Source organism: Curcuma longa, chromosome 14 (assembly GCF_044706935.1).
Source record: "Curcuma longa cultivar G26 ecotype Majalengka, Jawa Barat chromosome 14, ITB_CL_G26_1.1, whole genome shotgun sequence".
Taxonomy (NCBI): Eukaryota; Viridiplantae; Streptophyta; class Magnoliopsida; order Zingiberales; family Zingiberaceae; genus Curcuma; species Curcuma longa.
Genome location: NC_133874.1, coordinates 2,960,214 through 3,032,302, shown reverse-complemented (window position 1 = coordinate 3,032,302; position 72,089 = coordinate 2,960,214). Strand labels below are relative to the sequence as shown.

The following is a 72,089-nucleotide window of genomic DNA, read 5'->3' as shown; positions in this document are numbered from 1 at the left end:
GGCGAGCTGCTCATTCTCCGAGAAGAAGTTGTCGATGTTCCGGTTGAGCACCAGCCTGCCCACCGGCTGCAGCGGCAGCAGGTCCTCCGGCCACGTCTTCGTGTCGTCCAGCGGATCGAAGTCGTACTTCTCCTCCGTGTCCGGATCCATCACCTGCACGAACAGCTTCCACTCCGGGTAGTTTCCGGCGGCGATGGAGTCGTAGAGGTCCTGCGTCGCATGGCTGTGGTTCTTCCCGCCGACGGTGATGGCCTCGTCCTCGAGCAGGCACTTGACGCCGCAGGTGGGCTTCCAGTGGAACTTGACGTAGTTCACCTTGCCTTCGCGGTTGATGAAGGTGATTAATTATTCCTTATGAAGAGGCCGAGCTAGTACAGAGGAATTCAAGTGCTAGTGATGGATCTGAGCCCTCCGTAGGAAATGACCTAAATATCTGGTTAGAGGTGACTGGAGGATCGAAGGGGGGGAGGATATTGGGATTGGGTTCTCTGGAGCAGAACTCATTGAGTTCCTGCCACCTCTTCTTCTTCTTCCACCCAACCGACAATGAGGGCACAAATAGACAACCTAACTGAAGAAGTCTCTCATTTAAAAGGAATAATTAATCAAAAGGATGAAGAAATGAGAGAAATGCGCAGACAACAAACTGAAGAAATGAGAGAAATGCACAGACAGTAGGAATTGATTATGAAGCATTTTCAGTTAGGTTCCGCTCCGAGTCAGCTTGCAGATGTTCTCGATGACCGGTGAAGACGAAGACGATGATTCTTGATAGCCTAGTTGTGTATCATTTTAATTTTTCACACATTTAATATTGCTTTTACTTATTCCTATTTGTAACTCTTTTTTAGTTACTAATTAATATTATTATTTTATTTTTAACAGGGTTGATGAAACCAAGGATGGCGAAGAGGTAAATTTTTACATATTTTACTTTATTTGTAAAATTAATATTTTAATATTTCTATTTTTTTATGTAGGAACAAAAAAAGAAATTATGATGAAGAACAAATCAGTGATGCAGAAAGTATTACCCGAGGTTGATTCCGTGGACGGTGATACTTTTCTTTCTGGTCGTCATTCAGCTGATACTTTCTTATGTATGTATTTTATTATGGATTTGGATGTTATGTTAGTTTGATACATTTGGAGTTTATGTTTCATATTTAGTTATGTTTGATACATGTGGACTTGTTTATTATGTATGTTACTATTGGATGTTATGTTTGATACATCATAACTTAATTTGAGTTGTTGTTTATATGGATGTGTAAGTAAGTAATATGTATTTATGTTTGTGGATGTGTTTGGATATTATGTGGATGTTTTTATATGTTTATGGATATGTTTGGATGTTATGTGGATGTTTTTATATGTTTGTGGATGTGTTGTATGTTTGTATTGTATTTGTAGATGTGGTTGTGGATATTGTATTGTAAACAGGTTTCATATTTTGAAGAAACAGAATGAATCTGTGAATTTTTTTTTTAATTTGCGATGATTTTTGCGACGAATCCACTTTTCGTCGCAAACTTATCGTAATTACACTGTATATCGTATTTGACGACGAATTTCTAATTTCGTCGCCAATTTGGCGACGAAATTATGTTTTCGTCGCCAAATTGGCGACGAAATTATGTTTTCGTCGCCAATTTGGCGCAATTCGCATACGAGATTTTTTGTCACTGAAACTTGCGACGAAAATTGTTTTCGTCCCAAACTTTGCGACGAAATCATTTTTCGTCCCTAAATTTAGCGACGAATATTTTTTTTTGTCGCTAAAACTTACGATGAATTTTGCGACGAATTTATTTATCGTCACTAAATTTCCAACGAATTTCAAATTTTTCGTCGCCATAGGTTGCGGCGAGCTATTACCAACGAAAAATTTTTTGTCGCCAAATTCGTCGCAAGTCCTATTTGCGACGAAAATTCTAGGTTTTTTCGTCGTAAAATTCATCACAAATTGCCTTTATTTTTGTAGTGCACGGAAATTTTCCACCGACCACTAGGATAAATCGGGAAGCACATACGGCGGCCAATCCAGATGTCCAGCCTGTGATTGCGTTCCCCATTTGGATCGGTTTCTAATAGTAGAATACTATTATACGTACATTTGGCATGCATTTCACTCATTAATCCCTAAAATTCTCGTACCACTCGGGGTATTGGAATAAAAACATACGTTCAAAAGATTCATTATAGACAGATCCAAAAGTGGTTGCACCATTTATGATTGGCCCCACATATAAAAAAAATAATCACATAACAAGACAAATCAATTTATGTGGTTTAAAAACTTTTGATTTTTTACTTTATGACCCATGATCCGTATGGATTAATTCTAGAATTTCACAATGTTTCTTCTTCTATGATATTCTCTACAGACGAAGAAACCTATTATAATCACTTGTTGATGATAGCAAATACATTTAGAAGCAAAAAATAAATACAATATAAGAAAATAATTACTAATGATATTTTCTCTTTTAATTGTTTTATCTTGTTTTCAATTACTCAAAGACGACTCAAGAATGCAACAACACTCTTACAAGAACATGAAATTGAAGCCTCCAAGCCTTCTTCCTTTTATAACTAGTTGTTTTAGAAATTTGCTTGATCAATCGACTGGTTTATCGTCATCTGTTAACTAATCCTCTATTCTCCAATGACCATTTCTTCTGAGTTACTTCATCCAATCGACTCAATCTTTGCTCTCAATTGATTATTTTTCTCCATTAGTCAACTCATTGATATTTTTCTTAATTGATTATTTTTCACCTATATCCTAATCAACTAACCTAGACACAATTTCCTGTTTCATCTAAATCACGACTAATTCTTCTAGATTGGAACCATTTCTTGAATTCCTAGATTAGCATTGGTCATTATTTTAAGTCATCAGTCAATTGATAATATCTTAATTGACTACAATCAATTGACTCCCAAATATAAATATTTTATTGATAATGTCTTTGACTACAATCAATTGACTCCCAAATATAAATATTTTATTTACCATCATTTTAATTTGAGTCAACTGTTTAATCAACTCAATCATTAGTTGATTAAATCAGTCGTCAATTGAATATTTTAACTCAATCACTCTAAAGTTGAATCTCATTATTCCAAGAGACTCCATATCTCCAGAACTTCCTCGTTTGCCTAGTACAATTCAACCTCGTCATACGAGAACTTCTACCTAGAGATTTTTTCTTTGGAACTTCATCCATTGTCCAACCTCAAGTCAACCTTAACTCACTAATACTTCTTTTTGCTCAACCTCAGGTCAAACTTAACTTGCTAAGAATTCCACACTGCTAAATATCTAGTCCTCCTTGATCTACTTGGGCTCCTATCATTTATCAAACATCTAATCCTTAAATTATTTGAACTTTCATTATTTATCAATTGTATTCAATCCTCCTTGATCTTCCTCATGCTTCTACTACCAACTTTTTGTTGGTCTCTCTACTTGCAACTATATTTTTCACTTACTAACACATATTAAATTTCTTTATTATCAAATCTTTATTAGACTTTCCACTTGTTAATACCTATGAAACTATTTTTATCCTTACTAAATATTTGATCACTCATTTGAATTCTATTTAATATATCGTTTCTAATATATCAAAACATTGCAAACATCCAATTGCACTAGCAAGCACAGTCACAAAATGATCCAAGTTGGACTAGTCAGGCATACCTCCTGGTGAGCCACCTTGACCATGCTAAGCCTGACTCATTCATAGTGATCTGGTATCGATATTTAGAGATGACGTGGAGGTCGGATACAATGGGAGAAGCTGAAAAAGGTGTAAGGGTATAATTTAGGACATCCCGACCTCTTTCTCTGACCTTGGTGCGCTTCTGTAAAAATCTACCGAGCTCTCTCCGGTCTCGTTCCGTCTCTTCAAACATGTACCGAGTTCCTGCCCTAACCCTTACACACCCCCTATATCACATATCGACCTCATGATTTGGTCTCAGCATCACTTGTCGACGTCATGACTAGGTCCCTGTATCACATACTGACTTCATGATTTGGTCCCGACATCACCTGTTGACCTTATGACTTATTCCCTGCATCACGCACCGACCTCATCCCTGCAGTTGAGACTCACCGCCGGCACGCGACATTTATTGAAGACTTGGCTGTTCCGCCTAATCCGGAGAAAATAGAACCAATTTATTCGCAAAAACAAGAACGATACAGATAAACAGATAAAGTTCCTCCAAAAAGCGGAATAGGTATGAAAGAATATTTCTCAAGCGATTACGAATATCTCGGAGATCAACTGCTATAAACAGGTATGCACACACATAAACCCTACTTTCTTCAAGCCTTTCGTTGCTTTCTCTCTTGCGCCGAACTCTAACTTGAGCGTCAAAGTGGTTTGCTGGGATCCAATCTCGGTGTCATTCTAACCCTCTTTGTTGAGTGTTTTTCAAGAAATCTCATTCTCACGATCGATTCTCTTCAAGGAGCATGCACATCGGCAAAGCCTTGAATCGGTATTTGTATCATCTACGATGTATTAATCGAAACATATAGAATCAACTTAGGCTTGAGCTTGAGCTAGATCTAAACTGAAATCCTTCTAGATCAACTAGAGCATGGTCTACAGTGGCCTCAGCCGCTACTCGAGATTGAGAATTGTGACAAGTAGATACTTGATCCAATCACTTCTAGAGTACATAAAAAATAATTCTAATTTGAAAAATTAAATATCTGAATTATAAAAAAATTTTAAAAAAACGACGACCATTAGAAAAGTAACGCAGCATCTATTTATCAAAATTGAATCTGAATCGAATCGCATCAAAGCTCTGCTCTGTTATCCTGAGGCAGCGCGCGGAAATCCCAGCTGGCCAATCAGAAGCCGCGCCGAAGGGATCGCAATCCACGCCGCCCCACTCCACGCCTGTCCTCAGTCTCTTCTCGCAACTAAACCCACCCCGACGGCTTCGTGTTCTTGTCGCCGCCACGTGTCTCTGGTTCGATCACCAGCGCCACCTTCGCCGTCCCCATCCCTCCTCTCACTGATCACCACTACCATTATTATAATTGATCTTCCTCCTCCTTTCGCAGACTCTCACTTGGGGACGAAGCCACCAGCAAAGAGCAGAAACGCCAAATTAAGAGTTGAAGAGCAGCAGGAATCGCGGCGAGATTAATCGTACCTTGATGTCGTCGCTGGTCACGACTTCCTTCGCCGCCCAGCTGCCCAACCCCATCGCCAAATCCGATGTGCTCGCTCGCAAGAGCTTCTTCCTCCACTCCGTGGTCCCCCGGAGGACGCTCCTCCGCAGCGTGCGCCGCGGCGGCGTGACCTGCGCCGCCGTCGGCAACGGTCTCTTCACGCAGACGAAGCCAGAGGTGCGGCGCATCGTCCCTGACGCCTCCGGCGGCCTCCCCCGCGTCAAGGTAGTTTACGTCGTCCTCGAGGCGCAGTACCAGTCGGCGCTGTCTGCCGCCGTGCTAGCCCTCAACGCCGCTCGTCGGCACGCGGCCTTCGAGGTCGTGGGCTACTTGGTCGAGGAGCTGCGTGACGAGGAGACGTACCGCGCCTTCTGCGACGACCTGGCCGACGCCAACGTCTTCATCGGCTCGCTCATCTTCGTGGAGGAGCTGGCGCTGAAGGTGAAGACGGCAGTGGAGCAGCAAAGAGATCGTATGGACGCCGTGCTGGTCTTCCCCTCGATGCCGGAGGTGATGCGACTCAACAAGCTCGGCACTTTCAGCATGTCCCAACTGGGCCAGTCGAAGAGCCCCTTCTTTCAGCTCTTCAAGCGCAACAAGAAGCAGTCCGCCGGCTTCGCCGACAGTATGCTGAAGCTGGTGCGCACCCTCCCCAAGGTGCTCAAGTATCTGCCGAGCGACAAGGCCCAGGACGCCCGCCTCTACATCCTCTCCCTCCAGTTCTGGCTCGGCGGCTCGCCGGACAACCTCCAGAACTTCCTCAAGATGATCGCCGGCTCCTACGTGCCCGCCCTCAAGGCCGCCAAAATCGAGTACGACGAACCCGTCCTCTTCCTCGACAGTGGCATCTGGCATCCGCTCGCCTCCCGCATGTTCGACGACGTGAAGGAGTACCTCAACTGGTACGGCACCCGGCGAGACGCCACCGAGAGGCTCAAGGAACCCAACGCCCCCGTCGTCGGGCTGGTCCTGCAGAGGAGCCACATTGTCACCGGCGACGACGGGCACTACGTCGCGGTGATCATGGAGCTCGAGGCTCGCGGCGCCAAGGTAATCCCCATCTTCGCGGGCGGGCTTGACTTCTCGGGACCAGTCGAGCGGTACTTGATCGACCCGATCACGGGCAGGCCATTCGTCCATGCCGTGGTGTCGCTCACCGGGTTTGCGCTCGTGGGCGGCCCGGCGAGGCAAGACCATCCGAGGGCGATCGAGGCGTTGAGGAAGCTCGACGTGCCTTACATTGTGGCGCTGCCGCTGGTGTTTCAGACCACCGAGGAGTGGCTCAACAGCACCTTGGGTTTGCATCCGATCCAAGTGGCTCTGCAGGTGGCCCTTCCGGAGCTTGACGGTGGGATGGAACCGATTGTCTTTTCCGGTCGTGATGCAAGAACAGGTCAGACAGGCCCTGTTCCTTCCTTCCTTCCTTTCCTCCATTAATTGCTTACTCGCTGTTTCTCCGCTGGCCTCAGGCAAATCGCATGCACTGCATAAGAGAGTGGAGCAGCTATGCACGAGGGCCATTCGATGGGCAGAGTTAAAGAGGAAATCCAAGGCATGTTTCTTCCAATTTCTCTTTGTCGTTCTTCTCCAATGGCTTAGCTCATAGATGAATTGCATTTGTGTGAAACAGGAGGAGAAGAGAGTGGCAATCACAGTGTTCAGCTTCCCACCGGACAAGGGGAATGTAGGAACAGCAGCTTATCTCAATGTCTTCTCCTCCATCTACTCTGTCCTCAAAGATCTCAAGAGAGATGGGTACAATGTCGATGGCCTTCCCGACACCCCGGAAGCCCTCATCGAGGACGTCATCCACGACAAGGAGGCCAAGTTCAGCAGCCCCAACCTGAACGTCGCCCACAAGATGACCACCCGCGAGTACCTGGCTCTCACTCCCTACGCCTCTCTGCTGGAGGAGAGCTGGGGCAAGCCCCCCGGCAACCTCAACTCCGACGGCGAGCACCTTCTGGTCTACGGCAAGCAGTATGGCAACGTCTTCATCGGCGTTCAGCCCACGTTTGGCTACGAGGGCGACCCCATGCGACTGCTCTTCTCCAAGTCGGCGAGCCCCCACCACGGCTTCGCCGCTTACTACTCCTTCGTGGAGAAGATATTCAAGGCGGACGCCGTGCTCCACTTCGGCACGCACGGCTCGCTCGAGTTCATGCCCGGGAAGCAGGTCGGCATGAGCGACGTCTGCTACCCCGACAGTCTCATCGGAAACATCCCCAACATCTACTACTACGCCGCCAACAACCCTTCCGAGGCCACCATCGCCAAGCGCCGGAGCTACGCCAACACCATCAGCTACCTGACGCCGCCTGCGGAGAACGCCGGGCTCTACAAGGGGCTCAAGCAACTCGCTGAACTCATCGCCTCCTACCAGTCGCTGAAGGACACCGGACGCGGCCCGCAGATTGTGAGCTCCATCGTCAGCACCGCCAGGCAATGCAACCTCGACAAGGACGTGCTTCTGCCGGAGGAAGGCGAGGAGCTCTCGCCCAAAGAGAGAGACCTCGTGGTCGGTAAGGTCTACTCCAAGATCATGGAGATCGAGTCTCGGCTTTTGCCGTGCGGGCTCCATGTGATCGGAGAGCCTCCCTCGGCGATGGAGGCAGTGGCTACGCTGGTGAACATTGCGGCGCTCGATCGCCCTGAGGACGGCATTTACTCACTTCCCGGCATCCTGGCCGAGTGCGTGGGGAGGAACATCGAAGACCTGTACAGGGGTAACGACAAGGGGATACTGGCGGACGTGCAGCTCCTCCAGCAGATAACAGAGGCGTCGCGCGGTGCCATCTCGGCCTTCGTGGACCGCACGACGAACAAGAAAGGGCAGGTGGTGGACGTGGCGGAGAAGCTGACCTCGATGCTCGGGTTTGCGTTGGTGGAACCCTGGGTGCAGTACCTGTCCAAGACGAAGTTCATCAGGGCGGACAGGGAGAAGCTGAGGACCCTGTTCGAGTACCTGGGAGTCTGTTTGAAGCTGGTGGTGGCGGACAACGAGCTCGCGAGTCTGAAGCAGGCGCTGAAAGGCAGCTACGTGGAACCCGGCCCCGGCGGCGACCCTATCAGGAACCCCAAAGTGCTGCCCACCGGGAAGAACATCCACGCGCTGGACCCGCAGGCGATTCCGACGGCCGCAGCGATGCAGAGCGCCAAGGTAGTGGTCGATCGGCTGCTGGAGCGGCAGAAGGCGGACAACGGAGGGAAGTATCCCGAGACTGTCGCGCTCGTGCTGTGGGGCACCGACAACATCAAGACGTACGGTGAGTCACTGGCTCAGGTGCTCTGGATGATCGGAGTGCGCCCGGTGGCCGACACCTTCGGCCGCGTGAACCGAGTGGAGCCCGTCAGCTTGGAGGAGCTTGGGCGGCCCAGGGTCGACGTCGTCGTCAATTGCTCCGGTGTCTTCCGCGATCTGTTCATCAACCAGGTAAATAACAGGATTGAAAGGATGAACTGTGCTCGATTAGATTGGATTGTAGCTTATACAACTATACCTTGATGTGCAGATGAATCTGCTAGATCGAGCGGTGAAGATGGTGGCGGAGTTGGAGGAGCCGGAGGAGCAGAACTACGTGAGGAAGCACGCGCTGAAGCAGGCGGCGGAGCTAGGCGTGGCGGTGCGCGAGGCGGCGACGAGGGTGTTCTCTAACGCCTCCGGGTCGTACTCCTCCAACGTTAACCTGGCGGTGGAGAACTCGTCGTGGAACGACGAGAAGCAGCTGCAGGACATGTACCTGAGCCGCAAGTCCTTCGCTTTCGACTGCGACGCGCCGGGGGCGGGGATGACGGAGAAGCGGAAGGCGTTCGAGATGGCGCTGAGCACGGCGGACGCGACGTTCCAGAACCTGGACTCCTCGGAGATCTCGCTGACGGACGTGAGCCACTACTTCGACTCCGACCCGACGAACCTGGTGCAGTCGCTGCGGCGGGACGGGAAGAAGCCGAGCGCGTACATCGCGGACACGACGACGGCGAACGCGCAGGTGCGGACGCTGTCGGAGACGGTGCGGCTGGACGCGCGGACGAAGCTGCTGAACCCCAAATGGTACGAGGGGATGATGTCCAGCGGCTACGAGGGGGTGCGGGAGATCGAGAAGCGGCTGACCAACACCGTGGGGTGGAGCGCGACGTCGGGGCAGGTGGACAACTGGGTGTACGAGGAGGCCAACTCCACCTTCATCGACGACGAGGCGATGCGGCGGCGGCTGATTGAGACGAACCCCAACTCCTTCCGGAAGCTGGTGCAGACCTTCCTTGAGGCCAACGGCCGCGGTTACTGGGAGACGTCGGAGGAGAACTTGGAGCGCCTGCGCCAGCTCTACGCCGAGGTGGAGGACAAGATTGAGGGCGTCGATCGGTGAGGATCACTGCAAGAAAAGAAAACAGACAGGATTTTTCCATTAAGACATCATCCATTTGTGAAAACAGGGCTAATTACTAAAATGCTACTTTTCCGTTGAGACATCCATTTGTGAAAGTTTAGTGTCGCTAATTACTAAAATGTTTCATCTCTAATTTTAAAAATAAATTAAAAAACTATTTAAATCTATTTTTAATTTCATCAAATAAAATTAATTTTTAATATAAATTCCATTCTTAATTTTATGTTAAATATATTATTAATTTATTTATAAATTTAATTACAATTATATTTATAAATTTATTACTAAATTCATATTTAGTTATTTTTGTCGAATTACTGATGAACTACCTTCTTTATATCACATAATGATCTAGTCAATTTGATGAGTAATCTACAACGGTGCTAGATGTAGCTTTTGCCAAGGTGCGACTTCTGGTAAGCTTCTAGACATAGGGGCTTGAACAAGGCATAGCACCGGAAGGAATTGGATAATGATTAAGTTTATATATTGCAAATAGAAATTGATCAAATGCAAACAACCACAAAGATGCATGATAAGACCGTATTATCATGATACGATTACAATTCAAATTAATGTCAGATCTCCTAACTAATGTAAGTAAGGGTAACTCGAATCATCTTTCATAAAAAATACAACCGACAAATAATAAATCTTAGGATTAAATTTATTTATAAATAATTTTAGGGTTGGATTTTAAGATGCTAAATATAATGATAGTAGAGAAACAAATACAATTGACAAAAATGAAAATTTGCTAAACTACAACATGGTGAATTAATGGAGGCACAATCGAACTAACTATGATTGTAAAAGAATTCATGGAAATGCAAGCATAGTAATCAAATCAAATCTAACCTACTACATACTACTATCTAACTAATACTGAAACATCCAAAACAATCCCAAAGCAAAATTAACTAACTCATGGAAGGACTTGAACAACTTTAGTTCAAAAGGATGAGGGAATGAAACCTAGCATACTTCCAAAAATTAATCAAATAGAAATGAAACTACATATCTACAATGAAGTATTCTCTAGATCAGAATTGTGCTTACAAACTAAGCTAGGACATCTCCAAGCTTGTTATCAGATTGGAATTGGTTGTGAGAAGGAAGAAGCTTGGATGTTGGCTAATTCTGTTGGAGCTTTAAGAATTGCAATGATAGTTGATTGGATCTTGGATGAAAGGGTTGTTATCGGATCCGACTTCTTTTCGGCGATAGGAAACCCCAATGTTTTAGAAGAAGAATCCCTGATGGATGGAAGAATTGTGGTGTCAACTGATGTTGAAGAAGAGATCCTGATCTGATGGAGAAGAGGTGGCTGGATGATGGTTGGAGGAAGGGAATCCCCTTTCCTCTTTTGGTGATGGCTTGCGATGACAGGCTGAGAAAGATGGTTTAGGATATGTGGAGATTGATAGAAGGGGTGAATATCAATTGCATCTCTTCGTTAATTTCATCGTGTTCATTCTATCAGAGTAGTACTTACGGCAGAATAATAAATAAAGCAACAATAATAAAAGGACACATATGCATTTACTTGGTTTCCAACCTTTAGGGTTGGTATTCCAAGTCCTATAAACGAGAGGCGTCCGTCCACTAACATATCTCCTTTTCGAAACTTTTTCAAAGGTGGAGAAACCCTTTACAGATTTTACACAAACACAAATAAGAATGAAGTACAAGCATATAATGTAAAATACAAATGAAGAGTCATTGATTGGTCTGAAAGTCCTGAGTGTTTCGCACTCCTTCTAGTGCTTCCCTAGTCGTACGAGCATAATCTTATTTTTTTAGCACAAAGTTGAAGAGTAGAGAGTTGATGTTCGTGTTTGGTCTATCGTTAAACCTTATCGATCTACCAAATCTGGTCAAATCTGATCTAAAAGATCGAATTCTTCACGATCTGAACCAAGCCTCATGACCTTGTCAAGATTTATCGGTCTATCGATTTAGTTTTTTGGTTTATCAAACCAAGCCACATCACCAATCCAAGTCAGGACCCTAACCCGATTAATTGAACCCAATCGGTCTACTGAACTGGTGGATTGGTCTACCGAATTGGTGGATAAATCTACCACTAGCTTGAATTTAATTTGATCCGAGTCAAGTTTGGTTCACTGCAGACTTGATCTGGTTGCACCTGATTTGTGTCTATCTACTTCCTAGTCTTGTTTCTAGCTCTAGGTTCCTACAAAACAAACATACAAGTACAAATAAGCAATATAGCATAATCCTATAAGTCTACTTGACCTACTAGGCTTACCTTTTACTTGGAGTTACTCCTTCAAAACTTCCACCACCTAAGATTCACTCCCTTAGGATCAAGCTAATCCGATAAGTCTACATGACCTATTAAGCTTACCTCTTATTTGGAGTTTAATCTTCCAAGACTTTCACCACCTAAAATTCACTCCCTTAGAATCAAGCCCATCCTATAAGTCTATCTAACCTACGAGGCTTCTTGCTTGGAGTTCCTCCAAGACTTCTCACCACTTAAGGTTCACTCGGGATTTTTTCATTGCCAAGCATCCGATCATCTCGACCTGCTTGGACTTGCCACTTGCTAGATATTTGATTATCATTGACCTATCTGTACTTTCCCCTTGCCAAACATTTCTACTTGGATTTATACTAGTCATTCGGTCAACCTTGACCTGACTAGATTTTACCTTTGCTAATTATCTAGTCAACCTTGACTTGTCTACACTTCATTCACATCCAAGCATTAAGTCCTGATGAAGGTATATTGTCACATCCAATTAAACTTATCATATATACCTACATAGGTATATTGTCAAATATTGAAATCTTGAAGGCTGATTGCACCAATAGGACATCGAGATGTAGATGAAGGAGATCATCGGAGCTTCGATGGTGACATGCAAATGAAGTAGGAAATTCCCTTGGCTTCTCCGGTAGTGGATGGTGATAGATGGATGAGTAAGGAAAATCCCCTTTACCTCGATGGATGAAGGAGGATGGAACTCCAATAGCCAACGGTGGAAGATGAAGTCGTCGCTCTCTCCTCTGTTCTGCGTGCCTTTTCTTTATTCTTGTCGATCCCTCTCCCATTACTATAGCTTCCTATTTGAATCAGATAAGATCTCAATCTACAATCTAGGATGCCTCAGATCTAGATGAAGGGCAGGGATCAATCCAAATCTAGATTGATGGCTCATATCTTGATATTAATCCTAGCCTTAAGCTCAAATTGGATCGGCCCGACTCGAGTCCATGATCCCCTTGATCTTCTATAAAATCATGTTCAAATATTTATATATAATTCCATAAATATAAGATAAATCACATCAAAATTTAAAATGAATCCAAAGTCATAAAATATGATATAAATGTGAATTTAAACATACGAGCCTATCAAAACACAAGTATAAGAGTCAAAATCTCATATCAAAATGTCAATTATTAAATCCCCACACTTATTCTTGCATGTCTTAGGCAAGAAAACAAAACTATTAAATGAACTAAAATTCACCTCCTAAATAATTCTCTAGCAATACTTTGAAGATAGTAAAAAGTAATTACTTATGAAGATTAAAACATTCATGAATCCAATTCCTATATTAATCAATAAGTATGTTGATTCCAATCCATTTGAATAACTAAGAAAGATGCAACCTCACAAGGTAATGTTTCCACTCTAACTCTCACAATCATATATGAAAATGGGGGTTCTCTCAATGGAACTTGTCCCACTACACTACCATATTCTTGTTTATTTTCTATTTTCTACCACATCAATACATAGCATACATGAATCAAAAAGATTTATTAGGAATTGAAACAGAGCCAAAGAGAACTAAGTGAAACAAACAAAATGGGTAAGAGAGAAGGAATTAATGAGAAAGTAAGAGAGTATTGAAAAGAATAAACCTGATGAGTTGATCTATATAGATGAGCATCTTCAAATATACTTCACCATGACTAGGGGTTTCAACATTGTACACTCTTTGCATTTGATTCAGTATAGACAACTTCATTGAGTGAGAGATGATGTTCTTCAATAACCTCTAATGTGTGCATTTTGATATCCAAGTACATGCTACTTCTGAAAATTCTCTTCCTTATTGTCTTTCTATCCCTTTGAAGATTTTTTTCCCAACATTTCTCATTTCAAAATCTCAGAAATACTCATTCATGACCCTTGCCCTCCAACAGCTTGCATCATATTACATGAGGATAATCTTGTTGAATCCAATTTGTTTCACACTTCTATTGATGACTGATCCTTAGGCAATGCAGTCTCGACTTCAGAAATTCCAATTCAGTTCTTGGCAAGCAACTTTATGAATTTTAGAATTCAGAAAAACAAGTTCAACAAAAACTCAATGAATTAAGCTACCATAAATTTCAATATTTCAGAATTCAGATTCAAATTTAAGGAACTCCTGCAAGCAACTGAAATGACTGAGAATTGCTTCTACTCAACTCAAATAACATAGAAGATGACAATTTCTACACTACACTTCAGATGTACAGCTTTATAACTGAGTTTCAAGTTGGTATAAACTCCATTTGGTATGGTACTGAACAATCACAGGGGAATTCACAGCAATTTCAGATCTCAGAATCTCAAGACCCATTATTACAACAATGGGAGTAGGGATTAAAGTGCTATCTGCAGTTGATGTTTGTGAAAATAGATTGAACTCCGGATCAATTTTTTACAACATAGTGGAAGATTACAGAAATGGTTCTCCCTTCCTTCCTGAATGGCTAGTTAAACTCTTGCATTTTTTTCAGACTTATCAATCAGCTTCATACTCAGATAAGCCCTCCACTAGCTTGTAAACATTCTCCAAATTGGCACACATGAATCAAGAGCATTTGTATCACAGAGGTTTCAGAAATTCAGATTCAAACAAAGCAATCAGATTCAAAGAAATCAGGAAGTTGGTTTCAGAAATTTAGATTCAAAGAAGTTCAGGTTTTAAATCATGTAAGGCTTGGAAGAGAAGGAAACACCAAATGACACTGAGAGAACAAGTGCTCCATTTAGTTTTTTTACTGATTGGAAACTTGCAACAAGAGCTTGGCACGCCCATGTTGAAGCTGATACATCAATTTTAGTTTTATTAGCTAACTCTAAACTTTATATATTTGGTGAACATCTGTCTGAACTTCTGTATCATCCTTCGAACTTGCATAGAACCCATTGAAGATGAGTGTTCTGATTTCCCAATAGTTGGAATGACTAACTGCATTTAGCCCCACACTTAAGTAAACTTAGCTCCATAAATTCCAGAATTACAACAACAAATTTTGATTTCAGAATTCAGAGCCTGTGACTCCATATTTTTTTCCCCCTTTCTTCTTCTGCCTATGACAATCATTTCCCAACCAATTAGAGAGGTGCATCCTATTGCATTGGTAAAAAACCAAATCAAGCTTAAAGTAATCCAACAGCAGCAACATTTCTGAAATTAACTTCTCAATTTCTGCATTGCACAGTTACAGAATTCAAATTATGGGTTTACAGCAACCCTTTACTCAAAGACTATTGAGTCAATAAAGAGAAGGCTTCATGGAGAAGATGGCACATCAAATGACAATTAGGGATCAAAAACATCACTTGGACTTCTCACCGATTAAAAAACTGCAGAAAGAAATTTCCAACTCCAGAAATTTAAGTTTTTCTCTGATCAGATAGGTACACAAAAAAAAAAAAAAAAAAAAAACTTGGCATGTTATAGCTTCAACTTGATACATATTCTTTGTGTCACTGTTCTTCATCATGAACTGAAACAACTTGGTAAGATGGTTGCTGCGGCTTCTAAGTTCTTGTTTCTAGGAAGCGCTCTAAGATGGGACCAATCTCTGCATTTTAGGAATTTAGAACCTAGTTTCAGAAATTAAAACTTAAGGCAGTTTCAGGTTTGTGTCATGAAAAAGTTTGTATTCTTAGGCTTCAGATTCAATGAAATTGCAAGAACTAAATAACACAAGGTGGCAGCACAGATTCTCACTCAAACTCAGTTGCATATCTATTGAAACAAGAGTTCAGCATCTCTACATCCTGAATTTTTGTGAAGATCAGAATCTGATCAACCTCTTCACGTGCTCGAATTCTATGTTGTCTTAGAGTTTATTGTTAATGAACTATGATTACTGAACTGTGAATGTTAATTGTTACACAAAATTCTGACACCATAACACGCATGAGCTCTTACTATGTCATTCCTAACTGCTTTCATACTAGACATGGAGATATTGAAGATTGTTTGCCTTGGAAAAACTCACAACTTCAAGGTTGAGATAAATCCACAATCATGGATGCACATGGTAGAAGCTCTCCAAGTTCAGTATTAACATGCAACGAATATTCAGTTTCCCAATTCAACTACTGCAGCATCCATGATTACACACAAAAGAAATTTCCTAAAACAATTCTAAGATTATCAAACACCACGAATAGTCCCCAACAACGGTGTCAAAATTTATAACACCATACTGGTGTGATACAATTATAATTAAAATTAATATCGAACCCCCTAACTAATATAGTATAGGGTAACTCTCACAAGAGATGCAGTTGGCGAGTGATAAATTTTAGGATCAAATTTATTTATAAATGATTTGTGGTTGGGGTTTAAGCTACTAAATCTAATGACAGTAAGAGAAACAAATACAATTAACAAAAATAAAAATTTGCTAAACTACAAGCATGGTAAAATTAGCGGAGACATAATCAAACTAACTACAAACGTAAAGGAATCATGGAAATGCAAGCACAATAATTGAATCACATCGAATGGAATCTAACCTACTACATACTACTATCTAACTAACAGTGAAACATCCAAAACAATCCCAAAGCAAAATTGACTAACTCATGGAAGGACTTAAACAGCTTCAGTTCAAAAGCATGAGGGAATGGAACCTAAACATTCTTCCAACAATTGGTCAAATAGAAATGAAACTACAGATTTATAATGAAGTATTATCTAGATCAGAATTGTGCTTACAAACCAAGCTAGGGCATCTCCAAGTTTGTATCATATTGGAATTGGCCTTGAGAAGGAAAAAAGAAGCTCGAATGTTGGCTGATTCTGTTGGAGCTTTAAGAGCTGCAATGATGGCTAACCGGATCTTGGATGAAAGGGTTGTTGTTGGATCTAGCTTCTTTCCGGTGATGGAAAACCCCAAGCTCCGGTTGTAGAAGAAGAATCCCCGGTGGATGCAAGAACTATGGCGTCGATTGATGTTGAAGAAAAGATCCCAATCTGACGGAGAAGAGGTGGTTGGATGATGTCCGGAGGAAGATAATCCCCTTTCCTCTCATCCCCTTTCCTCTCCGGTGATGGCTTGTGATGGCAGGCTGAGGAAGATGGCGTCGGGATGTAAATGAAGGAGATGGTCAAAGTTTCCGCAGTGGCGTGCGGATGAAGTAGGGAATCTGTTTGGCTTCTACGGTGGTGGATGATGATGAATGCATGATAAAGGGAAACCTTCTTACCTCGATGGATGAAGGAGGATGGAACTTCGATGGCCGGCGGTGGAAGATGAAGTCGACGTTCTCTCCTCTGTTCTGCACACCCTTTTCTCTATTCTTGCCAATCCTCTCCCAAGACTGTAGCTTCTCATTTGAATCAGATCTCAATCAACAGTCCCAGATGCCTCATATCTAGAAGCATAACTAGGTTAATTATAATTTTCCAATTTATTTTCTCGTAAATGATCATAGGTCAAAACCGTTGGAACGACAGAAGTAGGATTAATTTAGATTAACTGTAATTTTCTGATTTATCTTCTCATAAATGGTCATAAATCAATTATGTGGGACCGGATGATAAATTTTATCTTCTACTAAAATAATAAGATCAATCCAAATCTAAATTGATGATCCAGGTTTTGATAGATGTAAATGATCTCTCTTTTGAATTGGATAACTTAGATCGCTCTAGATCCAGATGAATGATCCAGATCACTCCAGAGTGGACCTCCTCATTTAACGCTATCCATAAGTTCAAATTGGATCAATGTAACTCGAGTCCATAATCTCCTTGATCTCCTACAAAATCATATTCAAATTTTTTAGATATAATTCCATAAATATAAGATAAATTACATCAAAGTTCAAAATAAATCCAAGCTCGTAAAATATAATATAAACTTAAATTTAAACACATGAGCATATCAAAACACAAATATAAGAGTCAAAATCTCATATTAAAATGTCGGTTATTAATACACACTACGGAAAATCGAGTGTTGGTGCTATCACTAAGATCAGTCTTTTTCGTCCATCTTGCTCGAGTGTGAGATGGATTTGAAAAACTCAAGAATTTCAGTTTACTTCTTCTGCAAAAGGTGGAATCCGCCACCTTAGCGGCTTCATCCGATCGGCTCTACGACCATTTGTGAGGAGGTAAATCGAAAAACTGCAGTTGATCACGACGCAGGAGGATATTACCTGGCTTCGCCAGGATTCGAATCCTTGTCCTCTTCTGACAACTGTAGTTTACTTCAAACCATGGGAAATGATGAAGATAAATGCAAGTAGAATACATCATGACTAATTAGGCTACTTCCATGTCTTAAACCTCATTTAATCGATTCACAAGGTGACATTACTATTGCACAAGTATCAAAACAGAAACATGCTTAAATAGATGAATTCTAGTCACTATTAGAATCATATAACAAGATTGCAGTGTGCCAAAATTTGAAGAATTTCAGCAAACAAATGGATAGTATGGTACAATGTCTGAGAGTTTTATAGTGATTCCGAATATCAAATAGTTCAATAAGTTGAAGAAACTCATATAAGCTAGCCAGGTTAAGATCAATGGTTCAGTTAAATAACTAAGCATTACAATGGCCATTGAATGCATAAATCTTAGAAATTATAAGTTAGATAAGAGGAACAAGATACTGCAGAAAGGAATGTCGCATAGCATAGCAGAAATTTATTTGTTTGTTTGTGCATTAGAATCAACTTTGATAATATCTTCATCGGTCCATGGATCTCAACCTGCAAACAGTACAAAAAATGTATCCATCACGCTTGACTTTGAAGAACAAAAGCTTTTGAGAAAAATCTAAATTTAGGAGAATGAGATAGTAATACCGATTATGCTTGATTAAATACCGACCTTGATGACAATGCCGTGGTGCCTTATTTTCTTGTAGTGTCCAAATGTATGATTTTTGCGTGTCGATCGAGCGTATCTAGATTTAGATTCGTATTTTCAGATACAGTGAGTGTTACAATTGGATTGGAAGTTGGAGCATTACATTGGGAAATTGGATTGTTTGATCGAGTGCACACATACCAAATGAAATGAAATAATTACCTTGCTATCGATCATCTTCTCCTCCTCATATTCCTCTTTCACATACTTACTCTCTCCCTCCCTCTCCTTCGCATGGCCCAACACTTTTCTAGAATTCTTCTATTTTTTTTCCTCTACTCATGCCTAACGAAGTGTCCGATTTGATAAATGTCCAGGGATTGGTACACATAGATCTATATCTTCCTAAAGACCAAATATGCAACAAAACATACTCCCTTGAACATGTTGTGATTCCTTGCTATCCAAATATAATGAACCATGGTGGGCATGGCAAGGTGACAAGCTTTGTCAAGTTGGGCATCCCTCGGTACTGGAGCCTAAAAATCCATAGTATCCGTCGATAGGTGGGCATCTCCTGTTACATCTGCAACCATACTCTGACCATCCCTAGAGCTGACTAATCTACTCACAATTGAAGAACACATGCTCTAGTGTCTCTTTGATGGCAGAAGGTGCATCATCTGTCCTCAAGATAGTCCTGCATATCTTGGGTAGGTAGCCTTCTGTGTGCTAGTATCCACAACATGAAGGCATGGCTCAGTTGGAGATATTGTTGCCAGACTCTCCTCACCCATGGATTCTAGATACTAGTACCTCTATAGTGGTCATAAACCCTCTACACATCTCTCTTCCTCTGACTGAATCATGAAGCTAGGTATTGTATTGGTGTTGGGAGCTCCACATCAAACCTAAGTTTTGATGTATGGCTAAGTTTAAAATTATCTTGTTTAGTAATCTAACAAGGTTGTGTCAAGTATGTAGCTAGCCCTAGTGGGACTAGATAACTAAAGTCCTAGCTGCGAACTAGACAGTAGAAGTCCTAGCAGGGCTAGACAATATAAGACTTAGTTGAGAACTAGATAAGTAAATCCTAGATAAGAACTAGGTGGGTCAAGTTTAAATAGAGTCAACAGGGAGCTGAAGTCATTGTAGGACCCGATCGTGCAATAAAGGGGGTGAATATCGCTCTTAAAAACTTTCTTTTAATAAAAAATCGATCAGAATGTAATGAAAAAATAAATCTTGAAAGACACGGTCAGTTACTTGATTCACAGTCCAACGGCTACTACTTCAAGGCCCATGATCCCTTGGACTATTACTGATTGGGCAATCCACTAAAGTTCTCATCTTCAAAAACTTTCGGAGTAGGAAAACTCATACAAGAATAAGGGAGATAGTAACAAACTACTATCCTCTTTAATGTAAATTCAAGTAGAAAGAATATACCAACAACTCAATGATAGAGCTTCATTATAGGTTGTCGGAGAGTCTCTTGGTGTAGTAACAGTAGTACTTGCACGAACAGAATAATAGAGAAGTAGATACCGTTAAGAGAATTGATAAAGAGCCTTGGATCCCAAGGCTTATTTTATAATCTTCATCTGGTCGACTAAATATCGTTCAATCGACTGTTTCCAACAGGCGACTAAACCTTCTCTTTCCTTGTGTGCTTCGATTCGATCAGATAAATCCTATAAAATCTGATTGCCTAGTCAACTGATCCATTTGATTGGTCAACTGATCCTCATAATTTTCTTCTTTTCGATTCTATTTCATCTGATATGCACTTTTCATAGTTGTTCAGCCAAATGATCCTCCTAATCAGTCGACTAAACATGTGCTTCCTTCCTTTCTAAATACGATTCTGAACTATGCCATTCTTTTTGGATCAGTCGACTGAACTAGTAGGTTTGGTCAACCGAAACTCCTTTTAATTTTGGAGAACTTTATTTTTCTATAAAATAAAATTAGTACAATACAAAGATGGAAGTCCTATAAAATAAAGTTAGAATAGTTTATGTATGATTAGATTATTTGACAGTTTAGACTATCTGATCTCGACTTAGAAACTTTCATTGATTTCTTCAGTTGGATCAACGCCTAAGGTTGTCCCAACTGAGACACGCCCTCACTGCCTCACGTCCTCAGTGCACGATCGATCGAAAACCTTATTTCGGTCACACTTGCTTGGAGTTCATTCCTCCAAGACTTCTCGCTGTTTAAGGTTCACTCTCTTAGAATTTTTCTCTTGTTTGGAATTTACTCCTTTGAGACTTCTCACTGTCTAAGGATCACTCTCTTAAGACTTTTCTTTTGTTTGGAGTTCACTCCTCTAAGACTTCTCACTACCTAAGGTTCACTCCTAACTTCTCACTATCTAAGATTCACTTCTTTAGGATTTTTTTCTCTTGCTTGGAGTTTACTCCTCTAAGATTTCTTACTATCAAAGTTCACTCTCTTAGGATTTTTGCTCTTGTCAAGCATCCGATCACCCTTGACTTGCTTGAGCTTTTCCCTTACCAAGCATTCGGTTAACTTTGACCTGCTTTGACTTTATCTTTTACCAACCATCTGGTCAATCTTGACCTGATTGGACTTTATCATTTCTAGTCATCCAATCAAACTTGACCTAACTAGACTTCTCACTTGACTAGGTCAACATAGATCAAACTCTATTAAACATATTGTCAAATAAACATTAAAATCCTGAAGGTCGATTGTAATGACAATCTCCCCTTTTTATGTTTAATAACTTATTAAAGTTAGGCTAAATACTTAACCCAACTTTTCAGATCTTATGCCAAAATTGAAACACTTAAGGTTTCGAACTTAAACTTTTCTTCTCCCCATTTGACATATATCAAAAAGAATCCTAACTACTTTTCGACTTCTTAAATCCAAAGGACTTCATTTGTTTTGCAACAACAATATTTATCAAATAATCCTTGGTCAAACCTCCCTTCTTAAAAGATCATTTATACTTAAAAATATCCTTTTCTTCAAAAATCAATATTTTTTATAAAGCTTTGCAAAATATTTTCAAAAATATCTATTTAAGGTGTTTTAAAAGCTTTTTCAAAATTTTTTAAAAGTATTTGCAAATGTGATTCTCAAATAAATTTTGCAAAATAATTTTTCAAAGAATAATTTCAAAGAGATAATGTTTATATATTTTCAAAGTCATTTTCAAAAAGCAATTTCAAAGAGATAGTTTTAAAAATAATATTTAAATAAATTTTCAAGGAATTTTTCAAAGTCATTTTCAAAAAGTAATTTCAAAAAGATAGTTTTTGAAATGCATTTTCAATGAATTCAAAGGAAATTTCAAGATGTTTTTCAAACATAATTTTTAAAAAATATTATCTAAAAATATTTTATTAAAGATATTTTTTAAAACTATTTAAAAAGAAACATTAAAAATTGATTTTTTAATAGGGCTCCCCCTTAGCTTGACACTCTCTTAGGTCATCCTTATTAACCATAAAGAAAGCATACCTATGTATCTAAGAGTTCAGGTTGGCCTATAGAAGCTACAAGTTTTCGGTGCTTGGTTAATAATTTTTATAGGTATAATAATTTTTCAATGATTGGTCAATCGATTAGGGTAATTGATCAACCGGTGTCTTTAATATCACATCAACTATTAGCAATCATTAATTTAGTGCTAATATGTTCAATAACCACTATCTTAGCTTTAACACGTCCCTTTATGGCTAATAGTTAATGTCGATATGTTTAGTTCGACTCCCACTTTTTAATATTCTTAGCCATAAAGCCAACAGTTGAATTGTCACAATATATCTTCAATGACCTAGAAATAGAATCCATAATGTTAAGCCTCAAAATAAAACTCTTTATCCAAACACCATACGAGGTCACCTCAAAACATGATACAAACTTAGGCTCCATAGTGGAAGTGGTGGAAGTGGTAGGAAATGTCTGCTTTGCACTTCTCCAAGACACATCTCCACTAGTTAGCATAAAAATATATTTTGAAGTTGATTTCCGTGAATTAATGCAGCCAACGTAGTCTGAATTAGAGTAGTGACAACCCTAGATTTGCTATGCAATGTCACGAGGGTTGTAAATTAGAATTTATAATATCGAAAACCCACGATAAATACAAACAAGCAAGCATAGGGGCCTCGAGTCGTGTTTTTCCAAGGACTAGTAGAAAATTGAATGAATTGAGCTTATCGTGTCGTGTTTTTGGGTTTTCACGTATGAAATGGGGGTTTTGAGGTTTTTGGAATGAAATGTAAATTTAAAATCCGTAAATTAAACAAACTGCAAGTTGCTAAACTAAAACTAAAATTATTGAATTAAAGTATAGACTAATCTATCATTGCAACAAACCTAACTAGCAATTCATGAAGCAAGGAAGGAAAGAAACTAGGCTAAATGCAAGTAATTGAATTTACAAGCAACAAACCTAACTAGCAAGACTACTATGCAATGTAACTATTCAACCTAAAGCAACTAACATCAAGTCCACCGATTAACCTATTCAAGCTTATGAAACTGATACAAAGAAACTGAACATGGCACGCAACAGTGTCACATTGAGATTTCCAGAACTTGAAAACAGATTTTCAGAAACTCAGAATCCTATTGCAAGAGGAGTTAAAACCAAACTAATCAAATCTAAAACGATTCCAAATCCAAACACAGCTAAGAATTAACCAAATACTGAATTCACAAAGCTGCAAAGGAAAGAAATTTGACAAGAACTTCAATTACAGAAACTGCAAACTGAAATCAGAAACAAAACACATCCAATCATCCCTTTTTCGATTGTTTCTTCTCAACTTGGTTGTCAAGCAAGCTGTTGAATCCACAAATGTGGTTTCAATGGTCCTTTGGAGCTTCAACTAGGTCGTCGCATGGTTTTCTCGCTGCCAGAACGCTGTTTAGCCGAAGAAACCCTCATTCAACGTGAACAGAGTGCTGCGCGAGCCTCATTGCGTTGCAAAAACTGGATTCCGTGCTTCGGCTTAGCTCCGATTGGCTTGAAGATGATACACGAGTGCTCACGAACCTCAGAGAACCCCTCTAATGGATCATGGCGGCGGATTTCGTTGTGGATTGCCGGAATAAGCAAAAACAGGATCGCTGCTCGCTGGAGAAACCCTCTCCTTTGCGCCTCGTCCAGCTGTTGGAATTCACCCAATCAACCGGCTAAAGACTCCTCTAGGATCAAGCTTCGCAATGGGTTAGGTTTGGCTGGATGGAACCGCCCGTAGAAGTACGTCGCCGAGCAGAGGAAGGATCTCGGGACGACGAAGCACAGTAACGGGGCGGCTACTGTTCATCGGGTAAGATTTTGCCTTTAATACTGCTGATTAATCAATCAATCTCAGCCATTGATTTCGGAATCCAGCGGTCAGAACTTGATCTAGGCTTTAGGGCAGCTTAGGGTATCCAAAAAATTCCAGGATTTTGATCGGGCTCGATCCAGATCATGTCCATCATGTTGGCTTGATCAATTTGACAAATTTGTTGGTGCAATCTTTGCCCCAAGTGCATTGAGTTTCAATGTTTGGCTAAACTATGTTTGAAGTTAGGCAATACTTGTGATCTAACATGTGTGATGCAAGTTTGCAGGAAAGTCCAAGCGTAGTCTTGGCAAAGGAAAGTCCAAGTGGGTAGTCTTGGCAAAGGAAAAGTCCAAGTGGGTAGTCTTGGCAAAGGAAAAGTCCAAGTGGGTGGTCTTGGCAAAGAAAAGTCCAAGTGGGAAGTCTTGGCAAAGGAAAAGTCCAAGTGGGTAGTCTTGGCAAGGAAAAGTCCAAGTGGGAAGTCTTGGCAAGGAAAAGTCCAAGTGGGTAGTCTTGGCAAGGAAAAGTCCAAGTGGGTAGTCTTGGCAAAGACTTGACATGACGAAGCTGATGGAAGCATCTCAGGCTAGTGCAGGGAAGGCATGAGGCTGTGGGAGATGTTTGAAGGCCGAGGTCTAGGTCAAGAGAAGCTGAAATGTGATTTTTCAGCTTCACCAGTCGACTGGCCCTGCCAGCAGTCGACTGCTCATAAATCAGACGCACACAGAAAAATCAGTCGAGCCAGAGGAAGACAGGAGTCGACTGGGCAGTCGACTGGTGTTATGGTGAGTCGACTGTTGCCAGTCGACTGGTCTTGGACAGTCGACTGCTATTTGAACGTTGCAGAAAATTGGCAAGCATTTAATGCGCTTTAATGCGAGATTTTGTTGCCGATTGAAGGCATCAGTCGACTGGCCCTGCCAGCAGTCGACTGATGTTGCAGAGATTATAAAAGAAGCCTGCACGAGAACAACTCAAGAATTCTTCGCTATTCTTTCATTCTTTGTGCTTCTTTTGAGAACTTGTTTGTTCTCCATTCTCTGCTTTCTTCCTCTCCTCCTAAACACTATTTCATATCATTTTGAGGAGATCGAAAGAGTTGTAAAGGTTTCTCCGCCTTCGAGGTTTTCGAGAAGGAGAAGATTCATAGTGCATCGGGTGTGTGCGTGCGTGTGGATCCTTGGATTAGTCACCTCTGCGGAGGTGGATACCAAGTAAACAAACCGGGTTAGCGTTGATCTCTTTTTTCTCTTTTATATTTTTGCTTCCGCTAATCTCTGTGCAGAGAAAGAATCAAGAAAAATCGAGAAACGCTATTCACCCCCCCTCTAGCGAACCAACCGATCCTAACAAGTGGTATCAGAGCCGGTTACGTTTCGGAGGATCTAACAATCAACCGGAGCAACTCATGGCATTCCAAGAGGGTTATAGCACCGCACGACCACCATTCTTCAACGGAAACGATTTCGCATACTGGAAAGGTAGAATGGAATTTTATTTAATGAATGACTTTGAAAACTGGATTATTGTTGTAGAAGGCTTCGAAAAACCTAAGGATGCAACTGGAACAACGATACCTATCAAAAACTGGTCAAAGGACATATGTAAGAAGGCGCAGGCAAATGCAAAAGCCATAACGACCTTGCAGTGCGGACTCTCTAAAGAGCAATTGAGCAAGGTTGGTCCTTTCGACTCGGCCAAAGAATTATGGGAAAAGCTCATTGAACTGAATGAAGGATCAAGCGAATCTCGACGAGCCAAGAAGGATCTCTTGGTAAGCCAACTACAATCCTTTTCAATGAGATCTAATGAAAATGTAAGTCAGATGCATGGGAGGTTCAAGGAGATCGTAAACGGTCTCCATGTAATCGGTGAAAAGATCGATAACCGCGATCTTGTAAGGTATGTGTTACAAGCCTTTCCCCGAACTACTTTATGGGCATCTATGGTTGATGCGTATAAAGTATCAAGGGATCTATCCGCTGTTAAGCTTGATGAATTATTCTGTGAATTTCAACTACATGAGCAAGCTAATATGGCAACAAAAGAGAAAGGTATAGCCTTGATTGCAGATAAAAAGAAGAAGAAGAAAAAGGAGGAGGAGTCTTCATCCGAATCTGAACAGGAATCTTCTGATAGCGACGAAGAGATGTCAATCAGAGAAGCAGCGCACTATATTAAACAGTTGACTGGGAAGTCGAGAGGGTTCACTAAGAGAGATGCCAAAAGGATGATCAAATCACATCAAGGTAAATCAAAAAGGGTCAATTCTAATTCTAACGTAATTTGCTATGAATGCAATAAAAAGGGACACGTCAAGACAAACTGTCCAAAGTGGAAGAAGAAAGAAATGAAGAAAGAGGATAAAAAGAAGAAGGAAGTCATGGTGGCCCAAGCCACATGGGATGATACATCAAGTAGTGACTCTTCAGATGATGAAGAGACATGTCACATCACAAGGCACATGGCGCTCATGGCACGTGGAAGGGACCAGGAGACTTCAAGTGACGAGGAATCAAGTAGCGACGAATCGTCATCAAGTGGTAATGAATCCTCCTCAAGTGAGGATGAGGTAATGGATAGAAAGAAACAAAAGTTTATTTTTCGTACTATGGCTTATCTTAGAAATGCTTTAATTGAATCAAAATCTAAGGTTAAGGCATTAAGGGAGGAACTTAGAACTATTAGGAACAATGCATGTGAACTTAGTAAATTCAATGAAATTAGTGAAGAAAATGTGAAACTGAAAGAGGAAACTGTTAACTTAAAGAAATGCTTAGAGAAGTTCACATTAGGGTCCAAGAACCTTGACTTGATCTTAAATAGCCAAAGGGCAGTATATAACAAGGCAGGACTAGGATATAAACCCAAAGAATTTGCCTACATTTCTCTAGTGGGAAGACAAGGGTCACTCAACAAACCAATCACCAAGGGTAAAATAAGACAAGCATGGGTACCCAAGAAATATTTAGAAAATGTGAGTGAATCAAACTTTTGGATACCAAAGAAGGATGTATTTCATGTTATTTAGGTAAGAACTCATGTTTACCAAACCAAATATGCTAATGAAAGTATCAAAAATATTGGTTTGGAAAATACTATAGAACAAATGAGAACTTAGATAGTAGAGAATTTGATATGAATTTTGATTGGTTATGAACTTAGCATTGCATGATCCCATATCAAACTATTATACCTCACAAGACACTAGGATGACTTTGATTGTGTTTGTGTTTGCTTGAATGGTAATTGGATATTTAAAATGTTTGGAAAACATATAACAAATGCAATCACAATGCTAGACAGTCACAAACTGTAAGGATCACAACAATGCATCATAGTGATACTTAACAATGCACAATTAAGCACATTCTTGAAGTTTGTGTCAATTCATGAAAATATGAAGAATTTTCATGAAACAAAATTTTTCCCTGATAGATATCATAAAACAAATGTGCTCGCAAAATTTCAGATTTTTCTGAATTTTGTGGAATTTCTATGGAATTAATGAAATTCGACTGATAAGAACATGTTCAGAATATCAGATAATTATCAGTCGACTGATCAAATCCATCAGTCGACTGATCAGTCGACTGCTATAGGACCAAAATGACTCGACTGAACTTTCTGTGAGTTTCGAAATTTAAGGGCAGTCGACTGCTAGACCAGCAGTCGACTGATAACAGTCGACTGAACACTCACAACACTCGACTGAATCTTTCTGTGAGGTTCGAAATAAGAGAACAGTCGACTGTTTTTACATCAGTCGACTGACACAGTCGACTCACTTATCATCAGTCGACTGATGAGCGAAAAACCTTATATACGCGCCCGACAGCAGGCGACTGAAAACCTAGTTTTAAGTCGCCGGCGCCGTCGTTTCTCCTTCTCCAGACCTTCTCCAGCCCTCTAGAGCCCAAAATCTTCTTTCTTTCACTTTCCTACAACTTCTACTTCCCTTCATCTCAAGACAAAACTAGGGTTTTGAAGTAAAGATGGCAGATCAACCAAGTGGAAGAAGGTAAACCCTAGAAAACGACTTCTCCTTGATTATCTTGGTTTAAAATCCAATATTTGCCCTAACTTGCGTCTGTTTTCATGTGCATGCATCATATGTTGCATTATTCTTAGAGTTAGGCAAAAACAAGTCGCTCACAAAATTCATAGGAAATCACTTCCACGCAAACCTAAGGATACACCACAATATCCTGATCCTTTGTATTTTCATGGCCGTCCTGAACCCAGATTCCATTCAAAAATGGCACAAAATCTATTTGAAACATCCGAATTTCACTTCATGGATTGTCGTTATTTAAATCGACAATTTTTCCAATCCACTGTTCCCTCATATCTATGACCGTATCCTGTATTATCAACTTGAAAACCTAGTCAATTGCACAAGCAATATTAATCTAGATCTATGCAAAGAATTTTATGTGAATCTCCGACCAAAAGACATAACCAATAGTCATTATGTGTCCACTGCAGCTGGTACACATATTGAGTTTTCACCTGAGACCATTCGATCATTTCTTGGCCTCCGTACATCTTCAAATCCATTTGTGTGTTTTCCTGATGTCACTGGTAAAATCACAGGATCCTTCTCAAATGTAACCATTGAACAAATTCACACATACTACTTCAAGCAACCAAGAAAACCACTAGAAATACCTTTCATGCCACCAAAATGTCTGCTGATCATTATGTCTGGTACCGTATCATACTTGACTGCATTCTACCCATAGTGACTAAAGGACGAGCTATGATACGGATACCTCATCTCATTATGATGTATGCCTTAGAGCAGCATCTTGACATTGATATTGCCCTCCACATATATCACTCCATCCTCTACCACTCCGATTCCACGAATGGCAAGATCTACATGCCGTTCGGTCACATCATTACCCAATTTCTAGCATTCCAGGGGGTGGACATCACGGTGGGAGCCATACGGCAATTATCAAAGGACTATGATCAACTTGGTCCTCGTCACTTGAAGCTAGCAAGGATCGTCTACTCAAATGGTGCTATGACTTGGATTAAGAAGACGACTCAAGTAATTATCTCCTCAGATTCTGAAGAAGAAAAAGATGCAAGTGACGATGAGAGGCTTACCCGTATGGAAACAATGATTTCTGATGTTGACGGGCAAGTCAAAGTATGTCTTGCGGAGATTCGTGTTCTACGTCAAGAAGTTAGGAATATTGCACAAAGACAGGAGGAGGGTCTTGCACAACAACAGTTCATATGTGACATGGTGCATAAAATGCACATGCACTTTCAATCACCTCCTCCTCCTCCAGCAGCTGACGAGTAGATGATAGGATTTTGTTTTTAGATGTCAAGATGTATTTATTGATATCATATGTATCTTGAACATCTAGTTTTTTTGTTGTTGTTGTTGTTTGTTAAACTGTGATGTTGTTTGTTTGGATGTTTGTGAAACTTGAATGTTTGAATTATTATGACTTGTTGCTATTTTTGATTGTTTTGAATGTTTGATATGATTATTTAATGCTATTGTGTTTCATGATGATCTTGCTTTATGATGATGCTTTCACTTGATGATTTTTATTGATGCTTGATTTTAAATTCATGATGTTTTATGTGTTTAAATTGGATGATGCAAAATTTCAAATTTTAAGGGGGAGAAAAGGTTGAAATATTTAGAAGAAGTCAAAATTCAACTTTAAAGGGGGAGCTTAAGTTTTTAAATCTAAGAAGTTGTAATTTTGAGTGATTAAAGGAGTTATGATGTCAAACCTTAAGGGGGAGTTTAATTTTCTCAAGGAGTTGTGATTTGAAACCTTAAGGGGGAGCTTATGTGTTTTTAAATTTTATGGAGTTATGATTAAGGGGGAGCATATGATTTAAAAAGTGTTTGAAAGAGGTACATGATGTTTAGGGGGAGCCTAGTGGTTAAATCCTAAACTTACATAATCAAACACATTTTAAAATCCCTCAGGAATTTAAAGATATTCTCAAATCAGAAAATTCAAATTCATTAGAAAAGTTGATACAAACTTGGACATATATTGACTTTATTCAATCACTTTTGGATTTTGTATCAAACTACCATATTTGAGACCAAAATTTTTCAAAAATATTTTTCTCAAATAGGGTTAGTCATAAGTAATGTACGTGTGAAATTTCATGAATTTTTGAAACTCGTACAATTACTTATGCATTTTTCAAATTCGTCTCTGATAACTGAAATACAGTTATCAGTCGACTGTGTCAGACTGCAGTCGACTGCTGAGTCGACTGATATACTATGAAGTCGACTGATACTTCTGTTTTCAGCATATTTTGAGAAATTTAAGTCACTTTTTCCCTCCGAAACGATTGTTGGTGCAATATTAAAGAGGGATAAACATTTTTAAGGATAATTTTACCCTACTTAGTCTATGGAATCACCTTTTGATCTTTGACAAAAAGGGGGAGAAATATGAATGTTTAAGTTAAGAGAGAAAAATAAAGTTTTTCATGCCTATTCATATTTGATCATGCTGCTTCATGCTATCATCATTTTATGATACTGTTAATACTCTCTGTTAATACTCTGATATCATGTGATTTATGCTTTATTTATCATGTTTTAATCACATGCTATGCTTTACATGATTTAAAGACCTAACTTAAACAAGGTTTTGCCAAACATCAAAAAGGGGGAGATTGTTGGTGCAATCTTTGCCCCAAGTGCATTGAGTTTCAATGTTTGGCTAAACCATGTTTAAAGTTAGGCAATACTTGTGATCTAACATGTGTGATGCAAGTTTGCAGGAAAGTCCAAGCGTAGTCTTGGCAAAGGAAAAGTCCAAGTGGGTAGTCTTGGCAAAGAAAAGTCCAAGTGGGTAGTCTTGGCAAAGGAAAAGTCCAAGTGGGTAGTCTTGGCAAAGAAAAGTCCAAGTGGGAAGTCTTGGCAAGGAAAAGTCCAAGTGGGTAGTCTTGGCAAGGAAAAGTCCAAGTGGGTCTTGGCAGTCTTGGCAAGGAAAAGTCCAAGTGGGTAGTCTTGGCAAGGAAAAGTCCAAGTGGGTAGTCTTGGCAAGGACTTGACATGACGAAGCTGATGGAAGCATCTCAAGCTAGTGCAAGGATGATGGAGCATCCAGGGAAGGCATGAGGCTGTGGGAGATGTTTGAAGGCCGAGGTCTAGGTCAAGAGAAGCTGAAATGTGATTTTTCAGCTTCACCAGTCGACTGGCCCTGCCAGCAGTCGACTGCTCATAAATCAGACGCACACAGAAAAATCAGTCGAGCCAGAGGAAGACAGGAGTCGACTGGGCAGTCGACTGGTGTTATGGTGAGTCGACTGTTGCCAGTCGACTGGTCTTGGACAGTCGACTGCTATTTGAACGTTGCAGAAAATTGGCAAGCATTTAATGCGCTTTAATGCGAGATTTTGTTGCCGATTGAAGGCATCAGTCGACTGGCCCTGCCAGCAGTCGACTGATGTTGCAGAGATTATAAAAGAAGCCTGCACGAGAACAACTCAAGAATTCTTCGCTATTCTTTTATTACTTTGTGCTTCTTTTGAGAACTTGTTTGTTCTCTATTCTCTGCTTTCTTCCTCTCCTCCTAAACACTATTTCATATCATTCTTGAGGAGATCGAAAGAGTTGTAAAGGTTTCTCCGCCTTCGAGGTTTTCGAGAAGGAGAAGATTCATAGTGCATCGGGTGTGTGCGTGCGTGTGGATCCTTGGATTAGTCACCTCTGCGGAGGTGGATACCAAGTAAACAAACCGGGTTAGCGTTGATCTCTTGTTTTCTCTTTTATATTTTTGCTTCCGCTAATCTCTGTGCAGAGAAAGATCAAGAAAAATCGAGAAACGCTATTCACCCCCCCTCTAGCGAACCAACCGATCCTAACATCTTAATGCCAACGACATAAAATGCATCACCCATATCTTTCATATTAAAGTTCTTAGAAAGAAATTATCTTACCTCATATAGTAAACCCTTATCATTGTTTGCAAGTAAAATATTATCTACATAGAGAACAAGGAAACAAATCTTCCTCCTACTGACCTTCTAGTATATTCATTGATCCATGACATTCTCTAAGAAACCAAATGAAGGGATGATATCATGAAATTTCAAATATCATTGATAGGAAGCTTGTTCCAATCTATATATGGATTTCTTGAGCTTGCATACCAAGCACTCACCATTACAAGAGGAAAATTCTTATAGTTGTTTCATATAAACCTCTTCCTCTAGATCTCCATTTAGAAACATTATTTTCATATACATTTGTTGCAACTCTAAGTCAAAATGTGCGACCAATGCCATATTAATGTGAAAGGAATCCTTGTTAGAGACAGGACAAAATGTCTTTTTGTAGTTGATTTCTTCCCTTTGAGTGAATCCTTTAGCCACGAGTCTTGCTTTATATCTCTCAATGTTGCCCAATGAGTCCTTCATTTTGAAGACTCATTTACATCCTATGATTTTGCACCAACGAGCAACTCGACAAGATCCCAGACTCCATTCGATGTCATAGAATTCAATTTTTCTTTCATAGCATCATACCAAAATTTTGATTCACTACAACTCATGGCTTGTGACAATGTTTTAGAGTCATTTTGACTCTAACATTATAATCTGATTCTTGTAGATACACAACATAGTCCCTAGGTATTGTTGATTTCCTGATTCTAGTATATCTTCTTAAGTTATCCTCTTGAGGAACTTGATGTTCAACCAGTGAACAATTTCTTGTTGTTGTCACTTTGATCAACTAGATTGTCATCAAGATTTTATGGAATCTCCTCAATTGGTTGTCCAACGACCATTTACGATTGTCTAACACTCATTTGTGCTTAAGGGATGTGAATGACATCCTAATCATAACTTAAATAAGGTGGCTAATCATTAATGTGATCTTTCTCAGAAGCTATGTCTTGAAAATGATCACTCCCACTAGTCAAGTCATTCTCAAGAAGTTTTGTATTTCTTGATTCCACAATCCTAGTGTTATGAGATGGATAGTAAAATCTATATCCTTTGAACTTTTTGGCATATCCAATGAAATACCCACTTATAGTCCTTGGATCTAGTTTTTCTTATGGGTTATAAACTCTTATTTCAGATAGACATCCCCAAATGTGTATATGTTGCAAACATGGTTTTTAACCTTTCCACAACTCAAATGGCGTCTTTGAAATATCCTTGGTTGGAGCTCGATTTAATATATACATTGTCGTTTTAAAAGCTTCAGTCCACAAGGATTTAGGAAGTTTAGAGTTGCTATGCATACTTGATAAGTTAGGGTTTTATACATTTTTAATCGATTCAATTTTAGGTTTTTGCATGAAAATAAATTGTTAAATGAATCGATTTGATTATATTTGTGTCATGTGGTATAATTGAAGGTTTGATTATAATTTCTATGATTTAATGACAAATTTTACATTAATTGAGTTTAATTGATTGTAGGGTTCAAATCGGATCAAGTTCGAGCTCAATCGCGATCAAATCGAGTCAATTTGCCCAAATTGATCAAGCCAACATGGAAGACATGACCTAGATCAAGCCCGATCAAGATCCCTCAAATTTTTGGAAACCCTAAGCTGCCCTAGAGCCTAGATCAAGTTCTGATCGCTGGATTCAAAATCAAGGGCTCAGATCACTTGATTAATCAGCAGTATAAATGAGAAAACCTTACCCGATGTGCGCCATTGTTCATCTTCGTCCCGCGAACGCCAGCCCCTGCTCGGCGACGTAACTCCACGGGCAGCGCCGTCCACCCAAATTGACTCCATCGTGTCCCTGATCCCTGAGGAGGTGGAAGCCGGCCGATTGGGTATTTTCCAGCAGCTGGAGTTGAACGGCGGAGAGGGTTTCTTTTTCGCCGGCCAAAACCTCTATTTTCTGCGTGTTCCGACCAATCACAGCATAATCCGACTTCGCAATTCCTTTAAGGGGTTCTCCTAGGATCGTGGAGCCTCCCTATATCATCATCAATCCGATCGGAGCACGAAGAAGAGAGGAAATCCAGTTTTGCAACTTCAATCCCACTGTGCAGCAATCTGTTCTTGGCCGGAGAGGATTTTTCCGGCCAATTTCGTGGTGCTAGCAACGAGAAACCCACACGACGATCGATTTCTAGCTCTAAATGGATTCAACAGCTGATTAACAACCAGCCGAAGGGATTCGAAGGAGAAGAGGAGGATTTTATCAGTTTATAGTTTTCTGTTTCTGCAATATTGAATTTTCTGTTCTCCTGATTTCGTTTCTGAAATTTCATTTTCTGAATCTTGTTTAACAGTTTAATTAATCAGTCCTTGTCATTGTGAATTCGAATTAGTTGTTTAAGCTATTAGATTTGGTAGCTAAACTTGCTGTGAAGTGTTCTTGATTTTCCAATTGCTTCAGGTAAGCTAAGCAAACTTCTTTGGCACTGTTCCGTGCCAAGGTTACTGTTCCGTGCCAAAGAGTATCAGTTTTGTTGGTTGATTAGCTGTAGGAATTTATGTTTTTGAAGCTCATTACATTTGATTAGTTAGATTTAGTTCATACAGTTGAATTTGTTTCTTCTTCATTTACTACAGTGTTAGTTAGGTTTTTGCAATTCTAGGGTTCATGCTTGATAAGAATAGGTTTCATTCTATTTATAAATTCATTTCATTTCAAAACCCCAAAAACCCCTCATTTTTATAGAAAACCCTAAAAAGAACGATACACGTAAGCTTAAATTGAACAATTATCTATTAGTCCTTGAAAAAATATGACTCGAGGCCCCTATACCTGATTTACTTGTATTTATCATGGATTTTTGATAAATTTATAAATTCTAATTTGCAACCCTACTCGTGACACATTACAAATCTAGGGTTGTCAATACTCCTAACTATATCCATTAAAGCTTGGTTTCTTCACTCAGTCATACCATTCTAGTCTGGTGAACCAAGCATGGTGTATTAGGCAACAATCCCATTTTCTTAAAGAAACTTCACAAATGGACCAAGTGTTTGTCCACTCTTAGTATATCTACCATAGTATTCTTCACTTCTATCCGTTCTCACGATCTTAATTTAATTTTTACATTATTTTTCTACTTCAGTCTTAAATATCTTAAAGGCACTTAATGCTTCACTCTTATTATGAAGTAGGTAGATATACAATATATTGTGAGTAATCATCAATAAAAGAGATGAAGTATTTCGGATCATGCATATCCATGTCTAGACAACATATATCTGAATGTATGATCTTCAATATTTCAATATTTCTCTTGGCACTCTTTTTGAATTTGTTGGTCTGCTTTCCCTTTATGCAGTCCACACAAGTCTCAAAATTAGCAAAATCTAAAGTACCAAGTACTGCATCATTTACTAATCTTTTAATTCTCTTTATAAAAATGTGTCCTAATCTCCGATGCCACAAAGTAAAGGAATCCTCATTTATAACACATCTTTTAATATCTACTTGAACATGCATAGTGATATTATTATTATTTTGCAAAGATATTGAATAAAGGTCATCAATCATTGTACCATTCCCAACAAGATTGGATTTATAAAATAAATTCATAGAATTACTTTAAAAACTAAAAGAGTATCCAAATGATACAAGCCTTGAAATAGAAACTAAATTTCTTACAAAATTAGGAACATAAAATACTTTTTCAATTTTAAAACAAAACTGCTATCTAAAATTAAAATGCATGTTCCAATTACCTCCACATATGAGCACATCCTATTTCTAGAATAAATACTCCACTCACTTCTCACAGGGTTCCTTAGGCTTTACATACTCTGCAAGGTATTTGTGACATGGATTGTAGAATCAGAATCAATCCACCAAGTGTTATAAATCGTACTAACTATATTGAATTCATAACAGACAAATGAGAGAGGAATCCCTTTCTTTTCAAGTGAATCCTTAAATTTGTTGCAATCCTTCTTCATGTGCTCCTTCTTTTTATAGAAGAAACACTTGGATTTCTTTTTGATGTTAGGTTATGGTGGAATTTTTCTTTCCCTTTTCTCTTGACTTTTGCTTATTTTTGTGGCTTCCCCTGTACCGTCATAAGAACATTATCACTCATTTCCATCAACAGCCTTCCTCTTGTACAGACATAGCCATTAATTAACCACTTATCCTTATGTGTATTGTAGAAAATTTTAAAAGGACCATATTGATGAGGAAGATTGTATAATTTAGTGCACAAAGAATGTTTCAAATATTTCTATCTTGAATGTCTTCAATCGAGCCGCTATATCTCTTATCTTCATGATGTGCTCTCGCACGCCTTTCATGCAGGTGAGACTTAATGATGAGAATCTCATTATTAGAGTGCTAGCAATGCTGCAAGGGTCTTTTCTGAAGTTGCAAATTGTTCATCAATTGCCTTAAGTAAGACTTTGACTTTTTTATGCTCCTTAATTGAACCATGAATACAAACATTTTGTTTTTTGTGAGCATTACTCAAAGACAATTAAATCACTCCCTTTTTCATAAAGATCAATCTCATAAGGAATGCTAATATCATCAATAACAACTGGTTCATCTTTCTTTATGCCATAGTCAATGTCCAAACACCCTAAATGAAGGGGAATTCTTTTCTTTCAAAATTTATATTTACTACCCTTGAGTTCGGGGATATCACAATGCATATAAGAGATTTGAAGATTGTGTTGTATAAATTAAATACATGCTTTAAAAATTTTTGAGGAAAATATCATGTTTTACTAATGTAAATAATGTTTAGGGAAAAATCTAGTGACATAAAACTTGTATGTGGGTGAAGTTTTAATTCAATTATAATTTACTATAACTTTATAATAAAACTATCCAATTATATTTTCTTTAACTCTTATGGGTAAATTAAGAAAATATAATTTGATATTTTATTCTAATCAATCATATAAATATAACAAAGATCCTTATGAGGTAAATTTTCTTATGTTTAATGTATAATTACAATTTATGTCCATTATATGATCCTAATCCACTTAATGTATAATTTTACATAATTAAGGGTGTTGTGGCTAAATCTCAATTATTTAAAATTATACGGTTCATCGGATAATTTTTTAAACTTATCTAGTAATTATTTAATGACACCGTCAACACTTCCCAAGAGTGCTCTTAGGAAAGATTAGTAGAATTTGGCCTCTTAAAAATCAACCTCCTTAGATAGAGAAACTTAATTTGTATGTTTAATTTATGAGTGTAATATCAAATCACATGTATATCAAGGAAAATTCATAATTTTGGAAGGATAATATTTCCAAATACTAAATTTAGAAATTTCAAAAAAAAATTTAAGTACCAAATTTCGATTTTTTTAAATACCAAATTTGGAGTTTTCAAAAAAAATCTAAGTACCAAATTTAGAAATTTTAAAAAATTTTAAATACCAAATTTAAAATTTTCAAAGAAAATTTTCTAAGTACCAAATTTAGAAATTAAAAAAAATTCAAATACCAAATTTGGGAATTAAAAAAATTCTAAGTACCAAATTTAGAAATTTTAAATTTCCCCATAAGCCCTTGAAATTGAAAATTCCTTAGGGTTCATAATGGATTATTTAGACCGAGGGCCATAATGAAATTTTTGAAAATGATGTTTATGTAATTTTCTAATTTTTGAAAGATCAATCAAAATTGGATAGAAAACCCTAACTTCGAATAAATCGATTATCATATGAAATTCGAATCTGACAATTATTTTCAAAAATTTACTTAATTCAAAATTATATCAAGGCAAAGGTAAAAGAAATTCTAATACCAACTGTTTGATTTTTTACGTCATGTTTTATACTAAATAAACATGATTGAATGTAGAAAAAGGATAGATTGTTACATTCACCCATTGATATTTGAAGAATGTCTTAAACATCACTTTGTAATTGCTTAATACTTTAGTCTTCTAAATACTCCAAACCTCAATTAAGATGGTGTTATTATTTTTAAAGGTATGTATATTTAGGGACCCTAAATGCCACTATATATAGGAGACTCGTTACCATCATCGAGTTAGTCCTTAAGATTGTAGCAAATTTTGATGAGATATGATATACATATCTTATAAGGCAAGATTTTGATTAATTATGCATATTTAAATCTTACAATATATGACTACTTAATAAAGATAAAAAATTATGCATAATTAAAATCTTAACAAATATGTGTCATAGATAAAATTTATAATAAAAAATCTTTTCAACACATAATTAAATCTTAATAATATGTGTTAATAAGGTCAGATTTATAATAAAAATAAAATCTTTCCAATAAATGACATGTTTTTTTTATAATCTAGGTATGTAAGCCTTAGAATCAATTAATCTCGAAGGAAGACAACCTTTTTTCTGGTTCATCCATCTAGTAAATTTAAAAGTTCAAATAGCTCCTCGTCTAACAGTCAATATCTTATATTTTTCATTCCACTAGAAGAAAATATCTGACAATGCACCGTAGTTGAGATTTGAATTATAGATATTTGATTAATTTGTTGAACGGCTTACCACTACATCTACAAAGGTGGAGCACACATATTTATTAAAAATCAAAGGATTGTGACCCAGGGACCCGCGGTTCGATCCCCAGCTACGGCGTATTTGCAAAAATTTTCTTCCAAATGGGGAACGCAATCAAAGGATGTTGGGCATCTGGATTGGCCCGATTTACCCTGGTGGTCGGTGGGAAACTTCCGTGGGACCGGACCGGGCACCCCTAGGGATTGAGTCCATGAGACTGACTGGGATTTATCAAAAATCACCCTTCACACAAGGGAAATGATGGGAGGTGGAGCGGTTTGATAATAATTTAGGCAAAATTTAAGCTTAACCAACACACTAATATTTGGAAGAGTATCCCGGGACATAATTGAGTTGGTTACGATAGAGCAGAATTGTTGAAGTGGACAAAGATCGAATCTCGACGAAACTGAGGTAATACCCTCCTCCATCGTAGTCAATTGTAGCTTTTTGATTTATCTCCTCATATATGATCATAAGATCGACTGTGTGAGACCGTTGGGATGGCAGATTCCATCTTTTATTGAATAAAAGAAAGAGTAAATAGTAATTTTAAATGAAGTTATGTAATTATCTTTGTGATTATTTGATTAACCGATTCAACTTCTAGTTGATTTATCTTGCCCTTAACTTAAATTACAGTAGTTGAGTTGACTATAAAAAAAAATAACTAAGGAAGAAAATCTAAAATAAAATATTTTTTAATATTTATTTAACATAAAATACATATTTTTTATGGTAATAAAAAAGTTAAATTACTGGACATCAAATTCAAATATTGTGATGAGTTTATAATTTTCGCCACCTTCATTTACATCGAATTGAAAAACATAATATTCCAAAATCCAAACCTGCTCAAAATATCAAATTTCTGCAACATATCCATCTTCATCTGGAAGATGCTCCATGAGATGTTGTGGTATTTTTTGGGACTTGAATTGATTAGTACGAAATAAATTTATTAAAATAAATAAGGGTTAAATTTTAGTAAAGTTAAAGTAATGCGCTCTTTGTAATGATTAATTATAATTTTTTGATTTATTTTTTCATATATGATCGTGAAACAACTGAATGGTATGAAACAACTGAATAAGAGAATTTCATAGGAAAGGTTAGAGCGTGACGTAATATAACATATAGTCAGGGGGGTTTGTGCCATTTTGTAGGCAACCCACCACAGACCGCCGCCATAAACCCTTCGCCGCCTTCGGAAAGGCAAACCTCTTTGCCGCGCGGTCGCTTTGTTCCTTTCAGGCTCAGTTGTAAACCCTAGCACTCTTTCCCGGGCTCAGTTGTAAACCCTAGCACTCTTTCCCGTACCTGGTTTTCTTCCCTAACCGACGCCCATGGCAGAGCTCAGGAATCTTTCGGAGGCACGGGATTTGACGCGTATCGAGCGCATCGGGGCACACTCCCATATCCGAGGGCTCGGCCTTGACGCCGCGCTCGAGGCCCGGGATGTCTCCGAAGGCATGGTAGGTCAACGCGCCGCCCGCAAGGCCGCTGGACTCATCCTCAACCTCATCAAGGAAGGAAAGATCGCTGGTCGCGCCATCCTCCTCGCCGGCCAGCCTGGCACTGGGAAGACCGCTGTCGCCATGGGCCTCGCCAAATCGCTCGGGGCGGAGACACCCTTTGCTTCCGTCTCTGCTTCCGAGATTTTCTCTCTCGAGATGTCTAAGACCGAGGCCCTTACCCAGGCCTTCCGCAAGGCCATTGGCGTCCGCATCAAGGAGGAGGCAGAGATCATTGAGGGTGAGGTTGTCGAGATTTCCATCGACCGCCCTGCAGCTGGAACATCATCTGGCCAGTCCTCTTCGAAAACTGGGAAATTGACTCTGAAGACGACCGACATGGAGACAATTTATGAACTCGGAGGGAAGATGATAGAGGCGCTTAGAAAGGAGAAGGTGCAGAGTGGAGACGTGATAACCCTGGATAGGGCCTCCGGGAAGGTCACAAAGCTTGGCCGGTCAATTACACGATCGAGGGACTATGATGCCACCGGCCCTAGCACTAGGTTTGTGAGGTGCCCGGAAGGAGAGCTGCAGAAGAGGAAAGAGGTTGTGCATTGTGTCACCCTCCATGAGATTGATGTTATCAATAGCAGGTATGACATTGTCTTCCGCCAAGCATTGGTACACATTTATTCCAGTTATATAGAAAGAATTTAAGGAGAGACCATTTTATGATTTCTTTCTTTGTTGGACCAAGTGAGAGCTGTTAACATATTTTGCCCTATTTCGTTTGAACTATTATGCAAGTATAACTTAATTTGGAATAATTTCTTAATTGAGCATGACTGCTTCGCACTAGGATGAAATTGGAATAATTTTATAACCTTTAACTATTATCAGGGCTATTTCTGACCATGCTTGCTTTATCTTCTGGATGTTGGTGCCTTCATATTAAAATATTTGAGTGTGATTGATGGTGCAATGTGCTTAGTAGGTTTAGTGTAAATTTTATCAAATATTTTCTAAACTTGATTGTCCAAGTAGAGATTGATGATTTTGGAACTAGATCTATACTTAAACTAGAAAATTATTCCATTTCAAAGAAACAATATCTACGAGATTTTCATTAGAAAGCATAAGAACAAAGTTATTCTTGACTATTTAATCAAACTCAGTTACACTGATTCAATTTTATTTAAGCTTATGCAGTGTTCATTCTTATTGATTCTGATCAAATGGTTAGCTTAGAACTGTAGATTTTTTTTTAAAATACTTATTTATTTGTTTTTCAGCCTTTTGACCTAAGTGAACCAATGTGTTGATATTATAAATTAGCTTGTTTCTTGGAGAGGCTTCATGCCGCTGCATATATTTTTGCTTGCTTGCTTAAATTTGGTTTGGCAAAGTTTTGAGCTAAGAAAAAAAAAACTTATTGCAGAAAGATTTGTGTTGCATTTAGTAGATTTATGGGAAAATCTTAGTTTTTTAGTTGAAGTGTTCTGTAAAATTTGTTCAAAAGCGTATAATCCTCATCATTTTTTTTGTTTTGTGGAATAATATCCATTGCCGTTTATGATGCTGTGTACCATTACACAATATATTTTTTATATTGACATCAATAAAGGTGTATAGCCATATAACTATTCCAGAGTTTTTTTTCAGTACTTGAATAATCATCTCTAAGAGTTTGGCATCTGCTATATGTTTTTTTTTTCATGTATTAACATCTTTCCCTCTCTCTTCCCCTCCGCTATGGCTCCCTTTCCTTCTAGTAGACATGGCCTAAGTGCGAATGAATCCAATCAGAGTATTGTCATTGTATATAGACTCTGAAATTATCATGGGACTAGTAAACTCTACAAGATATTAACATTACGTCATGCCTTGGCTAAAGCATTAAAGAAAACTATTGAAGAGTTTGTGACTTTTATATTTGATACCCCATGAACTGAGTCATCCATTACTACAGATTTTGCTGTCATGGATTTTTCTAGTCTGTTTTGGTGAAAGGTAATACAGTTTCCTTTACATTTCCCCCTTGTTGATTGTCTCCAAATAACTAGAACACTTGTTTTTTGGCCATGAGTTCCTTTAGTTTAGCTACAACTAAGATTTATCTCTAGATTTTTATGTCTTATAACTTTCTGACCTATGAAAAGTTAGCCAACATTTTTTGTTCAATATAGATTCATTTCTGTGCTTGTGTTTAAGATTGTATGCACTTTAAGTCATCCTATTATGTTAATCCTATAGGATTTAGTGAAAAATAGCTCAACAGGTACGAATTTAGTTGGCAGACACCTAGAGTTTGGTGTATTTATGCCTTTAGGCTATGTCAAGAATGCTAAAATTGGTTTTCTTCTATTTGAAATATTAAAATGGTTTACTCTACTTGACTGTAATATATTAGCATGATTGTTTACCAATCAATTAAATTATGATTTCGCAGGGATTTGATTCAAATTTGATTTTTTGTTATCTTATTTCAGCTTTAGAATTCTACATTAGCTATTCATTTGGTAATTATGGTTGCCACTTCTGTCCTGACATTTTTGCTCTAGATAAGACAAATAACTTGGGTTCTATGGAGTCCACTACTTGTTCGAGCTGTATGTACATTTTTTTTATCTGGAAACAATTTAAATTAAAAAACCCTGATAAAATAAGGTATCTGATGATTGTAAAAATCATATTGAATTTGGAATCCTGATCAGGTTTTGAGTTATCAATGCTGAGCATGTAATGATTGTTGAAAATATTGATAAATCATTATTCAATTGTTTCTGGTTATATAAGCTCTTCTACTGTCAAATGAACAATTTCATGATAACACAATGAGGCACAGATCAAGTGCATTGATATGTGTGTATTTATAGAACAGTGAAGTGCTTATGTAGCTCTTGTTGTGATGCTATCTGACTTCTTGCACTGTTCAGCGATTATAACTCATTGGAGAGGTTGAAACATACCATATTTATGGCACTAGATGCTTTAAAGAAAGAAAGAAAGAACTGCTAACTCATGGTTATTCATTTTTGCTTGCAGCCTGTTGACATTACTTCGCACTGTTACTGTTGCCAATTGCATTGTGGCAAATTTCTGTCATTGTTGATTCGTCTAAATTAGCTTGATCCTCATTGGTGTTGCAAAATCTTCTTCTCATTCATATGTTATCAAGCTTCAATTCTCCATTTGTCAATTCTGTCGTCTCATATCTTTGGTGTCATGACATGATAGTGCCCTTTTGGTGTGTACTTGTTCCTATTAGTTATTCACAGGGTTGAGATTTTTATGCATTTATTTTCTTATAGTGTGAAACATTTGATCTCTAACAACAGCTAGATTAAGCCGGCAAATGTTTTCTTCACACCATGTATTTCCCATTTGCCTTGTTTGCATTCTTAGCAATACTAGTAAAACTTGGCATATTCAGTGGATTAGTTGGAATTTGTTCTGCAATTTTAATTCTATTTATTTCCAGCTTTGATCTATAGATACACGGAGGTCCTGGTGACAAAACTTTCCTTATTTTCAAGCTGTCTCACACTGATACTCCCGTCTTTTTGTCATGCAAATTCAGAACACAGGGTTTTCTTGCACTTTTTACTGGTGACACTGGTGAGATCCGAGCTGAAGTGAGGGAACAAATAGACTCGAAGGTTTCAGAGTGGAAAGAGGAAGGAAAGGCTGAGATTATTCCAGGGGTTCTATTCATTGATGAGGTCCATATGCTAGACATTGAATGCTTTTCCTTCCTAAATCACGCCTTGGAGAATGAGATGGCTCCAATTTTAGTGATCGCAACAAATCGTGGGATCACAACAATCCGGGGAACCAACTATCGGTCACCTCATGGAATTCCAGCTGATTTCTTGGATCGCCTTCTCATTGTAACCACCCAGCCATACACCGAGGAAGAAATTGGTAAGATTCTTGAAATCAGGTGCGACGAAGAAGAGGTGGAAATGTCCAAGGACGCAAAGCTCTTGCTGACGAAAATTGGCGTGGAGACATCACTGAGGTACGCCATCCACCTAATCACAGCGGCTGCATTGGCTTGCCAGAAGCGAAAGGGCAAGACAGTGGAGATGGAAGACATAAGCAGGGTTTATGGGTTGTTTCTTGATGTGAAGAGATCGACCCAGTACCTAATGGAGTATCAGAACCAGTATCTGTTCAATGAAGTACCCAGGGTAGGTGAAGAAGAGGCTATGGAATGATTAGGCAGTGCCCTGCACAAGAGGTTTGAAGCTGTTATTGGTCCTTGACATGCCGTGTTATTGAGATGTAGATGCTGCCTGACTATTGTCTTCTGCACTGCAGATTAATTTTGTACTTGATACTGTCTCTGTTACTAGTAGTTTTTATGAAACTAGGCTCCTGTGTTTGTCTCGATAATCTGTAGGTTAATTTATTGTGGCTCATTGTTTTTATTTGACTGTGTGTCACATTAGGTCAAGCAGTTTGAAACTTGTATCTCTTGGGCCCTATTTTCACTGTTGCAAAAATTTTGCGTCCAGTGGGGGAGTCGGCCGTTATGCACCAACAACAAACATAATGCTTGTTATACTTGCTATATGATGGTTAGTCTTATTTCAGCAAGGTGAAATTTATTATCCTAACGATTTTACATGGTCGATTTTATAATCATATGTGAGGAGGAAAATTGAAAAATTACAGTTGATCGTGATGGGGAAGGCATTGCTTTAGCGAAGGCAATATCTTCTTCTATCGTGGTCAATTACAGTTTTAATCTTATTGAAACATTGGCATGTGGAGCAATAACACATAGATGCTTGACGGTTTTTACTTGGCCCTACAATTAGCATGGACTAATAGATGGGTGGTGATCCATGTGTGTTAGATTGTAAAATATGAAATGGTTGGACGCTTGAGAGGAAGTGATAAATATAGATTATATACCTATAAATAAATTTGATCTACTCTTGCTATCGATCTAGTAAGATCATACAACATTAAGTACTAACACTATCATTAACACATCCTCAATAAAGCATCTCGGGCATTCATATCTAAAATTGTTTCAATGTTATAGAATTCAATAGAATGCTTTAGTTTATAGATAATTAGAAAGAGGTTTTTTTGTTGCTCATTTCAATGTTATATCTAAAAAATTGATTAAATTATGTGTATATCATTACGAAACGAAATTAGTTTACTAAAAATTAAAACTTAATTGGATGTAAATATTTTTAACTCTAAAGGTGGGAAGAGATAATCAAATTAACAAATATAAAAGAAACATGCATTAAACAATTAATTAGAATAAAAATTTAATTAGAAGTTATGACATATTAACTAAAAATTAATCATGTCAGTGCTAATAATTAGAATAAATTAATATTGAAACTGTAGCAACATGACACGATATAGTATTATTTTGGTTAGGAACTAAAACTCTGTCATGTTTACACCTTGCCTACTGGTCCTATTGGATAGATGATAATTAAAAACATCTATTTTTTCTGAAATTTTGACAAAAAGAGCCTATTTGAACTATCATGGTTGACTAGATGGAAGTATTGATAACTGTTAACCAGTAGTTTGATAGTCATACCAACAACTCCAGTTGCACTTTCAAAGCTTGAACAAGAATTTAGATCATTTGTTTCTTGCCTTTGGTTAATTCTTTGTGAAGCATATTTATGGAGACCGACACCAACTTCTTATTCTGACAGTCATTGACAATGAATTTATTTGTTAACTACTTCTCTATTTAACTGATGGAAAGTTTGCTTGAATAATTATTTGGTGAAATTAAGAATAATCTGAAATCGGTATCAATCTTTTTAGAGTGATATTAGGGGTCTTTATTGATCTGACATGATAAAGATGGATCAATAATCGATTTGACCTAGCAAGTCAATAAGTCAATAGTCAAACCATGCTTTGACTGGCTCAATCACAATAACATTCGGCTCAGTCCAGTTCAATCTCACTCGGCCTGGGTCTAAGAGGCCCTCAGTCGACTCGGCTCTGTAACTATACACCCTTCTCGGATGATCGGTCCACCGTCTCAATCGCTCAACCGCACAATTCTATCACCTCGCCCACACGACTCGACCACTCTGCTATACCCTCAGACGTCTCGTCTATTCAACCTCACTCAGCCTTCGCCACTCTGACCTCAGCAATCATTCGACCATCACTCAGTCTCGGCCTCGATCATATCGGCCACTCAGTCTTGCCTTCGAGCAGCTCGACTACTCCGTCTCAGTCTCTCTTAGCTGCCCTGCACTAAAAGGACAATCAAACGTGTGAATTCTGCCAAAGGACCAAGGCGGTTACTAGGTTATCAGGTCTGGTCCTCTAGATCATTCTCTGCTGTTGTTCACAGCTAACATATGAGAACAATCCACACGATCGAGCCGCCGGGCGGTTATAAAGTTAGCAGACTCAGTCCCCCATATGCTATATTGACTGCTCATTTGTCAGTGATCTATATAAATTATCCCCTTAGATACCACTACAGCCTGACCCCAGGTTAGAGGGAATGTTCCTCGTACTGATATATAAACCCTTCTCAGGTATCAAGAAATCTCTCTCTCGAATTCTCTTCAATTTCACATACTACGTTTTTATTCTTCATTCTTCATTTTCTCTTTACTGACTTGAGTGTCGGAGTGGTCTGATGGGAATTTCCGGTGCCTCGCTAACCCCCTTCGTCCAGCTCTTTCTTCTCAGATTTCTTTGCCGGTGGGATCAGTGAAATTTGAGGTGATATCTCATTAACTGATAGTTTGACCGTCTGCGACATCCAGCCGGAACACTGAGTATAAAAGCCATATGCATTCATCTTTTTGTTTATTTTTTATTTTATTGCATAATGCAGTGATGCTATGGACAATGGACCCTGCAGAAAGGGATGCCAAATTGGCGAATGAGGCACTGAAAAGAAAAGAGGACAGGGACCTTTTGTTGGATCGAAAGCGCTAGAGGGGGGGTGAATAGCGCTCGCGGCTATTTCGTTCTTTTCGGAATCGTATGAGTAAAATAAACGCAGCGGAATAAAAACAAAAAAAACGACACAGAAACACCAAGATTTACTTGGTTCGGAGCCTTGAGCGACTCCTACTCCAAGGCCCGCGATCGTTGATCGCTTTCGATGGGCAACAACTACATATATTTTTGCTTGCTTGCTTAAATTTGGTTTGGTAAAGTTTTGAGCTAAGAAAAAAAACTTACTGTAGAAAGATTTGTGTTGCATTTAGTAGATTTATGGTGAAATCTTAGTTTTTTAGTTGAAGTGTTCTGTAAAATTTGTTCAAAAGTGTATAATCCTCATCATTTTTTTCTGGTTTTGTGGAATAATATCCATTGCTGTTTATGATGCTGTGTACCATTACACAATAATTTTTTTTTTATATTGATGTCAATAAAGGTGTATAGCCATATAACTATTCCAGAGTTTTTTTTCAGTACTCGAATAATCATCTCTAAGAGTTTGGCATCTGCTATATGTTTTTTTTCATGTATTAACATCTTTCCCTCTCTCTTCCCCTCCACTATGGCTCCCTTTCCTTCTAGTAGACATGGCCTAAGTGCAAATGAATCCAATCAGGGTATTGTCATTGTATATAGACTCTGAAATTATCATGGGACTAGTAAACTCTACAAGATATTAACATTATGTCATGCCTTGGCTAAAACATTAAAGAAAACTGTCGAAGAGTTTGTGACTTTTATATTTGATACCCCATGAACTGAGTCATCCATTACTACAGATTTTGCTGTCATGGATTTTTCTAGTCTGATTTGGTGAAAGGTAATACAGTTTCCTTTACATTTTTCCCCTTGTTGATTGTCTCCAAATAACTAGAACACTTGGTTTTTGGCCATGAGTTCCTTTAGTTTAGCTACAACTAAGATTTATCTCTAGATTTTTTTGTCTTATAACTTTCTGATCTATGAAAAGTTAGCCAACAATTTTTGTTCAATATAGATTCATTTCTGTGCTTGTGTTTAAGATTGTATGCATTTAAGTCATCCTATTATGTTAATCCTATAGGATTTAGTGAAAAATAGCTCAACAGGTACGAATTTAGTTGGCAGACACCTAGAGTTTGGTGTATTTATGCCTTTAGGCTAAGTCGAGAATGTTAAAATTGGTTTTCTTCTATTTAAAATATTAAAATGGTTTACTCTACTTGACTGTAATATATTAGCATGATTGTTTACCAATCAATTAAATTATGATTTCACAGGGATTTGATTCAAATTTGATTTTTTTGTTATCTTATTTCAGCTTTAGAATTCTACATTAGCTATTCATTTGGTAATTATGGTTGCCACTTCTGTCCTGACATTTTTGATCTAGATAAGGCAAATAACTTGGGTTCTATGGAGTCCGCTACTTGTTCGAGCTATATATGTACTTTTTTTTATCTGGAAACAATTTAAATTAAAAAATCCCTATAAAATAAGGTATATGATGATTGTAAAAATCATATTGAATTTGGAATCCTGATCAGATTTTGAGTTATCAATGTTGAGCATGTAATGATCGTTGAAAATATTGATAAATCATTATTCAATTGTTTCTGGTTATATAAGCTCTTCTACTGTCAAATGAACAATTTCATGATAACACAATGAGGCACAGATCAAGTGCATTGATATGTGTGTATTTATAGAACAGTGAAGTGCTTATGTAGCTCTTGTTGTGATGCCATCAGACTTATTGCACTTTTCAGCGATTATAACTCATTGGAGAGGTTGAAACATACTGTATTTATGGCACTAGATGCTTTAAAGAAAGAAAGAAAGAACTGCTAACTCATGGTTTTTCATTTTTGCTTGCAGCCTGTTGATGATACTTCGCACTATCACTGTTTCTACTTGCACTGTGCCAAATTTCTGTCATTGTTGATTCGTCTAAAGTAGCTTGATCTTCATTGGTGTTGCAAAATCTTCTTCTCATTCATATGTTATCAAGCTTCAATTCTCCATTTGTCAATTCTGTCTCTCACATCTTTGGTGTCATGACATGATAGTACCCTTTTGGTGTGTACTTGTTCCTATTAGTTAATCACAGGGTTGAGATTTTTATGCATTTATTTTCTTATAGTGTGAAACATTTGATCTCTAACAACAGCTAGATTAAGCTGGCAAATGTTTTCTTCACACCATGTATTTCCCATTTGCCTTGTTTGCATTCTTAGCAATACTAGTAAAACTTGGCATATTCAGTGGATTAGTTGGAATTTGTTCTGCAATTTTAATCCTATTTATTTCCAGCTTTGATCTATAGATACACGGAGGTCCTGGTGACAAAACTTTCCTTATTTTCAAGCTGTCTCACACTGATACTCCCGTCTTTTTGTCATGCAAATTCAGAACACAGGGTTTTCTTGCACTTTTTACTGGTGACACTGGTGAGATCCGAGCTGAAGTGAGGGAACAAATAGACTCGAAGGTTTCAGAGTGGAAAGAGGAAGGAAAGGCTGAGATTATTCCAGGGGTTCTATTCATTGATGAGGTTCATATGCTAGACATTGAATGCTTTTCCTTCCTAAATCATGCCTTGGAGAATGAGATGGCTCCAATTTTAGTGATCGCAACAAATCGTGGGATCACAACAATCCGGGGAACCAACTATCGGTCACCTCATGGAATTCCAGCTGATTTCTTGGATCGCCTTCTCATTATAACCACCCAGCCATACACCGAGGAAGAAATTGGTAAGATTCTTGAAATCAGGTGCGACGAAGAAGAGGTGGAAATGTCCAAGGACGCAAAGCTCTTGCTGACGAAAATTGGTGTGGAGACATCACTGAGGTACGCCATCCACCTAATCACAGCGGCTGCATTGGCTTGCCAGAAGCGAAAGGGTAAGACAGTGGAGATGGAAGACATAAGCAGGGTTTATGGGTTGTTTCTTGATGTGAAGAGATCGACCCAGTACCTTATGGAGTATCAGAACCAGTATCTGTTCAATGAAGTACCCAGGGTAGGTGAAGAAGAGGCTATGGAATGATTAGGCAGTGCTCTGCACAAGAGGTTTGAAGCTGTTATTGGTCCTTGACATGCCGTGTTATTGAGATGTAGATGCTGCCTGACTATTGTCTTCTGCACTGCAGATTAATTTTGTACTTGATACTGTCTCTGTTACTAGTAGTTTTTATGAAACTAGGCTCCTGTGTTTGTCTCGATAATCTGTAGGTTAATTTATTGTGGCTCATTGTTTTTATTTAACTGTGTCACATTAGGTCAAGCAGTTTGAAACTTGTACTTCTTAGGCACCATTTTCACTGTTGCAAAAATTTTGCATCCAGTGGGCGGGTCTGCCGTTATGCATCAACATAAACATAATGCTTGTTATACTTGCTATATGTGGTTAGCCTTATTGAAACACTGACATGTGCACCAATGGTTTTAGTAAAAAGGTGAAATCTATCATTCTAGTAGTTCCACATGATCGATTTCATGGCAAAGTAAATTAAAAAGTTATAGTTGACCACGACGAAGAAAGGTATTATTTCAGCTTCGTTGAGATTCAATTCTTATTCATTTTAATAATTCTGTTCTATCATAACCAACTTAACTAGAGATGTATGTCGACTAATAGCGTATAGACGCTTGGTGGTTTTTACTTGACCCTACAATTAGCATCAACTAATAGATGGGTGGCAACCCATGTGTGTTAGATTGTAAAATATGAAATGGTTGGACGCTTGAGAGAGAGTGATAAATAGAGATTATATACTCTTGCTGTCGATCTAGTAAGATCATACGGCATTCAATTACTAACACAATCATTAATAAATCCTCAATAAAGCATCATGGGCTTTCAAATCTAAAATTGTTTCAATGTTATAGAATGCTTTAGTTTATACATAATTAGAAAGGTTTTTTTTGCTCATTTCAATGTTATATCTAAAAAATTGATTAAATTATGTGTAAATCATTATAAGTCTACTAAAAATTAAAACTTAATTGGACGTAAATATTTTTAAATCTAAAGGTGGGAAGAGATAATATAAAAGAAGCATGCATTAAACAATTAATTAGAATAAAAATTTAATAAGAAGTTATGACATATTAACTAAAAATTAATCATGTCAGTGCTAATAATTAGAATAAATTAATATCGAAACTGTACCAATATGATATGATATAGAAACATCTATTTTTTTCTGAAATTTTGACAAAAGGAGCCTATTTTAACTATCATTTGAAGGGTTGACTAGATGGAAGTATTGATAACTATTAACCCGTAGTTTGATAGTCATACCAACAACTCCAATTGCACTATCAAAGCTTGAACAAGAATTTAGATCATTTGTTGCTTGCGTTTGGTTAATTCTGTGAGAAGCATATTTATGGAGACTGACACCAACTTCTTATTCTGACAGTCATTGACAGTGAATTTATTTGTTAACTACTTCTCTATTTAACTGATGGAAAGTTTGATTTGTAGGTTATAGAGGCTGTTTTATTTTGCTTGCCTTGGTTCTTGCAATTGGTGACACCTCTGGGGATTATAAGAGGTTCTTTCTTGCCTTGGTTGGTTCTGAAAGTGAAAACCCATGAGAGAGAACAAAAAAGAAGAAGAGATTTCTTTCAGAGAAGTGTGAAGTGTGATGTAAATGCTTAGTTAATAAACAAGGTGTGACTGATTGGTTTGTCAATAAACAATGATATCAGAAGCTTTTTATGCATTTGGAACAAACATTATTAGTGTGCTATCACTAAAATAATTTGTTGAATCTTCTTGGCAACTAGGATTTTAGATTTCTTTATTATTGATATTGAAATAATTTAATTTCTAAAAACTTTTATCATCATCAAACATTTTAATAATAATTTTCAATCATGATCATTGAATTTTATGCACATATTTTGATATGTTGATTGTCTCATTCAAATCCGATCACATCTGGAGATTTCGATCACTTAGACTTGTTCGAGTCGCTCATATCCTTGAGTCTTTGCCCAACTTTAGCTTTCTGCAATACAAACATAAAAAAAAAGCAAATAATGGATACTAGTTAGTTTACCCGATCTATTGGACTCACGTGTTTGGAGTTTATTCTTCCAAGATTTTTAAATATTTAAAGTTTATTATCTTAAGATTTTTTTACTCAAAATTCACTCCTCTGAGTTTTCCTATTAGATAGGATTCATTTTTTTAGGATTTTTTCTTTATCAAGTATTCTGTCACTTTTGATTTATTTAGATTTTTTTTATTAGACGTCCGATCACTTTTGACCTATTTGATTTTTTTTACCTAGATCACCCTTACTTAGATATTAAATTATGAAAAAAATCTCTAGGAAAAAGTTAGGCAAACGAGAAGAAAAAAAATATCTAGAAAGGAAGGAAAACAAATCAGAAAGAGAAAGAGAATGGAAGAAGAAAAAAACGACCGAGGCCTCATGATCGCTCGAGGTGCCGCGACCTCACATAGCCGTGTGGGGCTATCATCCACACTGTGTGGGACTGTTGTTGGCGATTGCACAAGCCCACTATCTGCGATTACACAGGGCCATTGTTTGTGACTATGCGAAGCCATCGTCTACAACCGCATGAAATCTAATCGCGAGTTGAGAGAAATTCGACTATATAATTTTAGAATTGGGAGGGAGAAAATTACTTTTCATTTAATTTGGATGGACAAAAAATATTAAAAAATATCTGCGGATAGATTCGTAAATCCATCTATCCATTATTTAAATAAAAAAATTCACTTTCTTTTTATAAAATAAACAATGGAAAATTTTTCATCATAAAAATCTTTTCACAGTTTTTATTTTCATCCTCTCTAGTGGCTAACTCATGACAGGATAGATTAAACTAAAAATCTATTATATGACAAGGTAGAGTAGGCTAATCCACCAATTTGATAGGTTGAAAAATCTTTAATCCAACTCAACTCAAAGCGGGTTACGAATTAGACGGGTCAACTCATGAGATATGTCAAAAAATAAAAAAATATTAAATTTTAATTACAGCTTAAATTGATCCCGTTGAAATTTTTAAGATTGAATTGTAATTTAGACGGATCCCCATAATTTATTAAATTTTCTATTTTAATTTTAAAATTTAAAATAAATAAAAAAACTTTTCAATCCGCAAATTAATCTAAATCCGCCATGGATCAATCCATGTGGATGATAAATTTAGACGGATTCATTTGAATGATCTTAAAATAAATTTATAAAATTTCAATCTAACCTATATAATCCCTCATATCTACCTAGAATTAGAAATAATGCAGCAAGCAGCGCCGCCTCTGACTCTTTCACTGGCGCCCTAGATCCCTAGCGCTTTCCTCTTCACCGGCGGTTTAGCTTGAAACTTCGACTGCCAGAATCAAGCAGGCGAGTATGTTGCCTGTCTCGCGAGTGATCTCTTCCTCCCTCAAATCCCTCATTTCCCCGCAGAATCACCAGTTCCTCCAGCGATCCCCCGTCAGCGGCACCGCCAAGGGCAAGGCTAAGATCAAGACTGGGCAGCCGCTTAAACGCTCCACCATCCGAATCAAGAAGGCGAGTGGCCAGGCGGGTGCCCCCCCTGGCGATGCCCCCAGCGGCGGTCGCTCCGGCAAAGAAGCTGAGCAGCGCGTCAAGCGCATGATGGAGGCCTGCCTCAACGCGCCCACGCCTCTCCGCTATCTCACTGCCAAGGAGCGCCTCCGTGAGGCCGAGCGCGAGAAGCTCGGCCTCATTTCCAAGGACCGCCAGCGCGAGATCGATCAGGCTAAGGCCGCTGCCAAGGCCGGCAAGGCTGCCGGTGAAGAGGAGCCGGTCATCATGGGCACTCCTGGCCTCGATTATATTACTCTTGGCCTTGTCGACAAAGAGGCCATCCCCAAGTACGAGCTAACCGTCGAGGATGGCCGCCGGCTTGCCAAGGAGTACAGTCGGTACTTGATGCGGAAGCACCGAGCTAGGCAAGCGGCAGAGACTGCGTTCTTGAAGCTGAAGAAGGAGGCCATCGCTGCGCTGCCCGACCACCTCCGGGAAGCAGCACTGGTCCCTGATTTTACACCTTTCCCTGCTAATCGCTTCATGGCCACGTTGACACCGCCTATTGAAGGATACATCGAGAAGGTTAGGGACGCTGCCAAACAATTTTCAGGAAAAGAGAAGATGCGTTGACTGGATCACTTCACATGGGTAAAATTTCTTCAAGTTAATTAGCCTGCCTTTCTGCTGCGAGCTCCTTTCAATATTCATATGAGAACTAACTAATATTTCCTCTTTCTGAATACTGTTTTAATAAACACAGTGGAAAAACTGGGTTTTAGTTAGACAGTTACAACCAAACATTGATCTATGTATGTACCAAGGATTGCACCTCTACTTATCATAGAACTTCAGGGAAATGATCTTTCATTGAGATTGTTTTCTTGTATTGTCCGAACATGCTTTCGTTTTGGCTAATCCTTAGTTGCAATTGTTTGGGTTTGGATAAGGAACCACAGAAGTTTCAAGGAATGATGTTATTACTTAGTTCTTAAATTTGTCAATTAGAATTTATTCCAACTAGCTTTCTTTTTATTGACTTCCAACCAATCCCAGTAAATCAACCAAACATTGATCTATGTATGTACCAAGGATTGCACCTCTACTTATCATAGAACTTCAGGGAAATGATCTTTCATTGAGATTGTTTTCTTGTATTGTCTGAACATGCTTTCGTTTGGCTAATCCTTAATTGCAATTAGTTTGGGTTTGAATAAGGACCACTGAAGTTTCAAGGAATGATGTTATTACTTATTAGTTCTTAAATTTGTCAATTAGAATTTATTCCAACTAGCTTTCTGACTTCCAACCAATCCCAGTAAATCAACCAAACATTGATCTATGTATGTACCAAGGATTGCACGTCTACTTATCATAGAACTTCAGGGAAATGATCTTCCATTGAGATTGTTTTCTTGTATTGTCTGAACATGCTTTCGTTTGGCTAATCCTTAATTGCAATTGTTTGGGTTCGGATAAGGAACCACTGAAGTTTCAAGGAATGATGTTATTACTTATTAGGTCTTAAATTTGTCAATTAGAATTTATTCCAACTAGCTTTCTGACTTCCAACCAATCCCAGTAAATCAACCTGCAATGTAGGAGAATATATGGAAGGGGGTTATGATTATAAATTAGGGAACAAGGGTTGAGAGAAAGTTACGAGAAGATAAACAGAACAAGAGTATTTGATAAAATTGACAACTTCTTCATCTAGCTAGCAAGAAACATTCACCACAAATTCAAGCTAGCATCCCCTGTCTGAGCATTAACTATTTAGGCAAGCAACCCTTCTTGTACTTGTTGAGCTCTAATTTTGGATCATGGGTGGCAAATAATAAATTTAAATCAGTGAGAGATTGAAGGAGAAGAAATGGCTTGTTAATCTAGTAGACAGGAATGCATTATGTATTTACTAGTTAATGGTTCATTTTATAATATATATAATTTCATTCACAAAAAAATAATCATGAACCTTGGATATTTATTCTAAGTTCAACCATAAAGTCCAAATGTTTTAAACTATTAAGTTGAGTACTGCTAAACTAATCGATATATCCTTGAATGTAGAGCTACAAAGATGAAATTTATTATATGATATATTCAACATAACTATTTTTAATATTAATGCATTAATATTAAAATAATTAAATAATATTATATATTTTATGATTAATCAATACTACTTTTATATTTTTAGTTTATGTTATTGATGGATAGTGTTTTTATTAGTCAAGCACACCATTCAAAATTTACATTTATTAAGTAACCACAACTCCTAATTTTCACTCAGATAGCATAGTAGAGGTCCCTAAATGTCTCTCTCGTGGAATCAATGATAAAGAGTTGTATTAGATATTATGACAAGGGGTTTTTATTATTAATCTTATTTAACAAACTCATCCTGATTATTCACAATATTACATTATTAACAATTCAAGATTATAATTCACTAATGAATTTAACATACAAGTATTCAATTATACAAAATTTGTTAATGAACATTAATTATACATAATTCACAAATCAATACATATCGTACATCTTAATTACAAATTCATGCAAACAATAACCAAATTTACAATCTCATTCCCAATTAACACAATTACAATTAAATTCAACATTTGACACAATTATATTAAAGTCTGACATTTTCACAAATTTACAATTTATTCAACTAATCATTTACAACTAAATCAAAGTTATCCAACCATCCAATTCACGTAAACCAAATCTACATTCAATTACTACAATTACTAACCAACTAACAAAATCCATTTCAAAGTAGTAACTTCACAGTATTAGGGTTTCACTTTAACTCCAAGCTCACATTCAAACTCAAATTCCCATTGCAATCATTATAGCTCAAACAAACAAAGGTTCGTTCCAATTCTCACAATTCAATTCCATTTCTACTAGCTTCAAAATAAGAAACAAACATTTTCAATTATCAAACAACCTCAAACATCACAACTTCAATTCATTTTCAAACTACTTAGAATATGAACCGGTTCAATTACCAACAATATTCAAAACAAAACACAAATGATGTTCAATTCAACAACATTTTAAACAAACACAACATGTTCAATTATCACAACATCAACCAAACAAACATGTTCAATTCAATAACATTCTAAATAAACAAACATGTTCAGTTACCACAACATCAAACAACACATCTTAAATTCCATAATTCAATTCCATGTCTTATAGCTTCAACCCAAACAAGAATCCATTTCATTCTCATATATGCAAAACAAGAACAATTTCAGTTATCAAAGCTCAAATTAACAAGATATGTTCAGTTCTAAACAATCTCAAATCAAGAAGCAAAATGCAAGAACATGGGGGTTTTGATTCAATTATTCTATCAGAAACAAAAAAATAGAAAATTTATTTTCAATGCAACTTCCAGAGATGAGGGTTACAATTGACCAAATTGGGGAATCAGAAGAGTAAACCCGAGCAGAGAACTGGTGCTACTTTGGTGGAATTGCGCAAGGTCAATCCTTTGGTCTTTGTCGGAGCTGGGTCACTTCGGCGAGATTTGATCGGAGAAGATGAGAGCCGAACGCCGGTCTTCTGCCCTAATCCACTGTGCAACAACGGAAAGAAGATCAGAACAAGACAATCGAAAATCCTTACCTCGCGTTCTCTGGTGGTTGAAGGGTGGTCAGAGCTGAGCAGGGCGTCCCTCGCGTTCGCGAACCACGTCGGCAAGGTCAGCTGATGCAGAGTTCCGATGGATGCAAGAAAGGAGGAGAGCTCACTAGAGTTGAACCACTTCAGCAGAGTCCCTATTTGGCGAGATATAGCTGGCTACTACTTGTCGGAGTTGGACCACTCTCGGCGGGCGACACGCGGCCGGAGGGGGTGAAGAAGTTGTTCGCCAGAGCTGGACCACTCTGGTGAGATCTCTTGCGGATGCATCAGCATTTGTCAATCTTTGGAGGTCACCGTCGTTGCTTTGAGTCTTCGATCAGGAAGCCGTGGAGCTCGGTAATGAAGAAATCGCGAGGAAGAAAGAAATCACGAGTCGGGAAAAAAAACCTAATGCAACTGATGAAGGGTCCCCATGATGAAGGGTCCCACGTCAACATAAAATCACTTAAATACTCAATGCTCTCAAGGCTAAAGCCATAACTCCTTTCCCTAACCAAGAAGGGCCTTACGTTCGTAAGCGCAACCATTAATGACAAAAAGGTTCGAGCCATGTTAGGTTATAGAGCGACTCAAAATTTGATTGCCAAAGGCGAGGATAAGATGTTGAGTCTTAAGATTAATAGTGGTTCCCTCAAAGCCGCGAACTTACCAGTTAGGCCCGTTGTTGGAGTTGCTAAGTTGATTTCAGTTCAACTTGGAGAATGGAGTAGAAGCCTACATTTCTCCATTGTGGCGATGAATGACTTTCAAGTGGTGATAGGATTAGAGTTCTTTGATCAAGTGCTTACTTTTCCTTTACCAGCAACTAACCCTTTGAGCATACTTCTAGGAGACGAAGTGTGTCGTTTTGAGGAGCATGCTGCCAAGGTAGAGTCTAAAGCATTATCAGCTCTACAATTTAAGCGGGATTGAAGTCATATCCAAGCTACCTTGTCACTATTCATTCAAGGAATTTGTATTAGAGGCCATCTAAGCAGTGCTTGAAGCTTCTAAGGATGTAATGCCATAAGAGCTTTTAAAGAAGTTTCCACCAAAGCATGAGTTAGATCACTAGATTGAATTGGAGCCAAGTATTAAACCACTGACCATGACTCTTTACTGCATGACACATCCTAAGCTGAGTTGTAGAAACAACTTTTTAGGATTTGCTAGAGTCAAACTATATTCGTCCTTATTAAACTCCATTTGGTGCCTCAGCATTGTTTCAAAAGAGGATGAGCCTCTCTGCATATGCATGGATTATCGAACGCTTAACTAGATTAGCGTTAAGAACAAGTACTCATTCTCATTCCCTTTGATAATTCAACCTTTTATCAGTTGGGGAAAGCTTGATACTTCTTCAACTATTTGCGGTCAGGATACTATCAAGTGTTACTCGCAGCAAGGGATGAGCCTAAGACAACATATATAACAAGGTATAATACTCTTGAATTGTTAGTTATGCCCTTTAGTCTTACAAATGCACTAGCTTCCTTTTGCACCATTATGAATATACTCTTCCATTGCTGTCTCGACTCCTTTGTCATTATATACTTGGATGATATGTCTCGACTCCGTTTACTTAATTTCATATTTGTCTCACTGGATTGTACCATGGATGAGGCAACATGCTTATTCCTTCCACACATGTTGAAGCTTTGGGAGCTTCTATAAAACGTATAAGTGATCGTGATCCTTGTTTCATTGGACGATTTTGGATTGAACTTTTAAGTTGTTGGGGTTTCTCTATAAGCTTCCATCTCCAAAGTGATGGACATACTAAGTGCACCAATGACCTACTTAACTTTACGTAAATCACTATGTCAGTGCTTACCCACGAGATTGGGTGAAGTTGCTTAATGTAGTCCAATACTCCCATTACTTACAACAAAGGAGGCATGCAAAAATCCACTTGAGACAATTGTAACCAAGCAACAACCCATGACACCCAACGCGATTGCCTTGACTCTAGAGGGAAGAGTTGAACAACTCATATGCTAGCAAAGGAGTGACATGTGCAATTTCAAGGGCTTATTTAGACAAAGCGACCAAGAAGATGAAGAAATTGGTTGGTACAAAGAGTGACATGTAGAGTTCGAGGAAGGCGGCATGATACTTATGAAACTCCTCCAACAATTCAAGTACTTTCGGAAAGTGCACAAGGAGCTGGTAAGAAAACACAAAGGTTCCTTTTTAGTCATCAATTGTGTGGCTAGGGTATCTTCCATTGAAGCTTAAGATTCATCCTATCTTCCATATGAGCATTTTCAATCCTTATCAGGTAGGTCCAAGCAGGAACATGTCCAATTGAATAGTTGTCACCTCCTTTAATAAAGATGTGGACTACATGATTATAGATAGGGTCTTTCAATGGAAATTCGAAGGAAAGGTTCTACCAAACACTAAAGCTAATTGGACCCAAAGGATGCCTTGTGGAAATTCGAGCTACACGGAAAAGAACTCACGAAGGATGTTACAAGTTTAGGTGGGGAGAATATCACAACCCACTAAATTTCAAGCCTAAGCCCAAAAAAGGTTATTGATCCACTCTTTGGCCCACCCTCTTGGCCTATTGTCTTTCTTTAAACATCTCTCTCAAATATTCTCATCATAAATATAAAACATCTAGATATTTTGTAGGAGCTTTCTAGACACGTAATATATATTGTTAGATCAAACTGATTCTAACTGTCTATTGGGAAGAAAATGCCTATGAATAGCTCATTTCTCTTCACTTGTAATCATTCTCAATAAAAGTAAGCTCTCTTTACTTACTAAGCTCTCAAGCCCTCTCAATTGCCTTTACTTTTTTTTCCCTAGCAACTTAGGCTTACTTGGTGTTACAAGCATAAGTTGTCTAAGTGTCACATTGGAGAGTGGTGGTAAAGATAAACGTGTTCCACAAAGGAGAGAGATTACTAAGAAAAAGGCTAGATTCCAAGAGATATATAATGAGAAGTTTTTCGTGAAACGGATATTTCATTTCATCAACACCTATTTATATATTCATCACATCCACACACCTACATCACATCAACTACTATTCATATACTCATCCTTCCTTTCCCATCATCTTCCACAATTACTAATCAATTCCTCCTAAATTCTAGATCCAGTACTTCACTAGTTCAAATTGACACAGATGTGCTATTAACAGCTACATAGCATTCCTACCACAGCACCAACTGCACAACAAGTCTCTCCAATCAGTATATTTTGTGACCATCTGCATGACATTGGATTTAAATGGATCATTGTTGATGCTATGCAGTGTTGAATCAACAACCCATGACATTGTCTGATGCATTTTTTATACTTCTTTTGAGGCAGCTCTTTAAATTGAGCATGTCCAGCATGGGGATTTGGTTGTGTTGCATATGCTATATTTTAATAAATGCACTTGACCAGCTCAAACTGAAACATAAGCAACTACATAACATCTCTATCACAGCTCCAACTGCACACATCAAGTCTCTCCAATCATTATATCCTGTAGCAACTTGCATGTTTTGAATGGAAATGGTAGTTGTTATCTCTATGCAGCATTGTATTTGCCCATGGCATTGTCTATTCTACGATTCGACAAGCAATCAATAATCTCATGTATGGCTCTCTAGAGAAAGTAAGGGTGACATGTTCAGCAACTTCTCCACTGTCACTTGATATGGATACATCTGAGATTAACAAATGCTCAGGAGTTTGTTCACTTCTCATTGGATATCTCATACTTATAATCTTTTGTTTTATATGTAACATGGTTTATATCAAGGAACTTTGGGAAGTCAATAAGATGATAAGGTGATCCATCATAACCATTTCAAACATAACTTTATATCACTGCTGTTGAAAACTTCTGAAATTGGTATATTGACCTTAAGACTCTGATAGGATGGAAGATATCAGAGAGAGGGAAAGGCTTAAAATTACATAGGAAGCTTCATCATATATATACACTCTACCTCATATCTTCCATCCAAGTAATTGAATCCTAATGTGTGGCTCAGACAACTCATTTACATCTTCAAGAATCTACATCTTCCTATATTTCTGTCACTTTAGCCTGTTGTATTTAATTATTTTTCCTACATTCCTTGCGTCTTCCTAGACATACTCATAAACAGTTTGTCTAGCATGGTTTGCATACTGCACCATGCTAAACAGTTTGTCTACCAATGCATGGTTTGCAATCAAACTGCACCATGCTTCGTAGTGTTTATGCTTTTGATTTTGGTACTTCTATTACTATAAATGTGATTCTGGAACACCAAGTTGATGTAAGTTGTACATTTTGTATTCGTGTTCTTATTACTGATAAATCAAAATTGGTTATATTTGTAGTAGGTATAAGCAGAATAATATATGTGGAGACTGGCGATGGTGGAAGTTAGAGCTTCACAAACAACTGGTTTCCATTAGCGACTTTCCTAGCTTCACTATTGAACTTTGTTTTGAGGCAGGAACATAACATGACAGTACAATTTTCTTTTACCCACTTTTGAACAAATTTTGAATCATTTTTGTGTTGTATTTGGTCGGGTTAAAATTATCGAGGATGGACTTATCTTGCATCCGCAAGGAAGACGAGAAACTGTTTTTCTTCACAATGACACTGATTGAGCTTCTATACCATGCTTGTATGATTGAGTCAGCATAGGTTCAAATGCTATTGATTATTGACAGCATGAACAAAGTAGCCATTTGAATGCAATTCGTTGGTTTGTGTGGGTGGGGGCTTGCTGCCAGTCTGGACTATGTTCCTAACCTAGGGTTAGTTTGATCTATCCTCATCTGATGTTGTTCCATCTCTTCTCAGATCCAAGGCCTTCACTCACGGTTGTGGCTTATTAGCCACAATGTGGGCATGGGAGTTGAATGCTCAATCCACAATGTTGAATTTTCTGGTCGCAAGGTGCAGCTGGGCACTTTCTGGAGAGGAGTTGGCTGTGGGAGGGGAACCTTTGGAAGTTCTTGGTGGGTATTTTCTCAGATTCTACAGTTGGATTTCCTCTTCCAAAGACAGCTAACATACTGTGGAAACCTACTGTAACCCTTGCCCTTGATGTATTTTGCTACCTACTGGATGGCTTCATGCTGTTGAAATTTGAATAGGAAGAAGACATTAGAGGATTGCTACAGGGTGGTGGAACATTGTTTACCCAAACAATCTTTCAATTTCGAAGTCATGGTCAAGGGATATCACCTTCGAGAAGGTCTTACTTTCTTTGTTCTTATGTTGGCGAAGATAGATATTCAGATCTCCCTTTGTTCTCTACAAGTTGGATGGGCTCTTGTTGGAAAGAAGAGAACGACAAACAGGTCAGAAAACGTGGTTGTTGACTAGAGACTATAGGAAGGTAGTGAGCAATTTTCTTGGATAATGAAAGAATTCCAAGTTTTCTTCCTTTTCAGAAAGGAGCATCATGCGGGATGACCTTGGAAAATTTAGTGCCTTGGCACATAATTTCCATTGGATTGGGACTTTAATACTATTAATTACAATGAAAGCTATAATTATGTGGAAGTTGGATAGGGTGCTTGTTAACTCAGGAGGATATATAGGTTACTTTGAAATTTCTAAAATATTTTCCCCTCAGTGTTAGAGATTTCTTACCATTCTTCTACTATTTCTAAGGTTTATAATGATTGAATTCAATCGTTAGTTGATTGGAGCAAGTCAGCTGATTATGTAGCCAAGTCAAACATGATGGTTTGATGAACAAAATACTTTTGTTCGAGTAACAATTGATTGAATATGGCTTCTACTTCTAGTTGACTGGAGATTTGCCCAGTCGACTAGAATAAATTTTAATCAATTAGTGATATAGTTGTTGGATGTTTAATGATCACCATTAGAAGGTACTTTCAATTGGCTGGAGGTGAATAAAATGTGTCATTAAAGCAACACTTATATAAAGATTTGGAGAGTTTTACATTAGTAGGGATGGACAAGAACATCTTTAATTCTCATATCAATGTGTGTTCGAGTGCCCAACTCTTCAAGGGCTTGCAATCCGTGGTTTAAGTCTTGAAGCAATAAGTTCTTGGTGATCTCTCACTAAAATTTACATTTCATCTTCATTTGAGAGAAAAGTGTATATTGTAATTATTCCAAGATTGGGGTTGTAAGAGACTTCATCATCTCTTGTGAATCTTTTGGTCACTTTGGAAATATGAATAGACTTCAATGATATATCCTAGAGTGTATTTGTCTATTCAGTAAATTTGATAAGAAAGATCATATAGCAGTTTAACCAAAACTATCACATCGAAACTTTTAAAAATGTGGTTGAACTCTGATGACCTTCTAAAATGCATTTATCTATTCAAATTCAAAATTCAAAAAAGACAAAAATAAAATGTAGTACGTACTCTTAGTCAAAATTAGTACAGGGTCATTTTGAATCTGTTAGTCATTTTAAAAGCATGGGTGATCTAATAGCCTCTTAACGTGTATTAGCTATTCAGATTTAAAATTTAAGAAAATGATCATGTAACAATTTTAGGTAATATTTTTTAGTTAGTTTAAAAGTAAAAGTGGAGATCCAATGGAGTACATTTATTTATTCAAATTTAAAATTTAAAAATGATCGTATACTAATTTTGATCAAAATTATTTTATAAGTAATTTTGATTCAATTAGTTACTTTGGAAACATAAATAAAATCTCATAACCTCCTATGAAGCATATATTTATTTAAATTCAAAATTTTAAAAAAGAATTATAGAATCTAAATAGGCGCTAAGAGAGAGGGAAGGTTAATAATGCCTTTTAAAATCTAAATATTTTTAAAGCATATTTTAGAATTTTACAATAGAAATAAAATAATGAAAATAATTTAAAAATTAGAGTAACAAAAAATAAGTACACAGATAAGATGGACACAAAAATTTAATGTATTTTAATAATTTCTAAGTTCCTACTTTATTATTTAGTAATTCGTTAGGTAAATCAAATTCACTATGTTTTTTCCTTTCTAAAACTGATTTTGATGGGAAGAAACCTATACAAAAGTTTAGCTTAAATAAGATAAAAAAATTGAAGTGCCCTAAGCCATAATAAATAATACAAGAGGAAAGTTATAAGACGGTTAAAAAATAATATTAAAAGATTATACCAAGTTAATTATATTCAACTCTGTTAGTAGAAATCTACTGAAAGAGTATAAGAAGAGGTTTTGAATGCCTTTTTTTTGAACGCCTTTTGATTCTTGATTGTGATTAATTGATTTTTTTTGTCTTTATATAAGTGGTTTTTCTAATACTATAGTCAATCGAAATGTTTATTCAGTTCCCTGGATGAATTATTATCCGAATGATTATTCTTCGCCTATTGCCCACTCTCCGATTGCTCGTATCTTTCTTTTGATCGTCTAGAAATACTTTGTGATCATCTAGAATAACTTCCACATTTCCTTTTTTTTGTCTAGATAAGATGTGATTTCCATGTTGACTATGTCTTCCAATTCTCTTATCATCTCTTGGACCAAGTTCTTAGTTGACTAGGTTATTTGGTTACTCAAATTTATGTTGTGATTGTTTAAAATTACAGTCGATCTAAAACTTTTTTAGTCGCCTAAAAAATAAAATTTTTATGTTATAAATAAATTAGTTCGAATAAGCATAAAACTTACAAATATTTTGTAAGTGATCAATAGTGCATTTTGCATCAAGGCAAATCCTCTAGAGCCACTCACTTATAGATTAGTAGACTAAAGGCAAACTTCAATTGACTATTTGTTGACTTTGATTTCGAAGCTCTTATTGATTTCTAGGTCAAGTCAACATCTAGTTGTACAAGAGCTATCCTTGTTCTAGAGTTGAAAGTCACTTCCTTACACAACTCTCAATTTCATTTTTTGCAGAAAACCTTGTCTTGGATTTTTTAAAGTTCTGTCGGGTATTTGGTTTGTTCGAACAATTAGGTCATTTACTTGCTAAATGTCTAGTCATGTTGACCCCTTTAGACTTCTCTTACTAAATGTTTGATTTTGCCAACCTATTTGGACTTCTCCAGCTAAAAGTCTAGATTTCTTTTGCTAATGTTTGATCCTACCAACTAATTTGGACTTCTGCTAAATGTTTAATCATACTGATCCACCTAAATTTCTCATATCAAATGTTTGATCTCACTTATCTATCTACACTTCTCCCACCTTGTCAAAATTTTCACACTTACACACTTGATATATATGTTAGATTATATAGGGTCTAGCAGAAGAATAGATTATATAGGGTCTAACTTTAAATTTATTGTCATTAGTTTAAGATGCACCAACAAGAGTAACATACAATAGTATTACATGGCTAATTATACCCAAAGTTATCACGTATTTTTATTTGCATTTCATTTTTTTATAAAAAAAAATTAATTTACTCAAACTTAGAGATTTATCACTTTATTTTAATTATTATTTATGATAACTTTCTTAAAAATATAACTTTTAAAAATTTTTATAATCTTTCAATATTTTTAAATTTATCTTAAAAAAAATCATATTTTTAAAATATAAAAGAATTTATGTCATCGTGCTCTCTTTTTTTTTTAATTTTTTGTATGATATTTTAAATTTTAAATTTATAAAATGTAAATAACTTTTTTTTTTTTAATTTTACTTTTTTATACATTTTAAATTTATAACTATAGTCATTTTTAAAATTTATCATAAAATTTATACTTTTTTTACTCTTTATCATTATTTTTTAAAAAATATTTTTTAACATATATTTTTATAATTTATAATTTACCGTTTTAATCAAAACTGTAGGTGTATGTGTTAAATTAATTGTGGTAAATTTTCAAAGGATGCATCTAAAATTTGAGAATGTCTAAAAGATACACTTAACTCTCATTTTTTCCAAAGGACTCACCTGATTTCCATTTTACCCCTCTTGTGCACATCAGATATCATTTACATTTTCCCAAGCATCCGAGCCACATTAAAGAAAAAAATATTTTGTTGATTCAGATTCATGTAACCAATAAAGAACATCACAAGATAAGTTGTTGTGGACAGCGGCAAAGAAAAAATTGATATGGATGATATGCAAGAAGAGGAAGATATTATCTTAATTCTGAAGGAGGCTGAGAAGGAGGTAGGAAGGATTACCAAAGTTAACAAAATGAGATTGAAAGTCATTGTCGTAAGTTTGTATTTACACATTAATTAGTTTGATTTCAATCACTAATTTTTTGTTTATGGTAGTATGTCAAGAAACAATTTAAGACTCCTTGAAGAAAAAAATAAGATGAAGATGTGGCCTACTTGTTAAATACATTAGAAAAATTAAAGTATGGTAGTTTCAACTCCTCATTACATAATTAATTTATTTTTATCACAATTTTAATAATTTATAGGTTCTCATATTATTTACCTTATTGAAAGTAATTGATTTTCTTTGTAGACCTACTACATAATTTGTTTGGGAGGAAGTAACTTTTTATTTAGCTATGATTTTTTTATTCTATGGTGTAAATGGTGATGTTTTTTTTACAATAGGAGAGTTAATTAATACCTATTATTCGATTATGTTTAGGGGGACCACCTCATCTGATAGGTTATACAACAAGTCTACATATTATTCAAATGACTATATTGTAAGGAATTGAAATTATTTGATAATATATAATGTTTGAATATTATATTAATTAATTACTTATGTATTTGCACAATTGTAGTCAACATCAAAATGTTTGGAAGTTTGCCATGGTACATATCATAAAGACCGATATGAAAGAGAGAGATGTTAGGTATATTTTTATACCTATGATCACTAATAATGCACACTTTTACTTGCTATCTATCAACACAAAAGTAATGACTTTCAATCATTACCATTATCTTGCACATAATGGTAAATCATTATCAAAATTTTAAAGTAGTGGTGATATTCATGTTTATGTTAGTATTGCAGTATAAATTATAATTTATGTTAGTTTTCCATTTCATTTTTATAGGTATCTAAATTAAAAAATTATGCTCATGAGAAACTTGCTACTCTTCATCCTTCTTTCGACTATCACTATCCCATTGACAAATGTGTCTATGTCACAGTTGATTATTCACAACTACAAGCTAGGTAAGTGAAAAAATAATATGAAAAATAAAATTTTAAATTATATTTGAAATACTAAATTGCTCATATTATTTATAGTAATGTATGTGGCTTCTTTGTGATATAATACATTAGATGTCTGCTATATGATATGAAGATAGACTTCAAATAAATAGACATTAAAAAATTTAGAATTGATGTATTAGTATCAATTTTGAGGGATATGTACTAAAAATTTCTATTTAATTATCCATTTTGTTATGACAAGAATAATTGGGTGGGATTGTAAAGTTTTATTTGTACGACACAACAGAGCTATGGTTTAATCAGTCTTGTGCAATTTGTATACTATAATTTGTAATAATCTTAATACTATATTGAATAATTGTAATATGGTTATGTTATTATGTTGTTAATCGATAAAATATTGAATAGTGTTATATATGAAATGTGAAATTTATATTGAATTATCACAAGAATCACTTTATTGTCAAACCAAATAGAATACACAATGTCTATTGGTAGGGTGATGTTAATCTTTGAAACTACCACCACCCTCATGATATCAACAAAATATTGTGGTGCTTGTTTAGGAAGATCAACACCACATTAGCATTGGTGTTTCAAAATTAGCACTATAGTTTGTGTCAATTGGTACGAGTCCATAATTTCTTGTAGGAATATCAAAACCATGATTTCGTAACAACTCTACCTTCCCTACACTACCTTCTTCCAACACATGTCAAGATTTTTAATTGCTCTAGGTCTATCAATGAGTTTTAGTCTAAACTCATTAATGGACTTACCAAGCTCAAATTGAACATATTCCAACTCCTGTGAGTTCCTGGAGTGCACTTGAGTCCTATTCTACCCTCCTTTACATGTTTGAAAGACTCTTTAGTAGTGCTAAAATGTTTATTAATCTTTCATCACTCTGTGGTGTTGATCTTCCAACACCAACACCTTGGTGGTATTAGTCTTCTTTCAAACCAGGACCACCTTGTGTCTAGTCTTAACACTGTGGTGTTGGTTTAGGAGGACCAACACCACATTAGTGCTGGTGTTCTGAAATCAGTACCATAGTCAGTGTCAATTGACACGGATCCATAACTCCTTGTAGAAGTATCAAAACCATGATTTCACAATAGCGTCAAGTGGTGTTTTTATAGATCTTCCAACATCAACATGGTGTTGATCACATCAACATTACAGTACTGTTGATCTTTTGACACCAGCACCATAATGGTGTTGGTTGATAATCGTTATTTTATCATAATATTTTAATGCTTATACTCATTATTTTAATCCTCTCATGTGTTTTAATTCGTGTTTATATCGTGTTTCATGAGTTAGACTCATTTTTAGGGTTTAATGCAAATTTGCTCATATTTGTGGTATAATTTCTAAATATTTGAATGTGATCTTCGTAGGTGATCAAAGGGCCTTGGACTCGAGATAGATCGATTCAAATTGAGCTTAAAGCAATGGGCTAAAGGAAGAGATTAATCTAGTTTGATTTGGATTGTTCATCTAAGATCAGAAGAAATCTGAGTCATCTATCACAATTTGACTCATCCAAGTCAAATAGGGAGTATATCAAGACCATAAATCAAGATATAAAGCCTTTGATCTAGATTTGAACTGATTCCAACCGTTGATCCAGATCCAGAGCAATTCTAGTTGTCCATTCAAATTTAGTTCAAATAAGAATGCTACAGTAGTTGGAAATCATGATTTTTTAATCAAGATTTAAAAGGCAAGGGTGTGACAGAGGATGATCTTCTTCTTCTTCCATCGAAGTTCTACTGTCATCTTCCACATCCACGCATCATGGAAACATGGTCTGGATTGCCTTCCCTATTCCTGAGTCATCCTCCACCTCCATCTATTGATGCAATCTACCGAGGCTCCTTCACCCATCGCTAGTTGCAACCTTTCCACCATAAGAGATTCATTCAACCATCGGGAATTCTTAGTCCTTGGTCAAATCTTGGGGATTCCCATCACCGAAAAGCAACAAGAGTCTATTACACAGAGAAGTAAGGGGATTCTCTACTTCCTCTGGCCATTGATTCCATCTTATACCTCCGGCGCCCACAACTTCACCGATCACCACCTTTGCCATAATTCAAGGTCATTAGGGTTAAAGGGGTTCCCATCCCTACACATCTACCTCCAGCCAACCTTCACCTCTCGGTTCATTACCATCTCATCATCTTCCGACCATCTTCATCCTCTCAAGCAAAACCTCCTTCCATTCACTATAGATGCGACAGATACAAGCTTAGGGGATTCCCTAGCTTGACTTGTGAGCTGCAATTTGATTGTTAATTCCTCTCTTCAACATTCTTTAGTTTAATTCTCAATTAGTTTAAGCTTGGATGTTCATGTTGATACTTTGATTTTGCACTCAATTTGGAGTTGATCAGTTCACATATCAGCTTGTCTCTATGTTGTTATCCATGTTTGATAGTTTACTTGCTTGTTTCCTTTAGTTCAGTATATTAGATTAGGTAATATTGTTGCTCTTTGATTGTATGAATTGGATTGTATTCATAGCAAAGTTTACTTGATTTCCTTTCAATGCAAATAGGTTAGGTTAGTTTAGGTTCTCTCAAATGCTTGTGCTTCAATTGTCGTTTAGAGTAGCTTAGGTTGTTTTTCATTATTTGTCTTTCCCATTACATCTTAAAAACCCAATCCCAAACCATTTACAAATAAATAGAATCCTAAGGTTCATCACACGCCAGCTACATTATTTGTGAGAGACGATCCAAACCATTCCCTATGCTGTATTAGTATAGAGGGAGTTTCAATAATTTTGTTTGATCTTGTATCATCATAGTATGGGTTTATCAATTTGATATCGTTGTTGGGGAATATTAGTGGCATTTGATAATTTTAAGATTATTTTCTTTTCTATTTTCACATAAAATAAAAAAAATTATGTCAAGTGAATTAAATGTTTATATATCAACGTGTTTGATTTTATATGCTTCCTATGTCTTCTAATCTTATTTGCTATTGTTTTAGAGTAAGAGCAGGAACTTTTTTTGCATACAAACATGGATTCCTATTCTTAATAGTGTGAAAGAAGAATGGAGATCCAATTGGTTAGGATCACTATTATGCTCAGACAATATGCCAGGAATCAATCTCAACATCTCAATTCAACCATGCAACCAGTGCAAGCAACAAACACCTGTGAGTCTTAGTTCTATCAACCTCAATACTATCATCCTGAGCTTCAATATTACTAGCCCAAACCCCAATATCACCCACCCATGAAACAACAAAATAGATATGAGTTATTTTTAAATACATATAATTATAATTGGGTGGATCATTCACATTTCAGGGATGAAGATTCACGAAGTCAATTTACTAAGCCATACCCAGCCTACCAGAGTCCATATGGGTTTCAAGATGATTCATTATAGTTAAAATTTGGCAATACCATAAATACTATTGAAAAATCATGGATAAATCGTTAATGTAATAAAACTAAAGCAATGTACAATACACGATGGTCGTTTGAAGGAGATACTCAAGATAAAGATCACCAAACAGCTTGTTCCAATGGGAAGATAGACACTAGCTTCGAGAGTGATGGACTAGAGTAGGAGAGGGGAAGCTTAATTTAAAGTTAACAAGTTGAGTTTTTTTTGGATTTCGAAACATTGCGGTATTGGTTTTCGAATACCAACACTATAGTGGTGTTGATCTTCGAAAACCAACACTACAATGTGTAAGAATAACTAATATTGTGGTGATGGTTTCAGCTTTAGTGTTGGTCTTCAAAAATTAGCACAATCAGCACCACAGTATGTGGTAGTTGGCACACGACTATAGCTTTGCCTACTCAGGACCAGGAGTAGACACCATATATACATTCTACACACTAAGATTTTCCATCTCATCATAAGTTTTTAGAACTCCAAGTCTCGTAGGTCCATCAATGGGGATTTCGATAAAAATTCATTAATGGGCAAAGAGATCTGATAAGCCCATTCTAACTCCTATGAGTTTTTGCAATGCCCTAAAGTTCAAATGTGCCCTTCGTTATCATTGTAAAACATTCATAGCATTGTTGAAAAGGTTTAGAAAGTTTCAGACTTTATATCAATTGACAAAAACTTATAACTTTAATTTATAAGCTCAGAATTAGGATTGCATATCATATATACATTTTTCACACTTTGATCTTCCATCTGATTGCAACTTTTCAGAAATCCACATGCCCTAGGTCCATCAATGAGTTTCAATCAAAACCTATTGATGGAGTTAGAAAACTTTGATTGGACTCATTCCATTTCCTATGGGTTAATTAGGTGCACCATATTCTGAATATGCCTTCTATTACTATCTTAAGGCCTTACCAATAGTGCTGAAAAGTTTTCAAAAGCTTCTGACTACTATGGTACTAGTCTTCGAAAATCAACACTAAAATGGTACTGAAATCCTCAAACTAGCATCACAATCTATTATAGTTGGTACACGACCATAACTTTACCTACGTTTCTTAGGACCAAGATTGGATATCATATATACATTCTAAACACTAACATCTTTCATCTCATTGTAAGTTCTTAGAAATCCAAATCTCCTAGGTCCATTAATTGATGGACTTAGAAAGCTCTAATCGGGTCCATTTCAACTCCTATGAGTTTCAACAGTACTCTGGAGTCCAAATATGCCCTACGTTATTATCGTAAAGCATTCCTAGCATTGCTAAAAAGGTTTAAAAGTTTTAGACTTTGTGCCAATTGACACGGACTTATAACTTTAATTTATAAGTTCAAAACTAGGATTACACACCATATACACACACACACACACACATACACACATTCTCCACACTTTGATCTTTCATATGATTACAACTTTTTAGAAATCCAAATCGCCTAAGTCCATTAATGAGTTTCAGTCAAAATCCATTG

At 37.4% G+C, this 72,089-nt stretch overlaps 5 protein-coding genes across 7 annotated transcripts in view; 4 read left to right on the top strand and 1 right to left on the bottom strand.

Moving 5' to 3' along the window:
• Nucleotides 1–241, bottom strand: part of LOC141845183 (catalase isozyme A-like) — a 1,235-nt gene extending 994 nt beyond the window's left edge. Inside the window, exon 1 of the mRNA XM_074733240.1 lies at nt 1–241. This exon is cut by the window's left edge and continues 198 nt beyond it. Coding sequence (XP_074589341.1) covers nt 1–150 — 150 coding nt within the window. The 5' untranslated portion in view covers nt 151–241.
• A 4,875-nt stretch (nt 242–5,116) lies between these two features.
• Nucleotides 5,117–9,678, top strand: LOC141844921 (magnesium-chelatase subunit ChlH, chloroplastic). The gene is made up of 4 exons (XM_074732900.1): nt 5,117–6,599; nt 6,676–6,758; nt 6,837–8,639; nt 8,719–9,678. The coding sequence occupies exons 1-4, from the start codon at nt 5,192–5,194 to the stop codon at nt 9,571–9,573; spliced, it is 4,149 nt and encodes a 1,382-aa protein (XP_074589001.1). The 5' UTR covers nt 5,117–5,191; the 3' UTR covers nt 9,574–9,678.
• A 30,063-nt stretch (nt 9,679–39,741) lies between these two features.
• On the top strand, nt 39,742–44,336 carry LOC141845293 (uncharacterized). Its single transcript, XM_074733354.1, has 2 exons — nt 39,742–40,614; nt 43,542–44,336. Exons 1-2 carry the CDS (start codon nt 39,851–39,853, stop codon nt 44,179–44,181), a joined length of 1,404 nt encoding a protein of 467 aa, XP_074589455.1. The 5' UTR covers nt 39,742–39,850; the 3' UTR covers nt 44,182–44,336.
• Nucleotides 44,337–46,828: 2,492 nt separating this feature from the next.
• On the top strand, nt 46,829–50,113 carry LOC141845396 (uncharacterized). Its single transcript, XM_074733459.1, has 2 exons — nt 46,829–46,867; nt 49,233–50,113. Exons 1-2 carry the CDS (start codon nt 46,829–46,831, stop codon nt 49,956–49,958), a joined length of 765 nt encoding a protein of 254 aa, XP_074589560.1. The 3' UTR covers nt 49,959–50,113.
• A 3,107-nt stretch (nt 50,114–53,220) lies between these two features.
• LOC141845270 (uncharacterized) lies at nt 53,221–62,670 on the top strand. Of its 3 annotated transcripts, none has more exons than XM_074733333.1 (2): nt 53,221–54,102; nt 61,910–62,670. In XM_074733333.1, exon 1 carries the CDS (start codon nt 53,311–53,313, stop codon nt 54,082–54,084), a length of 774 nt encoding a protein of 257 aa, XP_074589434.1. In that variant the 5' UTR covers nt 53,221–53,310; the 3' UTR covers nt 54,085–54,102; nt 61,910–62,670. The 3 variants fall into 3 exon arrangements, with proteins under 3 accessions (XP_074589434.1, XP_074589435.1, XP_074589433.1); XM_074733334.1 differs by lacking the exon at nt 61,910–62,670 and adding an exon at nt 61,438–61,746; XM_074733332.1 differs by lacking the exon at nt 61,910–62,670 and adding an exon at nt 61,435–61,746.
• Nucleotides 62,671–72,089: the final 9,419 nt, after the last annotated feature.

Bases quoted from the DNA above. Each gene is read 5' to 3' on its own strand.
- LOC141844921 (XM_074732900.1), top strand. From the start codon at position 5,192: ATGTCGTCGCTGGTCACGACTTCCTTCGCCGCCCAGCTGCCCAACCCC. The intron at 6,600-6,675 runs GTCAGACAGGCC...CGCTGGCCTCAG, and splicing joins CGGTCGTGATGCAAGAACAG to GCAAATCGCATGCACTGCAT. The intron at 8,640-8,718 runs GTAAATAACAGG...CTTGATGTGCAG, and splicing joins GCGATCTGTTCATCAACCAG to ATGAATCTGCTAGATCGAGC.
- LOC141845293 (XM_074733354.1), top strand. From the start codon at position 39,851: ATGGCAGAGCTCAGGAATCTTTCGGAGGCACGGGATTTGACGCGTATC. The intron at 40,615-43,541 runs GTATGACATTGT...ATGCAAATTCAG, and splicing joins ATTGATGTTATCAATAGCAG to AACACAGGGTTTTCTTGCAC.
- LOC141845396 (XM_074733459.1), top strand. From the start codon at position 46,829: ATGGACCCTGCAGAAAGGGATGCCAAATTGGCGAATGAG. The intron at 46,868-49,232 runs GCACTGAAAAGA...TTTGATCTATAG, and splicing joins ATGCCAAATTGGCGAATGAG to ATACACGGAGGTCCTGGTGA.
- LOC141845270 (XM_074733333.1), top strand. From the start codon at position 53,311: ATGTTGCCTGTCTCGCGAGTGATCTCTTCCTCCCTCAAATCCCTCATT.